At 38.4% G+C, this 71,871-nt stretch overlaps 4 protein-coding genes and 2 pseudogenes across 6 annotated transcripts in view; 2 read left to right on the top strand and 4 right to left on the bottom strand.

Annotated features, from left to right (window-relative positions):
- LOC149104549 (uncharacterized) overlaps window positions 1-1,807 on the top strand; it is a 3,554-nt pseudogene extending 1,747 nt beyond the window's left edge. The window contains exon 3 of the transcript XR_016201201.1: window positions 1-1,807. This exon is cut by the window's left edge and continues 884 nt beyond it. The product of XR_016201201.1 is annotated as an uncharacterized LOC149104549 (transcript).
- The window catches only part of LOC149104548 (solute carrier family 25 member 32-like), a 12,015-nt gene extending 6,974 nt beyond the window's left edge, over window positions 1-5,041 (top strand). The window contains exon 3 of the mRNA XM_089271044.1: window positions 4,969-5,041. Coding sequence (XP_089127170.1) covers window positions 4,969-5,041 — 73 coding nt within the window. The remainder of the gene's footprint in view (window positions 1-4,968) is intronic.
- Window positions 5,042-5,592: 551 nt separating this feature from the next.
- On the bottom strand, window positions 5,593-11,351 carry LOC149104547 (uromodulin-like). The gene is made up of 5 exons (XM_089271054.1): window positions 11,058-11,351; window positions 10,060-10,174; window positions 9,401-9,523; window positions 7,451-7,579; window positions 5,593-6,485 (listed from the first exon to the last, which is right to left on the bottom strand). Exons 1-5 carry the CDS (start codon window positions 11,349-11,351, stop codon window positions 6,118-6,120), a joined length of 1,029 nt encoding a protein of 342 aa, XP_089127180.1. The 3' UTR covers window positions 5,593-6,117.
- A 2,570-nt stretch (window positions 11,352-13,921) lies between these two features.
- LOC149104546 (uncharacterized) lies at window positions 13,922-31,169 on the bottom strand (annotated as a pseudogene).
- Window positions 31,170-41,012: 9,843 nt separating this feature from the next.
- Window positions 41,013-53,039, bottom strand: LOC149104545 (uncharacterized). The gene is made up of 5 exons (XM_089271055.1): window positions 52,408-53,039; window positions 45,195-45,454; window positions 43,662-43,782; window positions 43,202-43,330; window positions 41,013-42,104 (listed from the first exon to the last, which is right to left on the bottom strand). The coding sequence occupies exons 1-5, from the start codon at window positions 52,475-52,477 to the stop codon at window positions 41,740-41,742; spliced, it is 945 nt and encodes a 314-aa protein (XP_089127181.1). The 5' UTR covers window positions 52,478-53,039; the 3' UTR covers window positions 41,013-41,739.
- A 4,162-nt stretch (window positions 53,040-57,201) lies between these two features.
- LOC149104544 (uncharacterized) lies at window positions 57,202-69,336 on the bottom strand. 2 transcript variants are annotated; one of them, XM_089270930.1, is made up of 6 exons: window positions 68,082-69,336; window positions 63,926-64,040; window positions 62,204-62,326; window positions 61,649-61,765; window positions 61,138-61,371; window positions 57,202-59,557 (listed from the first exon to the last, which is right to left on the bottom strand). In XM_089270930.1, the coding sequence occupies exons 1-6, from the start codon at window positions 68,082-68,084 to the stop codon at window positions 59,250-59,252; spliced, it is 900 nt and encodes a 299-aa protein (XP_089127056.1). In that variant the 5' UTR covers window positions 68,085-69,336; the 3' UTR covers window positions 57,202-59,249. The 2 variants fall into 2 exon arrangements, with proteins under 2 accessions (XP_089127056.1, XP_089127057.1); XM_089270931.1 differs by lacking the exon at window positions 62,204-62,326.
- Window positions 69,337-71,871: the final 2,535 nt, after the last annotated feature.

The raw sequence follows: 71,871 nt of genomic DNA, 5'->3' as shown, positions 1-71,871 counted from the left end.
CACGAATTTCAATCCATCAAGGAAAAAAACCTTTCATGTAAGAAATTTCAGTGTTAAGTTTTCACTTGAATTGTTTCCATCAGACATGAAATTTTCGGCATCGTATTCTGGAGAACTCAGTAATGCAGCTTTCTTCTTTTCTTCTTTTGGTAATGTAAATGAAACTAACAAACACATTACAAATGGGTCACTTGGACCTGAGCCAGGAAGTACATGGCACCCTTGGGTTTATGCAAAGAGATTAGAAGTGGTTGAGGGTGTGAAAAAGCTCAAGGAAAAGTTTGATCAATCATCTTATGCAGAATCAACAAAGAGAACAAAAGTTCTTGATTTTATAAGAGGGAAAGAATCAAGGCAGGAATTCGAACCTTTAATTGGTCCATATGTTGATCTTGGACTTGGCGAGCCCCTTCATAATGCTAACAATGCATGGCAATTTATCCACAGTACCATACTGAGTTTGAGTCTTGAAAAATCCAACATCCCTTCTTCATGCAAAGATGTTAATGATGTTCCAGAGAATTCGTCTTTTGCCAAGTACCTTTCAGTACTCAAAACAGAAGTTAAGGCTGGAAGGCTAATGAAAAAAGTGACAAAATGGTTCAACAGTGGTCGAAAAAATAGCTTTGACTACAGATTTACAGGCAAAGAAAGTAAGAAACTTAGCCATAAGTTTATGTACCTAGTTTCAGCTTTGGAGAGTGATGATGATCCACCTGAAACCAAAATGAGACTTTGTGCAATTGCAAATTGTGCTTTAGAACTGAAGGGGACAGTTTCACTTTTTTCAAGGGTAAACATAGATGGGGAAGACTTAATGGCATTGAAAGGTCATTGTCAAAGGTTCCTTAATGTTGTGTCCACACTACAAAGTGTTAATCCAACTGTTTAGACAATAGGATATGTTGTACCATGCCACGCTGAGTTCTTGTATAAGAAGTATAAAGTTGGTTTAGGCATTAATAGCATGCAAGGCCGAGAAGCTAAGCATGTAAGATTACAACAATATGCCAAGCATGCTAGTCTTGCAACAAGATGGGAGGTTGTTCTAAAGCATGATTTTGTTCCAATGTTTGGCTTAGAAGGGCTGACCCACATCACTTTGGCTACACCAAATGTACTGACCAATACATCCCAGCATGTGTCAACAATGACAATTTTTGCTTTTGTGGGTGTCCAAAGGAAACTGATAAAGATAAGTGCAAGATGTGTTCCTCTGATATCTACAGAGAGGTCACTATTACAGCAGGTTTGGGAGAGCTGTCTGAAGGTTTGAACATGTTCTTAAGCGTCTGTGCAGAATAGATTTCATGTTTCTGTGACAGTGGTTGTAAGATGTTAAGTGACCAAATCACTTAGTCTAGTTTTGCAATAATTGATCGTAAGTTACTACCCACATTTTCAGTGCACTGTATGGTCATTCAGAGATCAGGACAGTGGGTGTCCCATTTACTATTTAATTGCAAACTCAAAGTTGTTCTATTATTGAGCTCTTAAGCATCTGTGCAGAATAGATTTCATGTTTCTGTGACAGTGGTTGTAAGATGTTAAGTGACAAAATCACTCAGTATAGTTTGGCAATAATTTACTACCCACATTTTCAGTGTACTGTATGGTCATTCAGAGATTAGGACAGTGGGTGTCCCATTTACTATTTGATTGCAAACTTACTGTTTTGTGCCTTTTTTCAATTAGCGCAAATCATTAATATCACTCTTAAGGTTGACTGTTATTAAAAATGTGTTATTTAACACTGTTTGTAACTTGTCAATTTCCTCATTGGTAATAAAAGTTAATGACAAGTGTGGTCCAGTCTCGTTTTCATTTGTGCAACCAAACATCTGTATGAATCCAACTCATTCTTACTTAACATAACAGTACAGTTATTAAGTGGCACATTCTCTCTAAACATTTTTCATCACATGGACTTGAAAAAATTATATATATTTTTCATCTGGAATGGCATGGAGAATTCAGATGATGCCTGATGCTGGGGCTCAAGGTTAAGTAAAAATGCAAAGCACTGCATGGATGTTTTTTTTTTTTTTTTGTCTGTTTTTGTTTTAAGCCGGTATTTTGCAGCCTCCTTTGCAGTCATCGTTTGTTTATGCTACCTCCCCCCCCCCCCCCCTCCCCCACTTTGTTGGAAGTGAGCATGTTGTGCCTTGGTAATTCATTGCGTTCGTACCTTTTGATAAGGGCATTTTTCTTCCCAGGGGGTGGGGGACCCATATAAAACAGATGGAAAATATGGTAGTCCCCCAGGATTCTTCTTACACTAACCATAAACAGAACAGGTATTACAACAATGTTACATAGACCTACAGGTCAATAAAAGCTGAGTCAATGTTTTGTCACAAGTACGTTGTGAACATAATGATATCAATTAACTCAACAACCTTCACTGTTCATTCAATTCAAAGTAAACTGAGGTACCCCCAGTCGGTTGTAATGTCCATATCTGGTCTTGACCTGCAGCATTTCTAGTGTTTTAGAGTAGTAAAAGGTGGCAGGGTGAGCTAGATTAATAATGACCCTACTGTAAGAGTTATCTTTTTCCATTTTAAACATCATGTCATCTCCTTTAATGCATTTCGCGTACTTGTTGGCTAACCCCAAAAGAAATCTTTTGAAAGATTCTTCGTTGTGAAATTGAATTTCTTCTATGTTCTTAGTATTTTTCGTCAACACGCCACCAGTTTCTGTAAGTGAAGCGGTTTTGAAACAGAGGAACACTTCCAATGGCATATGTCGCTTTAACCTGACGGTCCAAGGAGCTGAGCCATTTGTCTTTCGCCTCAACTTGCGCACAATGCTTTTGTTCCATTGGACGACTGACCTCGATAACCCTCGATAACATACGGGATGGTTGAGCAAGGTGAAACTTGTACCCTTTCTCCGGGGCAAACGTATGCTTTTTTTACAACCGCTCTAGTCAGTTCTATCAGTTCTCCACCAATCTCCTGATTTAATTTCTTCTTTGAGCCACTAGACGTACTAACAACCTCGTCAACCACACGATGAACTGCCACAACAGATTCCGCCATCTTATAATTCAACTTGCTGCTGCGCGGTAGACCGCTGAGACCTGGATTGCAGGCTACATTTCCGAAATGATCGAAAATGGAAGCGCGCGAGCTCGGCGTGCCATTTCGGTCATAAATAGAGTATGGTTTTTGCACTGTAGCCTTAATATGCGTATGTTTTTGAGAAGAAGCCACTTTTTCATCATTATCGAAAAGAAAATTAACAAAAGCCCTTCACAAATTATGTTTACAGTAATTTAACATTGGTCTGAACTAGGAAACTAATTAACAGGCAGGTCTGAAACAGGGTTTTAAGTTAAGGGTCAGGTCATAAATAGGGTAGTGAATATTGCAGAATTTGGTCATAAATAGGGTAAGGTTTTGGGAAGCGGGCCGCAGACCCCTACCCAATTTTGCTGGGAGTACCCCCCCCCCCCCCTTCGGGGGGCGACACTTTTAGAAGTAGAGAATGATTAGTGTTACTTGTTAGAATCAGCAGAGGGACACCTTTTCAAACCCAGCAGGTGTCTTAAGCTTGACTGGGTAAAGCGAGGCGTGTCACTGTAGTTACATCATTGTCGTCTTAACGTGGCATCTTCCTTCGTGTTCCATTTCAAAATTATAGATACGAAGGAGTGAAAGGATTTTACAAGGGACTGGTTCCTAATGTCTGAGGTAAGATGAATTTTTGACAGATACAATAATCCCAAATTACCACAATTACCACAAAGTCTGAGAACATGCATTCTTTTTTACGTCTCCCCGCGTTGTTGTCAAATCCCAGTAATAGGGACCAGGATTGTAGTTTGGGTCATTCTTGCTGGCGTGACGGTATCGCAGTACAGCATGCATGGTAGGCTTTTGTACAACACAGTGGAATAGATAATGTATCTACTTTACTCGGGTGTCCGTATTAAGCGGGTTCTCATAACAGACTTAGCGAACACATGTTTTGTCGATGTGTAAATAAATCATAACTTTATTTCTCAGTGCCGATGTATTTAGCTTAACAGAGCTAATTGAGGACGCTCTAAATTACAATTTATTGTAACAGAAAAAATGGCAAAAAGTATTGAGTATAAGCCTATCTTATCTAAAATTGTATACATAAAAATTTACTGAATTAAAATCTACTTCCAAAATATCTATTTAGTCTATGTAACTGAAGAACAAATATACAAATGTCTCGCACTCAATTTAAAGTCAAGTGCAAGAGCGTCAATACTCATTTATTATAGTAAGTTTAGTGAAATTAAAAGCTTTCATTTTCTAACAGATTAGAATTGGTGCATAATATATCATATCTGCAGTACTCAGATAACTAGTGTTTGTAAAACGCGGTCAACTTTGTATATGAACTTGTCACTTGAGATACAGAAAAATGTCCGTTGTCGCTATTAAGCGGTCTCTTTATCTTATCTCCTTATCTCCTTGTCATTATTATTGAGAACAGCGGAAAAAAAAAAGAAATTAAAAACTTAGTTGAGTTTTGACTGAGCTTCAGAGTTCGCGTGTTTTTTAAAGGCGCAATAATTCAACGACTCTTTCACTTGACGTGGTTAACAATGTTTGAAACAAAGACACCAGTGAAAGAAAAAGCCAAAATAATTAAATGTCACAAGCAAACACAGACAACAAAGCAGCAAGATGGAAAAGGAAATAAAAACAAAACAAACAAAGGAAAGAAGCAAACATTAAAACAAGATAACAAGCATGCAAATTAGGAAACAGACATCAAAACAAGCAAACGAACAAACAAGCAAAGTAACAAACATAAACAAACAAACAAACAAACACGAAAACTAGGAAACACGAAAAAAAGATATTACCAACAACCAAGCCAACTCGAAACTAAATTCTGAAGTCAATAAACAATCAAAGCAGCACTGAACTAGCAACTGTCTGTCCTTATTATTAATAATTTTTTGTTTTTGTTTTTCAGGGTGACTCCAGCTTGTGCCCTTACCTTTATGGTGTACGAAAACGTAATTCACGCTCTAATGTCGTCCAGTTAGCATCGAGGGAATTAATAGTGAAATAGAAAATGCCAGAGCAGTCTGAACGATTTTCTTTATACTTCAAATGTTCTAACTGGACCCTTGGTTTGAGGAAAAGGATTTGGTTGGGTTAGTTAGTGGCCATTGTTCAGGAAAAATCTAGAAATGGGTGCATACTTTTTTTTTTTACCGCAGTTTTAATATTAAAGAACAGCTACAAATGATAAGAAAAGAGGTGAAAAACTCTCAAGAGACATTGTAATGGAGGTGGAATTTCGTCCGGTTTGATGTAACAACAAGCCTTACTGCTTGATGCATGTTCTTATTGGTCGTTCGTTGGTTACATGGTTGATTAACAACTTGAGTCTGGTATGGTCGACTCAGGCTGAATATTATCAATTTTGACATGAAACGATCTTTGGAATGTCTCTAAATTAGTATTATTAGTAAAGTGTTGTACATGATATATTTCATTCCGCGCGACATCACTCGAGTGAGTGTAGAGTCACATGTATTATAGTACTACAGTTGTATAGCAAGGATAGAATTGGAAATAAAAAGGAAAACCCATTAAAAAAAAAAAATTCCTGCGCAGCTTGCACTGACCGAAAATTGTTAACCCTGTGCCCCTAATCTCCTATGATTTCCACAACATGAAACAATCTGTGTAGAAATACTTGTACGCCGTGAGCGACGGTCGAACTGAGTCTTCAAAGGTCCAGCATTGAGGCATCATCCCACAATATAACATTGCCTTTAATAAACCTTTTCCGCTTGGGCGGTTTGTTTTTCCATAACAGACCACGCAATATTCTCTAGAGAATCGTTCTTTCATCCATGTAAAAAATTACTTATTCACATACACGGAACAATTTAAAAACTTGAAAGGAAGAATTCTGAAGACTATCATCACATGGTCTGAAATGGGGCAACAAACCGCCTAGTCGAAAAAGGTCTAATGCTAGGCAAATTCCTTCGCTAGATCCATTTGCTTGTTTTTCTTGTACCCAGGCCTGTTAGTAATCGAAAAGAAAGTAAACGTAACAGCTGTCACCCAATGTCTAGGTTTTACAGTAACGTCATTTGAAACTGGATTAGTCAGTGCTGCAGTAACGGACGGGACAACTCCATAGGTAACCCAACTTGTAGATGTAGTAGGAGCTGCAGTTCTTTACTTGGATGGGGAATGATTCGTCACAACAGGCAAACTTATTAATACAGATGTTTCTTGTGACTTTACCCTCAGCCACTGTAGGATGACCACCACTCAACCAGATAGGATAGGCTGTATCACAATGGAACGTCTGTGGACATGTGGTCACCATTTTTGTGCCTGCAGCTCCTTGGAAACGATACCAGCCATTGAGGGTGTTGTCACATTTGCCGTCACCTTGTGTTTCGTAGTCATATCGTCTTTTTGCATCGGTCAGATTTTGGTAATTTTGCCAGTGACATCCATCAACTAAAGAAAATACAAAAATGTGTAAATAAATATGTGATAAACGCAGAAAGACATTTGAACAAGTACGAAAAAAGTAAATCAATGAAATACGTAATTGAGAATTGATTCATGCTTTAGCGTGCATCATAGAGTTGCTCAATGCGCAGCCGAGAGAACCTCTAGCGTCTTTAATGCTCTCCGATTTTTCGTTTGGCGCATAAAAGTACATAAAATAACTAAATTTCCATTGCTGTAAATCACGTGAAATAGGAAGAGGTGTACTAATAGAACATCATCGTATTCTCGGTATTGGACTGGAACTGCAACCATTAAAAAATTGTGCTGGAAAATAATCATAACCGTAATATCTACAGAATGAGTGTCGGCACCCCCATTCCCCCTTTCAATGTTGGAAAATGGTATAATGCAAACTTGTATTGGACTAAAGTGTTATGTCAACATTACACAGGGGTAGGGAGGGGCAAAATGCGAAAAGAATGACGATTTCTAACGCTTGTGACCATGGCTGTAGCTTAGAATGGAGGCTCGTATGGGGAAATATCATCAAAAGGAGATTAAAGTCATTTGCATTTGAAAATACTCCCCGCATTAGCCGCAGTCACAAGCTACAATCATGGACAAAAGTCTTGGGACAAATTGGCTCTTTTGGCGCTTTTGCTCACACGCCAGAGGCGAATACAACTTCACCTGCCTAACCTCGCCCCCCACCTCCCATACAATGTTGAAAACTAGTACCTCCAATTTCACCCGATTTTCAACATTGTGTTGAGTGGGGAGGGGGGGACAGCAACGCGCTTTTAAAGGATATAGCAGCGTTTTGTTTTTGTTTTTGTTTTTGTTTTTGAAAATGAGGTGTGTCTTACACATAATGGGGGATGGAGCGGATAGCAACTCCTTACGGACAGGTTGTAACTAAGTTTAAGCAGCGTAAAGATACTCATGTTATGAACCAAATTATATTGTACCTTCACAGGTTGCACCGTTCTTTACGAATCCATCTTTACACTGGTAATAGTACGATCCATGCGTATTACTGCACGTAGAGTTAGCAACGGCGTCACATGGGTTGCTCTGTGCATCACACTCATCGATATCTGGGAGATAGAATGTGATTTGATAGTTATATTTTTATGATATCTTCTTGCGTTTCCACCCCAAGGGTTTATGAAACCGACTCTGTGTGTTAAGCATTGTGAGTCATGCTGTGCTTTATTTTCCTCTCTCGTACCGGCCTGACCGTAGTGCAAGGGAGGAGTGGGTGTACAGGATCACCTTCTGGGTTTTCGTTGTAGTAAGACATGGAAAGTCCATTTTACGTATAATGAGATCTCTTGGTTTGCTTAAAAATTCGTACAAGATAAGTTGTTGGTTTTTTTTCTGTTGTTATGACGTCATATGACGTCATTTAGCCGGCCATGTTGGATCCACTAACTTGGATTTCAAAATTATTTTCTCAGAAATAACACAAAAACTGCGGGGACAAACATGACAATAAAACGCATGTTAGAAAACAAAATTCATTCAACTTGGCGTTTCGTATGTTTCGACATACATCTTCAGAAGTGACCGTTTAGAATAGGAGTAACCACTGAATTTTAGATAAGTAATTGACAATAACAATGACAGAAGCTGGGAAACCTTTGCATATTAAAAGATGCAAACTAATAACGACAAAGCGTTTCGCTGCTAACATTATCATTTAGGGAAGGTTTCAGCTCTCTAATTAGTAGAGTCTCCTTTATCTTGGAATGTGTATCTGACAGATCTTTTGCTAATATCTCAAAGTGGTCCCATTTTACGTTGTGACCAGTTGACGTGACGTGATTGCGGATGCGGAAACAACGAAAAGTGAGCGTGCGGATGAGGTTTACTTTGTATTTCCTAGGTGTGAAGGAGTCCCATTTTCTGTACAGGCCGGTAAAGGTCTTCTTTCGGTGAGTAGATGTTGACAAAGTATGACTGCGGCGTTTGATGAGGATATCCAGGAAATAGATTGTACTGTTCTCTTCAAATTCAACGGCAAATTTGATATTTGCGTGACGGCAGTTATAGTAGTGTAGAAACTGAGTTGCTATGTTTTACTGTAGAACAAGGTGAAGGTATCGTCAACGTATCGAAACCGGATGTAAGGGCGAGCGTTGTTGTTAAAAACCCTTTTCTCTTCAAAACGACACATTAAGATATTGGCTAAAACAGGACCTGAAGGAAAGCCCGTTGCCACACCGTCAATTTGGCGTTTTATTGTCATGTTTGTCACCGGAGTTTTTAGGTTATTTCTTATTAAGCTAAGATGGCCAAAGAAAAGGAGTATTGTCTCAGAAGGTCGGTATAAAATCGTACGTTGTGGGAAAATTAGTCCAAAATAATAATGATAGTGAAATGATACTAATTCTGCAATGTTGTCGAAGAAAACAAGAGAAAAGGAATTCGGTTATAGACGACCCAACAGACCATTTCAGAATTACTATACCTTTTGCCTCTTTCTCAAAGGGAGTCTTGGTGCCCACCCTTTCGCATGCAAGTTAAATTCGTTTTCATCTGAACGGTTGTGTTCCAGGTCTCGTTTTACTCCAACTTGGAAATGGCCCATTTGACCTAAACCTCTCTATATAGCTTGACCTGAATATCTCTGGTAATGTCAAATGGCGTGAAAAAACACACGACAAACTAACATTTTGAAAAAAGGATGAATGAATTGACACTGAAAAAATTCTAACGAAAATCCAAAGGCCAAAAGTTGTAGGCATTTTGTTAAGCATAAGTGCTAATTTCAGCGCACTTTCTTACAGGATACTTTCTAAATAAAATAAGTACAGTTCATAGTACGTAACCTGGTGATCCACTAAATTCTGTTTCAGCAAATAACCTATAACTTGTGATCATTAATTATTTGAACATTACATTATTGGTCTCACCCGTGCAGTTGTGTCCATCTCCAGTATATCCTGGATTACACGTACAGTTGTATGAACCATGAGTATTAACACAGTCAGCGTTGGCATGACACTTGCGCGAAGCTGAAGTGCATTCGTCAACATCTGAAAAAAGAAAGCGACAACAACGAAATATTTTCCTCGTGTTTTATGCAGACTAATGATCTCAACTCCAAACTGCTTTTGGTTCTTTTTGGTTAAAGAGTCTCATTATAGAAGACGGTTTTCGTTTATGTTGTATTATCCTTCAGTTTTTAGCTAGAGTATTCTAAAACTACACCAAAAACTGAATAAGTAGTCAATAACGTTTTTATACAAGAAATGGTAATGCTTAACTTTTAATCGCGGGTTAGCGTCATCCGGCTTACGAAAAACCCAAGCCAGGACACTAATTGGATTTTGGTAACTCGTGGCAGGGGGGAACGAGGGAAATACGACTCAATAACTTAAAGGTTAATTAAATCATGGAAATAACAGTCGATATTGTGAGAAGATAACCATTGTCCCCAGGCTGTGATAATACATTGGCGAGATGAAAGTAGCAATGTATGTTGACAGACAGATGTACATTTTGGGACACTGGCTGGTTGTTTCTTTGCAGGAAAACTTCACCGATGATACCATAACGTAAACTGTCTTACCCTCTGTACAATCCTGACCCTTGAATTCAGGAGAACACAAACATCGATATCCTTTGTTAGTAAATTCCGCCTGGCACGTACCGTTGTTCTGACACGGTTTCTCTCCACAGGCATTCTTAGCCAAGAAGAAAGAAAGATAAAATTTTGGGTTAAATTCTCACTTTATTCCCAAATTTACTCCGCTTAGTTCCTATGAAAACCTAAAGACAGACAGACAGACCACCTTTATTGATGCACGACATCGTAATGACTCGATTTAGCGCCCGGGGTGCTTTTTGTTTTTTTGGTAGCTCAAGGGAGGGCGTTTATTCGAGAAGTCCGCTTATTCAGGATAGGGCGCTTATTTCTTACTTGAGAAACAGGCGAATGTTCAAAACAAAACTTTCGCACGGTATTTATTAACAGAAACTGTAACAGTAACAAATATACGGTAAATGTTCAGTTAACGTGAGGGAATTTTAATCATTTCGACGCCACTTACGTGTCACTTACGGTACATCAGTAGGTAAATAAAAGCTTTCTGGTGCGGCGTCTTCGACGTCCGATTCGGTGATCTCGAAAAAGAATCCTTGTCGCGTGAAAATAAAATAATTGCTCACCGTAAAGGAACGGAATGTTAGCGCTTGTGGGAATAGGGGCGCTTACTAGTTAATAAAAACACATTCAAAGTGGGGCGCCAATTCGAAAGGAGGCGCTTATTGGAAGGAGGGCGCTAAATCGAATCATTATGGGGTAATGCATAATAAAATTAAAATAAAGTAAAATTAAATTAAACTTCGTACAAAGTTTATACATGATAGATACAGTTCATCTAAAATTCTACTAACATAAGATTTTACAAACTGAATGGGATTATTAATTAACCAATTTTGCTATTAATTAAGCTAAGCACATCAGGAAAGTTGATCTTTCGCTCAGCTACTTCATATTTTCCGCTCTTTGATCGTTTCAGATGAATTTGATTATAAACCTAATTTGATTAGAAACCTCACACTAACCTTTGATCCACGATATATGTAATTTTGCATTGACTTTAGATCACTAGGGTATTCAAAGTGAGTTGAATTATTCAGTTCACAATTAGTGATCGCCGGGGACCTTAATTCCATGTTATAACTGACACAGTTGGGTTCCATAAAGCAGAGAGCTCCGCAGAAGTCTTTGAAAACGGACTCAACGGCTTTTATTACGTGGTTAATAAGTCGTTTGCCTTGAGACGAGAGCGCGGATCGGAACTCCAGTTGACGGCACGGGTCTGTTGAGTAAAGAGTCAGATGATCGATAATTATCATTAGAATTCAGTTTGATTTTCTTGAATACGTACAGTAACCACTCCCATACAAGTGATTCGTTTTAAGAGATGTTCCTCCTCCAAAATGATGTCTTATTAAGGAATATGCCCCCCCCCCCCCTCTTAGGTGGGGTCATCTTATGTGACCCCTTTTAGACGGGACCTTATCATGTATCGCGTCAGGGACTCCCCGGTTGATGCCTCCACCGGGGGTACCCACTGAGGAAGTGGAGTGTTCCCCCAAAAGCCTTCCAATACGGCTTAACGGTTTTCATCACGTTAGCCATAAGTCGTTTTCCAAGCATGAAACGATAGCTGGCTCAGACTGAATTCCAGTTTGCGGCAGGGTTCTGTCAAGAGACAGATTGTCGAAAACTGCCATTGAAATTTGAATTTGCTGTAATCATGATAGCCGCGAGCTACTATGCCAAGAACAGGAGACAATATAGCGTCTTTAGTTACTTAAATGTCTTAAACAACATGGCGGAAATCCATGAAAAGATCGAAAGGCACGATGGTTCACTGGTGCTTACGTTGCCGGAAGTGCATTCGAAGTACTTATCTTGGCATTTGCTGAATACGTATAGGTAGTGGCAGGAATGCTAGTGCAGTGAAGGATTTTGACCTCAAGTTTACATTGGAGTCAAAAGGCTCGCATAATTTTTAGGGAATATTTTTCTTTTGTATGAGGCTACTCCTTCCTGAGTGGTACCTAAGTGTCTTAACAGAGGGGCTGCCGAGGAAACATGCTTTTTATATTCCTTGGAGAACTGCATATTTGGCGATCTCGTGCGATGAATAAATCAATTACAATCAACTACAATATTTTTTTTGCGACAGTTGATAGAATTGCTAATGCATGGAACAAGGTGTTTAGATCCTCTGATGTTTTAAGAGAGTATCCACGTAATTATTCGATTTTTACGAAGTACTGTTTCTCAATGTGTTTTAACAATGTAGTGATCATATGAACCCGGTTTCCGAGATCTCGCTTCGCCACTATTTTCTTCGTAAAAATTTCGATTTGTTCGTATGAGAAGCCGGGCTGGCCCGGTTACAACCGAGATCTCGGCAGCCGGCCGGGCTGGAAATCGTTCCCATATGAGCACTCTAAGGACCTCTCCATATGAGCCCGGTAACCGGGACGAATTTTGTTGTCTGTTCATACGGGAAATTTCAGCCCGGTCGACCGGGATGAAATCCAAAGAAACGCAACCAAAATGGTAGAACATAAACTTGTATCGTTCGCGGCGGTCGTAGCTTTGTGGATTCTTGTAACTTTACTAATAAAGCTAATTCGCATACTCCTAAAGTGGAAATACATAGGTACAAGACAAAAAGTATGCCATTTTTGGCGCTATGTTGGGAAAGCGAAGCCATTTTATCCAGAAAGCTTCTTCCCGGTTACCCGGGCCGGCTGAAGTGTTCATATGGGAAAATTTTCATCCCGGTTTCCGAGATCTCGGTCAACGGGCCAGCCCTGCTTCTCTTATTAACACATCGAAATTTTTACGAAGGAAAGAGTGGCGAGGTGAGATCCCGGAAACCAAGCCAGCCCGGTTGACCGGACTCATATGAAAAGGCTCTTAGACTACTCTAGGCCGGTTACCGGGACAAAACATTTTCAACTGTACACGACCCCACGCGGTTTCACACGTGTTCAAGTTACACCTCAGGAAGCTGAATGTGTGTATACCCAGTTCTATAGCCCACAAAGCCAGCAAGAACCAAGTGGAAACTTTTAATAACAAAAATAAGTATCACAAGACTGAAGTGATCAGTGTAGTGATTAGTCTTTGCAAACACAACTTTAACCCACCAAATGGAAATAACACCAGTTTTTAAACTCTCAGCTGGACAAAGAAGTTGAACTCAAATTTCAATACTTATTGTTCTGCTGTTATTTCTATTCTTTGTTTATATTATTGTAGTAGTTCATAGATAAATCTTGTTAATTAGTTGAAATTTACTTTTTTTATCACAATATGGAACTATTAAGCTGAAAATTAGTTAACACTTCCACTCGCGAGATCTAAAAGCTAATTCTCCTAACTGATGACCATACATTAGCTTTGCTTCTCGGAAAAATTTGGTAATATATGAGAACAATATCCACTACGTGATAGCTCCTCTACTTGACAATGTATCCAAATTGTAATAAAAATTTATCATGTGACCAAGTGACCACTTCTGGGAACAGGGTTATGTAGTTCACATTTGATTTGTTTTAGATTTGTTCAAGAATATTAACTACGTCAGCACCGTCAGCACCTACCCTTTCGCTTCCCAAAATGAAACAGAAGGATGCTCCTTCCTGCCATTTCCAGTGCTCCTTGAGGCTGGGTACAGGTAGTACTCATAAACCACAGTTAGAGTTTAAAGGATCTTTAAACGATATTGCTGTCAATGACATTTTATTTAGTTTAAACTTAGGTGTTGCGACAAGCAAGTGAAAGTTTGAGTTCCAAATCAAAGACTATTCATTACTAAGTCTGTGAGCTTTCTCCTGAAAACAATCCCTTTTCCTGCGTCACAAGATTGAACTGGATAAGGAATGTTCTTAAACTGCACTTAATTCTCCTTCATAAGTTCAATTTGAGTCATGACTAAATCCTCATCGATGTTTACATTATGTTTCTCACAATAATTGTGCAATACAAAACATACATAAATAATTGTTGGGAGAACCTCAAGCTTGGAGTCCACTTTTGTAGTGAGAATGGACCATCTTGCCTCGAGTCGCCCAAAAGCACATTCGATTTGGTTTTTAGCGGAACGCAGCATGTTAAATATGACTTGTTTCGAGTTGCTGTTACATGCGTCGTACTCTTTCATGCGGAAAGGAATCACTAGGTATGCTGGATCACCAATGAGATAATTCGGTATTTTAACACTTCCCTTAACTAGAGTTTGGAATGCACTTGGCAATTTGCTGCTTCTTAGTTTGGCATAGATAGAGGACTTGAATTGGCAAAAACTTTTTTATCATGCACACTTCCTGGCCACCTGCATTTATTCAACATCTATAATGGAACCTTTGTAGTCACACACAGCCTCTACACTTAATGAAAAGAATTGTTTGTAGCAGAAAAAATCTTGTGAGTTCTCTGATGGGCATTCAATTGGAAGATGAGTCCCATCAATGCAACTAAAAGCTTGTGTCATTCCAAATTTTGCTTAAAACTGCTACTATTCTCCCTCATGCTTTCTTCATTCTCTGGAAGATGGAGATATTTTGGGCCAAGATAGTTTGGAATAGCCTGACAAACCTCACTTACAGCAGCTAATGCAGTGTTGAGTGCTATTTCAAAACTATTAATCGTTCTCAGAGATCCGGTATCTTTTAAAAAATACAATGAAACTGCCACCTTTTTTTTCCGCACGCAGTGCCCTGTGATAAGGTGACTTTGGTGAAATGTAAGGCCTTAGCTCCGATACTAAGTTCACAAAACAAGCCCTCGACATTCGAAAGTTTTCTTCCAACATCGTCTTCAGGTTCTGCTCCGATCCAGATGTTTTGCCACCACAAATCAGTTCGACAAGGTTTGTGCCAACAACTTCGCTTACTTCGCTTACATTGAGCCTTGCCTGCCGTATTTTTCACAGCAGAAGAAAGCCATTCAGCTGTAGCAACATAGCAACCGGATAGCTGACAACGCGAAGGTACGAACAATACAACTGTAGGTGGCGCCCTGTTTGTTTACCGATTTGAATTTCGCGCTGACACTCGTTCTCAGAGTCTTAAGGTGCGCCGGATTCCTGCGGGTATTTCTTTCATCTCAGTAACTGGGATGAAATTCCCTATATGAACACAAGACAAAATCTATCCCGCTAACGGGCCAGCCCGGCAACCGGGCTCATATTGGCTCCGGCTGGGGTATTTGCGTCAAAGAACTGGAAATTTTACTAATGTTCGCTTGAATGACGAATTTACACTTTCTAATGATAAATATTCAGTATCAATAATTAATTTCAGGCAGACACGAATAATTATAATATGTACGGTTTGTTTCTTTAATAGAATTTGACAACATGTTCCGTGTTTCTATCAAGTTATAGAAACACGAATGTAAGTTTGGAGAAAGAGAAATGTTCTGGGAACGTGAGTCGACTCGTGTTTCTACACTAAAATCGATAGAAACATGAGGGATATTTTTCTGTTATTTTTAGCAAATTCCGCGACAAAGGAAAAAAAAAAAAAAAAGAAAACAACTTGTTTACTTTGATCATCCAAAGGTAAATTCTCTTTGCTCGGATCATCATTACGTCAACAGCTCCTGCTATTTCTGTGCCAGTTCTATCGAGTTTCAGTTTAAATCTGCTAGTGCTCTATCACGAATGACATTACGCTACTCACTCTCTATTGAGAAAAATTGTTCAATAGAAACACGATTTTAAACCAAACAGCCCGTTTATTTTATATGAGCTATTTTCTAAACGAAATTGAAACGTTTTACTTTGGTAGTTTGAAATTAACCAGCACATATCTCAAGTTTATTAAGTACAGTTGGACCAGGCTGATTCGAACTGGGTTATTTCGAATTCTCTGTTATTCCAAACTCGAAACAATTTTCCTTGGATTTGTCCCTCGCTCATTTACTATCTGCTATTTCGAACTCTCGCTGTCTCAAACTATTTTTCGTTTCCCCTGGGATTCGTACTAGAGGGGATACATTTTGAAAACAGAATGTAGCTCGGCTAGAAGTTGCGACCATTCTCTCTATTTTCTTCGATACAAAAGTTTAAATGTAGCAATTAGAGGCTGAATAGAATTGAAACTGATATTTGGTGTCGTAAGAAAGAAAAGTACACATTTATCATTCTAGCGGAGCGATTCACTTGCCCTTGCCACACGCAGTTTGCTAACGGAAGACCGGAAAATAATTACGTCACTATTGATAACAAGATGGGTTCCTTATCTCAAGGAGCTATTTATTCCATTACATTAACAGCAACGAATTTTAGAAAGAATTTCCCATCAAAGATGTATTATATTTAATAGAGTACTATAAATTTCAGAAATTGATTCGCTAATGACTTCCAAGGAATTATTTTAAACAGCGGGTACCTTTACAGACAAGATGCAATACAGGTGATTATGATATCACTGAAATAAATTTCGAAATTTTCTTTTCTCCAAATACCCAAACAACGGCATTTCTTGATTCTCGAGGATATCTGCAGAACTTGGAAATGGAATTTTAAGTAATAATAATTACACAGTCGGAACAAACCGTTCCTTTTGATTCAAACAAAAGTATTACTGAAGTTTTTTGACGTGATGAAAAGCACACGGTCACCTTGTGCTTGATTTGCTATTTGAAGCTTTTCTGCCTGACAACATTGTTATTTTAAAGATAAATTAGACTTTTCTCATAAGTATCACATAAATGTAAAGGCGAAAGGAACAAACCAACCAAAAAACAGCCTACTCACCTTCGCAATTCACTTCTGCCGTCAGTTTACACAACAGGAAGACAATAAGAGTACTGTAGTCCATGTTGAAAATTACATTGATAGTCTTGTCGCGAGAGATAAACCTCCGACTAGTACATCAATGATAAATATTAGCTCGCGTGGATAGCTCCACGAATTAACTGAAGTGTCGGTTTAAAACAGAGTCCACGAGAAAACTCAAAACGACGACAGGACGGACGAGTCTTACTGCAGTCCACTGAAGTTTGAGCCAATAAAGCTGTTGTTTTGACAAGCATGCCACATCTTGCTGAGAAGTTCATTTCAAGCCTCCGTTTTGTTATGTATTGTTAATGAGGTTCGCTTTGTTTCGATTAGGATTTTGTAAAACAGGCTCCTGGATGGCTGGAGACGACAGGGTTAATTAAAAGACGGGAAGCTTAAAATAAACGTTTTAAGAGACAAGGTTATCAAGACGCAGCTGGTGGGAGAGAAGAGGGAATTGAAAATGCCTAAATTGCATAAAATAGAAGGCCATTGTGATCGTTTTGCAAAGCCCAAGGTTTAAATAATTGAAATTCTCTTAAGGTTACAGTATACCTTCAGGGGTGTCTCGCGCGCAAGCGATGTAGCGCGTGTAGTTTAAGCTGTAGATACCTAAACCCCTATATCAAATTAAAGCTTATGGAGCTGGCTATCAAACTATACCAAGAATTTTGAAAGAAAATGAATTGTCGAATTTTTCACGACCACTAAATGCGAGCGCCCGAATCACCTTTCGAAAGCTACAAGTCAAAGCGAATTTCGTTTTTCGCCAATTTAATTTTTTCCTCGGTTTCAGGGCCCAAAGCGCTTAAAAAACGTGTCTGCGTTTTGACATATTCAATTGCAGTAAAAAGTTACAGAACATTTTCGAAATAGGATTAAAAAAATGTGGAGTGATCGTACAAAAATCGCTCTCGAAGGAAAAGTATTTCGAAATTAACAATTCCCAGACACGCTTTTGTAGTTTATAAGTTAAACTAGTCACTGTCCAAATTTAAGAGCAATCGAACAAATTCCCTTTGAGTTATAATTCTTTAAAGTGTCTGCTTCAAGTGAAAAAATTTATTCGAGAAAACAGCGCTAAGAAAATTTTTCTGCTTCGCAAACAAACTCCGCCCACAAACGCCTTCAACTGGGTTCTCAGATAACTAAGCCAATCAGGGCAGGGAAAGTTTACTTCCGTTAACCTCCTGGTGAAATTTACGCGCGAATCTCTAAAAAACTCTTGTGTTTCGCAATGCGCTCAAGGAACCGAAGGCAGAGAGATAGATAATTTTTCTGTAGCTCAGTTTTTCTTGAAGCTGGTCTGGCAAAATGGGGAAGACTGAAAACGGATACGAACGCTAGAGTGGCTGAGCGAAGGAAACAAACACAAGAAAGCGCGGAGAGCAACTGTATGTGGGCAACTGTGCATGGATAATATTTCAAATGGTCTCAATGAGTCCGACGATTCGTCGATATCGGACTCATCAGGAGAGTCTCTGTCAGCATCCCTGTTATTGCTGTCAAGTTCCGAAATTTTTACAGAACCTTTCTTTTCTCTTACCACGAATATTTGCCCGCCTTATACAATAACTATAGCTTCATCCGCGTGACGAACTTTCGCTTCTTCACTCGTTGATGTATTTTCATTCGTTCTTCGCTGTTTTCGCTTTTTCGAACTGGTCCATGGTTTAAACGTGGTCTATGTTTACTTATAACATAATAGAGACACGCCTAAAACCAAAAATGCTAGGTAGTCAGAACAACAATGCTGATCAACTGAGCAGTCAATTCGTGACATCCATATAAGTAATTCCCGCGAAAATCGTCTCGGTTGATTGCATACGCGCCATAGGGCTGTCAATCAAGAGGTAAACTTTTACTTCCGGTGAAAACGTAAAACCGCCATTTCTCCGCCAATATTTAGCCTTTTTCAATTTTTTTTTCAGAAATTAGAGATTATTCTTCGACCACTATTTTGACTCAAAAATCCAAATTTGAAGAAAATTGCCGACCCGAAGGTATACTGTAACCTTAACTGGTTAGAACACATACCGTTTTAAGGATGGTGCCTACTAAATATAAAGATGTTTGTGTCAGGTTAGGACCACGCGAAAAAAGGTAGATCTTTGCAACACGCACTTTTTCAAGATAATTAGCCTTGAATCTCAACAAAATGCTGACATCAGCATTTCTCTTAAAGAAGAAGGAAATGATATTTCTTTACAGATTTCCTTAGAAAAGCAAACCCATTTATAAAGATCTTAAAACTGCATGGTAAATGGTAATATAAAAACCACTGTTTGGTATGTTTTTATCAACAAAATCGTTGCAAGAGCGCTGTTAGGACCTCTGGCAGCCTTCCTCTGGTTCAGCTAAAATACAGTTTAAATACCTTTTGCTTACAACCAGAAACTAATCACGAGTTGAATAGGCTTGCCACTTCCATTTCATAAGAAAAATGTAGGGGTAGCCACGCGCTTTTGAAAGTTATTCATCTTTTTTGAAAACTTTTACGGTACTCATTGCATTTTTTCCTGTCACCTACCCAGTAAGTAAACCATTTGCGTATCTCGCACTTGTTTTGCGCGCGCACTACGCCATTTGCACGTTTATGTTTACAGTTGAATTTCAGCACAATTTTTTGACAGATAACAGCTAGTTTTTCAGCTGGAAGACGTTAATAGTAAGTAGTTAGGGATGTGCTGCTATTCTGGTGTTCCTGGTTGAAGTACAAGTTCATTAAACTTGATTTGGCGACAGTAGAAAAATCTTGCTTTTATTTTTGTCTTTTACTTGGTAGCGTAGTTGATTACGTCAATGTCAACCCAACGCGCTCGTGCTGCTTAAAGCATGCCTTGCGTAATGCGCAGAACGTGTGCGCACTAACAAACGTAGTCAACGTCCTTAATATGCTGGTTTTGAGATTTTGGTATTACTTCAAAAGAATATCCTTTGTCTCAGGCATTTTTCTTTTCTCGTCACCTGTCTCTAATTGATGTACCCATTACATTGCCTTAGGAGAAATTTGATTTCGATCACTCCCGTGTTATATTAGTACAATTCGTAGTACAATTCGTCTATCTGATCTCGACCAAGGTGTCTAAATGAGTACCGACGAATTTAATGCAGGGGGTAACCCGACGATGGACTAATCCATCTAGGAGGGGAGCGGGGAGAAGTAGAAATACTCCAAGTCACTCCATGCTACGGAAACTGGCATATGCTTGAGTGTCCTGGTTTATTGGATCGCGCTAAGAACCAATCAGATTGCAGGATTGGTCACCGTGCCCTCTTGGGAAAAAAACAAAGTGTAGTCATTTGCCCCAACTTATAGATCAAGTAAGAGGAAAAATTCTTGACACTGATTTCGAAATGTCTATCAATTCGGCAACAATCAGGAAAGCAGACCTTGATGTCTGTTTTTACGCCTTCTCCTTTGTATGGCAATCTGTTGCTCTCAACATTCAACCATACTGGAAATTGTGAATTTCCTTTTGGTGGACACTTGGTTGGCATTCTTGTTCCTGCAGCTCCTTGGAAACGATACCAGTTTTCCGTAAAACTTTCGCAGTCCCTGAAATCTACATTTGGTTCCTGTCGAGATCGTCTAGAGTCTGGTACCCATGCCAGGGATCAACTGAAAGAAAATACATTTTTAAACGGTTTCTTGTCTTTCCTGTAATGTTCTTGCTCATTTCGTTCATATGTCTTGCCCTTGAACAAGGTTCGTCAATTACCATGGAAACCCTGTGATTTCGCATCCTTAACTTTTTCGATCGATTTACCGTCGATCTCAATAGTAATTTGGTTATTCGGAAGAGCCTGCATTCGTTGATTTTACCCAATCACCATAAATATAAGTCTCAGTAACGTCAAGGCTTAGCCTATTACTTACAAACCAGCAATTAAGATTTATTAGCTCTGAGTTTAACGACAATTTCAAAGTCAGCTATTGTATTGGCAGCGTAGGTAGGTTACATTTGTGTCGTCAACGAACATCCTCGCAGGGGCTGAACTGAGGCAAATAGGCAGATCATAAATGTAAACTAAGAATAGGAGTGGCCCGAGATTGCTACCCTGCGGGACTCCACAAGAAACTCGGGCAACAACAGACAAATGGCCATTTATGCTGCATTTTTGGCTTTGGTCCAGAGATATGATTCAAACCATCTGAGACTACTCGTGTCACACCAGTTTATGAAGCTTCCGTACTAGGAGAGTGTGGTCGATAAAATCAACGGCTTTTTTGAGATCGATGAAGGTTACACATTAAATTCGCCGGTACCTATTGAGACACTTTGGTCGAGATCAGAGGGAGGCACCCCCTAATGGTTCAGTCTTCAAATTTTCCAAGTGCATCAAACCTCGGTAACACACAGCTAAAAGCGTGAATCAATAGTTTTATTATTATAATCATAAAAATTACAATTTCCTCGATTTTGATTGGTTTAAAAAACTCCTATTTTCCACTAATTCACTTGCCAAGTTGTTATCGGACAGTTCAATAAGCCAATCACATTCAAAGTTGTAGTTTAAATCATCCAATCACTTTCAAAGTTAAAGTTACGTGCGTGCGTGCGTGCGCTTTGGTGTTTTTGGCGCCTAATTGCCGGTAGGCGGCGCGGTGGCCTTAGAATGTTTAGATCTCCTTTGTAGGTATTTTAATGCAAATTTTCCCTTTCTCTCATAACTTGGCTATTCTTCTTTTCTCGCAAATTGTAATTTTTATGATTAATTGGTAATAAGACTTCGTGTCGTCCAATTCGATCGGTAATCATACTCGTGATAAACAAATAGGACTTCTTCTGCGCGGTCGTCCGATTTTGTCATCACTCTTATGATAACCGACCGAATTGAACTCCACCCAGTCATATTACCATTACTTCTTCTTCTTCTTCTTCTTCGTCTTCTTCTTCTTCTTCTTCTTCTTCTTATTATTATTATTATTATTATTATTATTATTATCATTATTATTATCATTATTATTATTATTATTATTATTATTATTGCTAAGGAGAAATGGAAAGGGCAAGTTTGCTCGCGGGCCGATTGTGTCTGATTCGATTATAATGCACACTTGTACCAAAAACAAGCAGCTTTATTTGCATGTTCAAAAATTCTCACAGTACTTATTGCAAAATTATACAACTCAACAAAACCAGAAATGACACTAATGTAATAACTCAAGTTATATCAGTCTGAGTTTGATAATAGATTATTGCATAAATCTAAGCATGACAAAATGAACTTTTTCAAATAAATACTGACCAAATAATTAGGATAATTCATTACTTTTTTGGTATTTTCTGATGGAGATAATTAAGTCATCGATGCTTTATTTTACCGTAAAACACAGCCCTAAAAATTGAGTATTTAAGGCAATGGAAAAGTAAATGAACGTAATCTTTGACTCGATCGACAAGCCATGGCAACGCCAAAAATGATGGAGACACAATTGACCTATCAAAATTTCCGTGGAGGATGAATGAAAATGTCGTGAGGCCTTGGAACCGATGGCTCATAGCTGCTGGATTTTATCCCAGTTTCTGTAGCATGAAGCGGCTAGGAGCATTTCTACTCCCCCTGGATGGGATGCTACTCCATTGCAGATCACTCTCCCCGCAATTTGTTAGGTTTCCCCAACAATTCGCCGGTACCCATTTATACTCCTGAGCGGAGAGAGGCACTGTGAGAGTAAAGTGTCTTGCTCAAGAACACAACACAGTGTCCCCAGCCAGGGCTAGAACCCAGACCGCTCGATCCGGGGCCGAGCGCACTAACCATGAGGCCACCGCGCCTCCCGGAGGATGAATGATGATGAATGAGTTGAGACTTCTATACAGTTCTTACTTACTTAATAAACAGCTGCTAAAAGTTTCAGCCCTTTAGAGTGAATCGTCTTTTCAAAACTTAAGGGAGGGGTGGCATCCACCCACCCCACTCCACCATTACCCTAAGTTATCTCTACATTAACGAGCTGTCTCGAGAATTGTTGTCCTACAAAAGCACAAAAACGTACTGTGCAGTCTGCAAATGATCCAATTTTTAAAAATTGTGGTTTAGGTATATTTTTCCTCAGATGTTTTGCAAGCGCGTAAATTACCGTAGTGTCCTTAGCATATTTATTTGCATACCGTAAGTGTAAAGCTGTCGCCTTTACACGTTGCTCGTGCATATCTTTTGCTGTCAATCATCACAACATCTGTGCCGAAAGCTACCCAAGAAATCTAGTCAATTGACTCGAGAGTTCTCAGTTGAACCCAAATTTGAAAATATAGTGAGAATCCTGTGTTAGAATACATCGCAGGTGTCCCGATAAAGACCTTCGAGGAAAAACCTATCTAAACCATAATTTTTAAAGTGGCAAATTTGAATTCAAATTGGTTAAATAATGTATATTTTGTTTCGTTACCTATAGTAACTGCTGTATCTGTATTATTAAGTAAAGCAAAATGCATTATATAATTTAAAACCACTGTCCAAATTCCCGAGTCCCCATGAATTTCATCTTTTATGGCGACGCTTGAGGTAAAATTTGGGAATCATTTGAAGGCCTGTGCAGTACACGACAATGGCGAGATAAATTACTGTCAGTGATTGTTGGCCAACGCTTCACAGTGTTTCAGCCTGATAAAAGGAAACATAATGTATCTGTAATTTATCCTTCCTTCTCGCTGAAAATTAAAATCACTGTGAGCTTGTGCGAACAAACATAAGTAACCACTTCTACCCATGGTATCTTTCGGCATTGTTGCCTATACACTTTCATTGCTTCCCTTAAGGGTGAAAAAGCTTCCTCGAAACGGTTGCATTTAAGAAAAAAAAAAAAAAAAGGAAGTCGTAGTTGCTTGGTTTTAGTTAGTGCCATAGTAGCGGTACGGACACTTTATTGCATCAACCTATACACCAAGTAGGAGGAACAATTCTTGACGCTTATTTGGAAATGGTTTTCGCAACAATCAGAACCCTTCAAAGGAAGGCAGACAGGGATGCCTTCTTTTACGCCTTCTCCTTTGTGTGGCAATCTGTTGCTCTCAACATTCAACCATACTGGATATGGCTCATCTTTTATTGGTGGACATTGAGTTGGCAGTCTTACTCCTGCAGCTCCTAGGAAACGATACCAGTTTCCCTGAAAAGTTCCGCAGTCCGGGAAATGAGACTTGTCCGCATTAGCCAGGTTTCTTTCGGTAGCATTAAAAGTGTGGTACCCATGGCAGAGATCAACTAAAAGAAAATATATTTATGAACGGTTGCTTGTTACTATCATATTAGGGTAAAAAAAAAAAATGAAATAAGATAAAACAAAATAGCGGGATTGAACTCGCCTTATGCCTGTAATAACCATGCTAATTGAAATAGATAGATCATAACGATATTTTTTTAGCATTTTTTTTTTTTTTTTTTACAGAGATTTTCCATACTGCAGACTTGTTTTCTTTAGATGAATATCCGACTGGATAATTTAATTGCTTAACTGGTCTCCTGTTCCTTTAGATGTATAACGGTCACAAAAAGAGCGGCAAAAACAGAGATGAACGGTAACCATTACGTTGAGTTACTTAACTAGATAGGCTACTTTTACGCGCACAATGCGTGCGCGGGATAAGGTAAATTCAGTCTTCAACGCAGTCAGCATATAATCACAACAATGCAATTATATATCCTCTGCCAGTACGATCGTTTCTAACGCATTCTTGGTTATTTTTTTTGTTATTACCTAAATGCTACAAGACATATATTACAAACTTTATTACAATATCTACATAAAAAAAAGTAATACTTAAACTAGTTACAAAAATCAAAACTAATCAAAATCAAAGCAAAAACATATAACTGTTACAAGGGGTATTCATTAGATGTGAAAAAAAAAAAAGAAAGAAAGAAAGAAAAAGAAAAGAAAGCTGATGAATAACTTGAATTCTGAAGTACAGAATCACGTAACATATAACCTTAATCCCCAACCCCTCCCCCGCCCCCCCATCCTCTCTCATATTTGAATTGCTGCCCATTTTTCTCTTAAAATGTCAATTTTTTTTTTTTGCTATTACGCGCAATATAGAATTTTGTTGCATATTTTATTTGAGCTATAAATCCAAACGCCTTAATATTTGGAAGGGTTTTTGATCTCTTTTGCAATCCTATAAGAGGAGTTTTGCAATAATGAGAAGATAGTTAAGTAAGTGACATAATCTTGTTAAAATATCTGCAATTATATCTTTTTATTAAGACTGATTCTCTCCTTTGTAATGGAAAACCAACATGATGGAAATTCATTCCAGAAAGTTTTCGAGTGAGGACAACTATACAAAAGGTAATGGAATGATTCTAAATCTGATTGGCAAAAGGTGCATTTATTATGAGTACTGAAGCGAATTTTGTAGAGTTTAGTCTTGGTATAAAGGATAGAATTAAGCACCTTGTATTGAAAAGCCGTAACATAAGGCTCAAGTGCGACTTTATGTGGAATCATATAAAAAAAATTTCTGTAAAGAATTAATGAAGAAATGAAATTCGTCTTGCAGCTTGTTTAAGGCACTAAGAAATTGTGCCTTTTCATTTATTAACAGTGAATAACAATGTTTTGATTTCTACTTTGTGATATCAAAGCTTTATTATTAATAACTAAAGTGGATGAAATTATTGCTGGAATCATATTATTTTTAAACTCACGGAGTGCAGCATGACTAAGGCCGGCCCAGGTAAGAACTTTTTTTTTGTTAAACAATTCAGTGCTATTTAAATTAAACAGCAAATCACTTATCAGTACTATATATACCGTAATCAAAGAAGTTTTTGTAGAAGATTTGGGAACTGTTGATACGAATTTCTTTGTTGTTCCATATAATGTTACACCAATCCTTCGTTGACGCAAAGTTTTCACGAAACTCTGACCACCACTTTAAAAGTTCGGAATAAAACAGAGAATTGATGAATTGAATTGATGTCAAAGCTGCAGTTGAAAAGGAAAAGTTCTCCTGATTTAACCAAAAGATGTCGCAAATAATTTTTCCACGTACATTTTCGCTGAATATCCTTTTTAACCAGGCCAGACGCAGGTACTTGCTATCATACATCCCAGGTCTATCATTCTCAAACCACACTTCTAAAACTCAATATTTTTTTTTTTATATATATAATCTAGTAACTTTGTCCGTGCCATTCCATAAAAATTTATATAGTAATCGATTCAATTCAATGACCACGTCATTCGGGATTGGCATTAAGTAACGAAGCTACATAGACAAACTTAAGGATAAATAAAGTTTTAATTATGACAACTTTGCTATAAATAGATAGCCCGCTAGAGGACCAGACATCAGTTAGCTTCGTTATCTTGTCTAAATTTTCGGTGAAGTTATTTTCACGAAGCAACTTTTGATCATAAGTATACAAGACTCCAAGGGCGTTGATTGACTCTCTTGGCCATTTAATACCAAATACTTTTTTTTTGTTATTCCTGGAGGACCCAATCCACATGCACGTACTTTCAGTTTTGGTAAATTTATCGTTAAGCCGGATGCTTTCTTAAATATTTCCAGTAAATCGAAAAGTACGTGATTTGAGCTAGCATCTGCAAGATCTGCAAGTTTAATGGAATGGTCAATAAATCAAGTCTCTTTTCTTTCTCTGATTTTAACTATTTTGTCCCCTACCAATCGCTTGCTCTGCTTTGGAGCATCTCTGTACGTCTTCAAATTTTATTATGTTCTTCCACCAATATTATTCTATATTATTATTATCTTTGCACTCAGATCGTCCATCACAACATTTTTGTCGTGTCTTCTGTCGTGTCTGTGGTCACATTGCCCCGAAGCTTACTGAAACTAAGTTGAAATGCAATCTTTTAGCTCTTTCTCGTTCGTCCAGTCATTGGTTGGCGTATATACTTGTACCATCGTCAACTCTTTGCGTTTTGTGTGAACTCGACTCGTAAAAAATCCTCTTGCTGATCAGTGGTTATTGGCTCTCTTTGCTGTTGTGCTCACTATAGTATTTTCTCGTGGCACCTCCTCTCGTCTCCCAGGTACATCACTATTTCTCTACTTTGCAGTGTTTCTGAAACCATCCATTTCGACTTACTCTCCTTTGTCTCTGGCACTTCTATTCTATATTATCCCAGCTACTTGGCCACTTCTGCTGCCCTTCCTTTTTTGCCATAGTTCTCACGTTCTAACACAAGATGTAAGTCCGATGCTTGGGGGCTATCATTGAATCAAACGGCCTCTAGTCATTTTGCCCTCTTTAGTTCAGGGCGTCATTACAGCCCAAGGGCGACACCGCCGGCCAGTTTGGAGCTGCATCGTTCCACGATGCAAGGCCGTTAACCCTGCGCCAAACCCCCAACCTGGAAGACCGAGGAATTACTCTTCATCTAATGTTTACCCCTCGGGCTGTTCGACATGGGTGATCCTAACAGGAGTGCAGGACCCTAGCTGACATAGCTCTAGGGGTCATAGAGACGAACAAACCACCTCGGTTAAGTTAGGTGGTTACCCCATTCAGAGTAGCATATTTTAGGAGATCGATTTGCCTTCTGATATTGCTCGAGCGGTCAATCTTCTCCGTCTATCCACTCGTGTCTCTTGCGCCCAAACATCAAGTGGTTTGTCTCTGTTTTCCGAAAAGATCAATTCCGGGTAATACAGTATAATCTGGTTTCACATGTTTTGTGTTAAGTAACAGTTAATGTATAATGGTAATGTGTAGATAAATAAACCAACTGACCATTCCTGGGAAACGAATGAATTAATGTTTTAACCGAAAGAAAGGCCATGGGCAATAAAAGAAAGTACGCCTTACTATATATGTACAATTCACTAGTCCAGTAGAAGGAAAATTATTGCAAACCGTGCGAAAGCAATATGGTAATATCACTTTTATCTTCTCTGAGCTGACGCGAATGCGTCGAAAATTTGGAACTAAATGCGTCATTTGATGTTTCACAAGTATCCGGTGCATGTTTACGGGAACTGAGATTCGCGATAGTTTCTCAAGTTATTTAAAAGTTGTCTTACGTTCTGTTTTTTTGTAGTCTGTGGCTTTAGACCAATATGCGCGAGAGAATTCTCATAGTTAATTTTAAATGCTAAATTTGTCACCTTCACATTCCATTCCATTGCCTTTTTCCACGTATCCATCAGCACAACGACAAGTGAATGATCCTTCGGTAATACTGCACTTAAGATGTTTATCTTCATCACAGTTTTGGGTCCCTGCTGCACACTCGTCGATATCTGACCATGAAACGTAGGATCAAACTTTAATAAAAGTTAATGGTATATAGTCACTTAGTTCGGCGCCACGATAGTGGTAAAGCTGGTTGTCCTTCAGATCCCTGTCATGCTCCAAGTGAGTGGAGTTATTCAGCTCAGATTCATGTGTTCCACTGTCATGATCTTTGTTCTTGATATTAAGACCGACACAGTTTGCATCCTGGTAACAACGGTATTCACACTCATCCAAGTCATTGACAATCACTGTTTTTATGCAGCGGTTCACTAAACGTTTCTCAGCATAGAAATAGTAGGCTGGAAAGAACAGCTCACGCCCTTCATCTGAAAAAATATAAACATGTTTATCTTAAGAGCTTATAATACACAAAAGAAAATTTGGAACAGGCTTTTAAATTCCGAACCAAAAATCAATTCGCAAACATTTTGAAAAGAACAGACTAACTGAGGAATGGGTGAAGTGGGCTTATGTACATAGTATCTCAAATAAACATGCAATATATCTTTATTTCGATTTACTCTCCACGCACGATATTAATTTTTCGCCAGACCTTTGTAAAAACAAATCGGTGAAACTATAGTTTCTAACCGCTTTGTTATTGTTCTGATACCAAATATGAAATAACTTCCTGAAGAAGGAGCCAAGAGTGTAGTCGCATTTTTCTTTCCTGCTTGCTAAGTCTTGTAAAGATGATCCAAGATAACTGCATGATGTATTTAAGCGTTCTTTTAAGAATAATTTACGACGAAATCCGATAGAAAATCGAAACATTTTAGTTTCAAGTGGACAAAAGCCTTGTAGTAGAATAATTTTACGTATTTCACAGTCCTTTTTTTTAGAAAGGTGACTTAAAACAGTTTCCAGCACTTAGATTTTGATGGGTCGTTATGACCACTATTCATCGCTTAATGCTACAACCATGGCATCAAAAAACTGTCCAATATTTGGTGAACACGTTGTTAGCGTTTTCGTGACACAATAGGTACCAAAGCAACTGTATGACCTGCTAAAAGCACCCTTAATTACAGCCTTAGGGTCTCATAATTTAAAAATGGCATGGTGAAACTCTTTTATATGATCAAATTTTAATAAGCACCATAAGACGTAACTTTTGGCAAAGTTTAAAAAAAAATGTATGTAGGGTTTAGAGCCACTTTAAATTTTCAGAACGTTGCGTTGGCTCTCAACCCTATGAACAGATTCTTTTAAAACTTTGCCAAAAGTTGCGACTTTCAATGCTTATTAAAGTGTAATTTTGAGAAGATATTTAAAACAGTGGCACAGAAGTTTTCAATATGTAAATAATTTTGGTGCAATTTGTTTAACAGTTGTTACCCCAACGTCTGGTGAATTCCTTCTCTTTAAAACATTCGACACCAATGCTTAAATCGTTTAGTTTGTATTTAAATGAAATTGCAAACTACAAGTATTGTGAACACTGGGCACCTCGAAGTCATAATTTAGTGGTAACCATACATAATTAGCGGACAACGTAAAAAGGTCTCAAACTTAAAATCAAGCTTTTAAAGTGCGAGGGGTGGCATGTTTTTAAATCTTCCTTCCCCGAGATCAAACGTAGATTCTCGTTACTAATCATCATAAATTCCTTAGTAATTGTCCTTGCAAGATTCTGGTGTTACATCAATATAATAACCATGTTGTCCTTGCCACCTGTCTATGCAGACAGCATATTAATATTCTGATAAGAAAAGAGGTGCCTATTAGTTTTTCAAGTTTAGTCTAAAAATAACAATTCGTTCATGAGTTCGCGTATTTTCCCCTATAGAAAAAGAAGGAACCGTTCCCTCGAATTATTAGCTTCTGTTTGGTCGACGTTAGCGGTGGGTAAACATCATGATAAAAGAACTTTCCCGCAACAAGACCGAAAATAGATTGCCATGGAATTGAAATTGTTACTGTATACGAGACACGACAACAGGTGACTATAACCCGCTGCGCGATCTTGAATTTAAGATAATTTATTATTCAATGTTTTATATTCCTTTTCGAAGGGAAAAAATCGGCAAAAAGGAGGGAAAAATCATTAGTATATTTCGATTATCAAAAAAATCTCCCCAGTATTATGTCAGCAGCTTTTGTTGGAGTTCTGTATTTCTATCGGATTATATAGGTAAGCCTTCCACAGGTGAGTGCACAAAAACCGAACAAATAAATAATAGAACAGCTTTCGGCTGCCTGCGCAAATTGGTCTGCATTGCGGGTGGTTTTAAACAAACGGTAGCACCTTCCTCTAACATACAATTTCATTTACAGGATAAAAATATGCAGGGAAGATTATACTTCTTGTGCTAAGAAACCAACTTTTCTAATAATACAAAGTAAAATTATGTTCACATCACGAGATAAGAAAATTGAAGCAATTTGATAATTTGATAATTAAATTAATCCAAATTCAAAGTTGTTTATAGGATTTAAAAGTATCGAGTTATTGACCAAGGATTTACAGTAGGCACCTCCAGTTAACTGTTGGACACATTTTCCAATGAAGAGGAAAATACTCAGCATCAACCTTTAATCAAGTAAACACAGCCTTTTTTTAAACTGCTGTCATTTTAATTTTTTCCTATTTTAGAGGCAGAGCTGCTGGTTTAAGATTCGCTGCACTTCCTCGTTTTATATGCTGACAAATAATACATTTTTTTTTTTTTTAAATGAATTCGGTTACGAGTACAAATGCGTGTAGCATTCTATCGCATCGCTTCAAAATCTACTACGGTAATCGGGGCTCATAACCGACCGTATTGGTTCACAATTCAAACAAAGATTTCAAACTAACCCTTGATCACGAACAGAAGTAAATACGCTTGCTTATTACATTTCACTAAATTGTCAAAACTGGACATATTATCGTAACATTATCAGCTTATACTATGGTTTTGGCTCTCCGTAAGACAAAATTGAAAGAATGTGATGCTTCTTCGAACGAATTAGTTATCATTAGTGACAAACCTTCAATTATAGATCCATTTCCCAAATTATCAAGAATCCTTTAACAGACATCTTTAGCCAAACTGAAGAAAACTTAAGTTAAGATACTATCTATACCATAGAATGCAGGTAAAGAGGAAAATTTCCACTCACCCTGCGCCCGAGTTGGAAAAGGATTACTGAAATCCATGACACGAGAACGAAAAGCAGAGAAACACTCATTCTTAACCTGCGACGGATGTTTCCACTTAATAACTCTCAGATACAGGTCAATATAGTATTGAATAAGCACCAGTGATGTCTGGTCGAATTAAGCTCCAACAAAAGCTAACAGCGACTAATGAAAGATGACATGATATGGCTCACAGTTAAAATGTCAGACGTAAGCAATTCATGTCAATTTATCGCGTGACGGATGACTCAGCAGACCTCAGCACGTTAAGTCTTCTGTTCCAGTTGCGCATTTCTAATGAGGAAAGAGAATACGTTTCTTTAATTAATTTGTTTACCAAGGTTGGCTGAATATGTCTAAAGGATAGCTATGTGAAAATAAACTTTTTCTTTATTCGAAATAAAAGACATAGGTAAGCTAATTCGCTGTCTTCTAACGATATTAAAAGGGATTTTCTGCAGTTAAACCTTGGATCAAAGAAGAAAATAAACTTCAAAAATTCCGGTTTTAGTTATCACAAATAACTACGCGCACGATGACGCAGTCTTCAGATTCTCGCTATTTCTTCTCATCGCATCAAACCTCTTGATTGGTATGCTCTCGTTAGTACCATATCCTCACTGCATACTCATTACCTCATCGCATAAGATTAAGTTATGGGAAGAGTCCGCGACTGATGAGGCAATAGGCATGCAACGAGGATATGAGCAAATAGGAGCTTGGTCAACCGCCACCAGGGGAGGTAGGCGGGTCGCAAAAGACGGCTGTCTTTGTGGAGTACAGGGCGAAAAGACTACGCTTCAAGCGGAGAGACCAAATATAAACTCCAAATGGCGCAAACCATTACCGACGCCACCAGCACGGGCGAAAACGGGGAAATGTTATGGAATAACAGCATGTTTTGTAATGAGCTAATTAATTATGCAGTGCATGAGAACAGTTTGAATGTTATTTTCGTGAACTGGATGTCTTATCAAGTTGGTATCGTTAATGATTTCCCTTTTTCATCCGGCGTGTTGTACCTGAATATATTTCATTTTAAATGATAAATTTTCGATGTTTGATACCCAGAGGAGTTATAGAATATTGGGAGTTAAAGGTGCTCAAAATCAATAAGGTTTACGACGCAAGATCTTCTAGTCAGAGCTTACACTTTTTCATAATGTCACAAAACTTTTGCAATTTTGCTCCTTGACATCAGGTGTCTGTTGATAATTCCCAGACAGTATTTGCTCCCTTAAAATAATCCAAAATTGTTCCTTTTTCTATTTAACATGATGACCTTGCCCTTTTGTTCCCGAAAATATCTTTAAGTCTCCAGGAGGCGAAGAAAACGGAAGATACAGATTGTCAAGTAGACGTAGTTTAGCTAAACCACACGTTGTCAATATAGAAGAAATTGTGATCATTATGCCACCAGTCTTTATATTCACAGTTTGACTTCGTCATTCTTAAAATAGTTTGTGTTTTTATTAAAGAAGAATTCGCGAAAGGGTTTTGAGAGAAACAGAGCACAGGGCTAGGGACAGATTGAGGTGGAGAGAAGAAGTTGCGGCCCTATATACCACGTGGTGAAGCGGACAGTTATTAGCTATGTACTTTACCCGACAGGTTGATGCCGTTGCCCGGAGTGTGGCCGTCACCATGTCAAGGGTGCGAGTTGGGGCGTTTAATGTATGTGTGAACCGGTACAGTCAGTCAGCCATTTACCAAATGCCTGGTTCTAAGATGAACCACATCACTGTAAACGTTCTACCACTATAAACCCTTTATCAGACACCCCCATAGAACGAAGAGGATTCAAGTAATTTAGTTTTCACCTGCAATCATGGACAAAAGTCTTGAGACAAATTTGCGCTCTTGGCGCTTTTGCACGCGAGCGAGAACAACTTCACCTGCTTAGCCTCTCCCCCCACCCTACCTACAATGTGTAATTTCGCCTGAGTTTTAACATTGTATTTAGCATGGAGGAGAGAATAGCCACGCCTCTTTAAAAGAATTGCAGTGCTTTTTCAAACTTCAGTGAAAAATATAAAAGAGAAACACAGACAAGCACGTTGAATTACATCAATATCCCAAGGGCTTTTTTCCACCATTGCAGTTCTTGATTTGTTTTATTACGGTTTTCAGTCTGATAATTTATGGATTTTAAAAAGATATATTACACTGGTTACAAAACGAGCACACGATTCAAAGAGCAAAAAGAACTACCCCCCCCCCCCCCTCCCGAAGAACAAACAAACAAACAAAAACGAACAAAAGAAAAAAGCCTGGGAACCTTTCTCGCAATTTGAAAACCGGTGACAACGTAGACAGCAAGAAGAGAATCTCTCAATGGAGTCGAAGTTAAAAATTACATTTTACAGTCTTGTTAATGTAAAATTATAACTACATCAGTGATTGACCGGGAGTGGCTCTGCGAGGTACCAGAATTTCCCTTATTTTCCTAAATTCTTGGTTTCAGACCTCGCACCAGTTGACCGCGTACTTAAATTTTATTACGGCCGCCACACAACACAAAATACGAGTGCTGAAGATAAGCTTACATTTCTTTCCAAATCTTAAATTTGCTAACCCTGAGAAAAAAGATTACGGCCCATCCGATTGATACGGTGTTGTCGTTTTAATTTGGTATACAGTGAAAAAACATCGTCACCGAGTAAATGCTCTTAGAGCGTCTAGTAACATGTAATGAGGGTAAAACTGAATTAACTTGACAAAAAAAAAGAAGAAAAAAAAAAAAAAGAAAGAAAGAAAGAAAACGAAAGACACCAAGACTTTTTGTTTAGAATAAGTGCTAATAAGTGGCCTGTAATGGATTTAAAAAATAACCCTTAACTGTCAACTCAAAAGTTAACTTAGCACATACATCTAGGTTCGTGACACTAGAAGCTGTGAATATGATATGTTTTAGAGAATAGTATTTACATGTAAATCTGTTCACTTAGAGGCTGAAATAATGTATTTAAAACCTGAAAAATCTGACTCAACTATTCCTGTTTTTCCTGGAACTCTACAGATTATTTTATGGTGGCTTCATTATCAAAAATGTTTGCTGCCACTGCAGCATATCCCTATCAAGTGGTCAGGTCAAGGCTTCAGGTAAGGACTGTGCAGGGTTTGTTTGATGTCGTTCAAAATGGTGCAGCACTTCCCATGTAAAGCTTTTCAGATCAGAGGGCGTTGCAAGAGTAGTGGGTCATGGAATACATTGCATGACTTTGTATGCATGACTAGTAACCAGTGTACAATCCCGGACAAAAAAGTTGGGACACGAGGCAAGTTCTCCCTTCCCACCACTTACGATGTTGATAATCAGGTGATTTTGTCCCTTTTGATTGAGAAAAACGCGACATTTGCCAACATTGATCAGGGGGGATGGGGAATACGTGATCCAGCTCAGCTGTCCCAACGTAAACTACGTTTGTCTGGGATATGATATGTCTGGGATTCTTTGATGTCGTTCAAAATGGTTCAGCACTTCCCATGTAAAGCTTTTCAGACCAGAGGGCGTTGCAAGAGCAGTGGGCCATGGAATCCATTGCATGACTTTGTATGCATGACTCGTAACCAGTCTACAATCCCAGACAAAAAAGTTGGGACACGAAGCAAGTTCTCCCTTCCCACCACTTACAATGTTGATAATCAGGTGATTTTGTCCCTTTTTGTTGAGAAAAACGCGACATTTGTCAACATTGATTAGGGAGGATGGGGAATACGTGATCCAGCTCAGCTGTCCCAACTACGTTTGTCCGGGATTGTCTGAAAGAGATATGCGAAGAATTTTCTAGTAAAGGTAACGCCAACGATTGTCATGGCGTCACAATATTTTAGAGTTTTGATTTCGGGTCAATGACGTACACTTTGTCTCTGTAAATTGGACAGAACTTTTCTACGTCAATCTGGATTAAGCCTCGGTGCAGATATTCGTGGAATATAACTCGTAACCGCCTGTAATAGAACGAAATTTGCGATCTGCTTCAAGTAAAATGGGATTTAGAGCTCTTGTCTATTATTTAGGACATTTTCCAGGATTATTAATTCGCGAAGTAGCAGATCTTTGTGTTGTTTCACGGAATAGTGTTAAATAAGTTGATCGAAGCTTACCCGTGTACAGTGTTCAGATATGTCACGATTACACGCGACACAACAACTTCCGGGTTCCATGCATTTAATTAACGCGCACGAATAACCAACAACGGTTAACTATTTGAAAGTCAGCGTTTTGCAACCTAACCTTCGCTGATCTTCCCAATTGGCAGAAGGTACACAAATTTCTTACTTCACATCATTTGAAATACAGGATGGAAGCAATTTGGTGGCAAAATAGTAGAGTTTGACACTTGAAATATGATCATCCATTTGCCGGAGACTAAGTTAACTACACGTCTACCCTTCCTATCTTAATTGAACGGTTAACCATATAAACCTTCTCGCAAAGCTCTGTTTTGCTAGTTCTTGATCCCAAACAATGTTAAATAGTTTTTAGTAATTCCTATGAAGCGGAAAAAGGTATAATTCGAATGACACGAAGCAGTTTGGAACCAAAATGTTTTACCCGGTGACACTTCCAAAGCCGAGAACACACCTCGCTTTATACGCGTTCCGGTATTGGAGAGGAAAACGAAGAGAGACATGCCTAATTTAATCGCGTTTAGGTAGCAGCAACGCTTTATTGCTGTCCACTGATAAACTCCGCGAGACAGCAAGGACAAGGCGAAAATATTCACTTGCTCGGTGCACACTGTTTCAGCCGAATTTACATCATTTCTGTTTCGCGCGAATCAACCACCCCTCTAAAGAAGTAGACAAGATGATTTTTTCAGTGCAGGGATTAGAAACATCCTTTTGAACACAATATCTTGCGCATAGTTGGATTTGAGGGGCGGACAAGTGAGTCATTTGCTCCTTGAGAAGCAATTGAGGTTTATTTTACGGACTTATCGATCGCCTACCGTAGAAGGTCATTTAAAAATATGACTTTACGATTTTTGGCGCCTACCCAGGTAAAACATGTCGTTGCATGCTGTTTCTTTTTAGTAGCGCTCGTTAGCTGTACCCGCGAGATAGTACAACTACCCCTTTTCTCCAACTTGTTTTACAGCGAGTGGTTTGACATTCTTTAAATTCTTCTTTCAGACAATTCCAGACAAAAACGTTGGGACACAAAGCAAGTTCTCCCTTCCCCCCTCCCCCTCTCCCCCGCCCCTCATTCACTTACAATGTTGATAATCAGGTGATTTTGTCCCTTTTTTGTTGAGAAAAACGCGACATTTTCCAGCATTGATTAGGGGAGATGGGGGATACGTGATCTTGTGCAACTGTCCCAACTACTTTTGTCAGGGATTGCAGAAGAGGTTAACAAGCGAGACAAGGTAACCTAGCACTGTGTGGTGTTCAACTGTTAAACGAGGCTATTTGAGCTGCATGTACAGTAAAATCATTGCATTTTTTAGCTGTTTGTCCCTCGCTTATTGTAATTTAATGTTCAGGCTTTTAAAGTAAATGCTGGTAAAGTAAGGAGGGGTTGGAGGTGGGCGGGGACTCCCATTTGATTTCAAAAGGTCAGGGATGCTCGTCGTCTCGCTTAGGGGTGTAAATCTCGGATTTTGGTCTCACTTAGGATGTTCACACTACTTTTTGCCGTCAGAGTATCTTTTTGGGTGCACTCTCGAGAAGAAATAAAAACAAAAAAGTAACAAGAAATATGCTCTCATTTCCGTTTTAAATGGTATTCTTTGTCGGTCGAATAAAGCTCGAGCCACGCGTCATGGGAAGAACAGACCTTATTTTAAAGAATAGATTCAAAAGATGGCGGTGTTGGCTGAGGGGAGGGCCCTATGTTAAGTCACGATACCTGAACTGAACTATTGCAATTGTCAATTTTCTAATGTTAAGAATCATTGCACAATGGCCGAGTACAAAGGAGCAGTGGACATAGTACGAAAAACGTTCAGGTGAGTCCAGTCAAGATCTCTCACTCAGCGAGAAACAATGAAATTAAATGGCTAATGGTTATTTTGTTCGACTTAAGCTAACAGTGGATGTCTGTTGACTGTCTTTAAGTTGTAATCTCCTCTAAAAAATTAATTGTTGAGCAGTGTGGCTAGGGACGTCTTCAGTAGAACAACTAGGAAAGGGGCTCCTCTCTTGCCCCTCACGCCTGAAAAGATATAAGGCCCAGGGGGCTGAAAGTTCTTCCTCTCCCTCCTCCCCCCCCCCCCCCCTTCCCCTCCTCCGTTCTCCGTTATTGGAGCCAGAAAGGGTCCATCCTTACTTCGGATCCTAAGCGGGCAAGAGAGGTCCATCTTAACTTCGCTTTTCCATTGATCACGTCGTCTGTGTTAATAGATCAGTAGTGCGTACATGTAGTTAATGAAATTTTCGGCGCTATCAGATGCGACTTGAGTTAAAAGTTCCTGAATTTCCAAATCCAGGCAAATGGTACGGAAATGTTCTACCAAAGTCTCTGGAAATTCCGAGAATCGTTAAATTTTCGAAGAGCGAACCAGCATTCAACTAAGAAATTCGAAAAAAATTCTGCGTGCAAAATAAAATGGAACGGAAATCCACGGGGAGAAACTCGACAAAATTTGGCCATACCATAGTCTGGAAATTATGAAAAATGCTGTTCCACTCGGGAATTGCCAGTTTGGAAATTCAAACCGAAATTGTGGATGTAGTGGAAAGCACGCTCCATTAAAATGCATTTATACAACCGACACTCTCCGGGGGGTACTCCCTTACATGAGCTATATAGATACGTGCGGCCCCAAAGGGTATGGTTTTTCAGCCGTTTTGGTCATAAATAGGATATCGATTTAAGCTGATTTTGGTCATTTTGGTTATAAATAGGGTGTGGTTTTTGCACTCTAACCTTGATATGGGTATGTTTTTAAGAAGAAGCCACTTTTTCATCATTATCGAAAAGAAAATTAACAAAAGCCCTTCACAAATTATGTTTACAGTAATTTAACATTGGTCTGAACTAGGAAACTAATTAATACGCAGGTCTGAAACAGGGTTTTAAGTTAAGGGTCAGGTCATAAATAGGGTTTCGATTTTTGATCAGGTCATAAATAGGGTAGCGAATATTGCAGAATTTGGTCATAAATATATAGGGTAAGGGTTTTGGGAAGCGGGCCGCACACCCCCACCCAATTTTTCTGGGAGTACCCCTCTCCCCCCTCCCCCCCCCCCCCCCTCGGGGGGCGACACCTTTTAGAAGTAGAGAATTATTAGTATTACTTGTCAGAATCAGCAGAGGGACGCTTTTTCAAACCCAGCAGGTGTCTTAAGCTTGACTGGGTAATGCGAGGCGTGTCACTGTAGTTATATCATTGTCGTCTTAACGTAGCATCTTCCTTCGTGTTCCATTTCAAAATTATAGATACGAAGGGGTGAAAGGATTTTACAAGGGACTGGTTCCTAATGCTCTAAGGTAAGATGACTTTTTGACATATCCAATAATCCCAAATTACCACAATTACCACAAAGTCTGAAAACATGCATTCTTGTTTGCGTTTCCCCGCGTTGTTGTCAAATCCCAGTAATAGGGACCAGGATTGCAGTTTTGGTCACTCTTGCTGGCGTGACGGTATCTGTGATTTGTTATTTACATCTGCGACTCGTATTCAGGAATTGCTGTGCAGTTCAAATCGTGAGCCGCAATGTTTACTGCCTGTCGTGTAGCCTTGCATAACTCAAATAATATACTAGCTGTAAGGTGCGCAACAAAATTGAATTAAAGTAGCACTCAGGTGATAAAGCTTGCGTAATCGCCTGATCCCAAAACCCTAAAACCCAGCGAGCTGCGGGTTAGAGGTAATTAAAGCATTCACAGACCTTCAGATATAAACTAGTGCTCATAAAATTTTAAAATAGAAAAGCTCAGATCCATGCTTAACAACTGTCTAACCAACCTTACAACCAAAGACTCAATAAACTAGTCTTAAGCGACACACGTGTATTTCATACCAACAGAAAAAATATTTACTTTCTCTTTCACTGTCACGTACAGTTTAGTTCCTCCGAATGACAAATGCATTAATTCCTACTTCTAAGGTTTCATTTACCGATTTTGTTTTGTTTTGTTTTGTTTTGTTTTGTTTTTTTGGGAAAAAGCAGCATGTTTGGTAATCTCAATGCCTTGCGTTGAAGTCCTCTATGTTGCTACATGTTATACTCGATTTGTTCTTGGTAGTCGCGAAATAATTTGTGAAGAGGTAGTTATTACCTCTTCACACTTTGTAAATAGGCAACCGGTCAGCCTGCTGCTAGTCGCAGTACAGCGTGCATGTTAGGCTTTTGTAGAGCACCATGGAACAGATATGCAAAAATTTCTACATTACTCGGGTGTCCGTATTAACCGGGTTCTCATAATAGACTTAGCGAACACATGTTTTTTTGATGTGTAAATAAATCATAACTTTATTTCACAGTGCTGATGTATTTAGCTTAACAGAGCTAATTGAGGACGCTCTAAATTACAATTTATTGTAACAGAAAAAAATGGCAAAAAGTATTGAGTATAAACCTATCTTATCTAGAATTATATACATAAGAATTTACTGAATTAAAATCTACTTCCAAAATATCTATTTAATATATGTAACTGAAGAACAAATATACAAATGTCTCGCATTCAATTTAAAGTTCCCTTGTCAAGTGCAAGAGCGTCAATACTCATTTATTATCGTAAGTTTAGTGAAATTAGAAGCTTTCATTTTCTAACACATTAGAATTGGTGCATAATTATGAAAGTCTGCAGTGCTCAGATAACCAGTGTCTGTAAAACGCGGTCAACTTTGTATATGAACTTGTCACTTGGTATACAGAAAATGTCCGTTGTCGCTATTAAGCGGTCTCTTTATCTTATCTCCTTATCTCCTTGTCATTATTATTGACAGCAGCGGGAAAAAAAAAAACAACAACAACTTAGTTGAGGTTTGACTGAGCTTCAGAGTTCGCGTGCTTTTTAAAGGCGCAATAATTCAACGATTCATTCACTTGACGTGGTTAACAATGTTTGAAACAAAAACACCAGTGAAAGAAAGAGCAAAAATAATTAAATGTTACAAGCAAACACAGACAACAAAGCAGCAAGATGGAAAAGGAAATAAAAACAAAACAAACAAACAAACAAACAAACAAACAAAGGAAAGAAGCAAACATTAAAACAAGATATCAAGCATGCAGACTAGGAAACAGACATCAAAAGAAGCAAACGAACAAATAAGCAAAGTAACAAACATAAACGAACAAACAAACACACAAACACGAAAACTAGGAAACACGAAAAAAAAAAGATATTACCAACAAACAAGCCAGCTCGAAACTAAATTGTGAAGTCAATAAACAATCAAAGAAGCAACTAGCAACTGTCTGTCCTTATTATTAATAATTTTTTGTTTTTGTTTTTCAGAGTGACTCCAGCTTGTGCGCTTACTTTCATGGTGTAAGAAAACGTGATTCACGCTCTAATGCCGTCCAGTTAGCATCGAGGGAATTAATAATGAAACAAAAAAATGCCCGAGCAGTCTGAACGATGTTCTTTATACCTCAAATGTTCCAACTGGACCCTTGGTTTGAGGAAAAGGATTTAGTTGGAAGTGGCCATCGTTCAGGAAAAATCTAGAAATGGGTGCATACCTTTTTACCGCATTGTGAATATTAGAGAACAGCTACAAATGATAAGAAAAGAGGTGAAAAACTCTCAAGAGACATTGTAATGGAGCTGGAATTTCGTCCGGTTTGACGCATGTTCTTATTGGTCGTTCCTTGGTTACGCGCTTGATTAACAACTTGAGTCTGGTATGGTCGACTCAGGCTGAATGTTATCAATCTTGACATTGAACGATCTTTGGAATGCCTCTAAATTAGTATTATTAGTAAAGTGTTGTACATGATATACTTCATTCCGCGCGACATCACTCGAGTGAGAGTGGAGTCACGTGTGCTATAGTACTACAGTTGTATAGCAAGAATACAATTGGTAATAAAAAGAAAATCCGTTAAAAAAAATCATGTGCAGCTTGCAGTCTCTCCTTCCAAAACGCAAGAACGACAGAGAACAAACAGAAAAATCTAGCTGTAAAGAAGATATTTTGACCGAAAATTGTTAACGTCGTGCCCCTCAACCCCCATGATTTCTACAACATGAAACAATCTGTGTAGGAATACTAGTACTTGTAAGGCCCAACATTGAGGTATCACCCCATAATATAATATTGTCTTTAATAAGCCTTTTTCGCTTGGGCGGTTTGTTTTCCCATAACAGACCACGTGACATTCTCTGGAGAATTGTTCTTTTATCCATCTAAAAATTATGTATTCACATACACGGGACAATTTGAAAATTTGAAAGGAAGAATTTTCAAGAGTATCATCACATGGTCTGAAATGAGGCAAGAAGCCGCCCAGTCGTAAAAGGTCTAATGCTAAGCAAATTCCTTCTCTAGTTCCATTTGCTTGTTTTTCGGGTTCCCGGGCCTGTTAGTAATCGCAAAGAAAAAAAGACCAATGAAAGTAAACGTATAGAGCTGTCACGCAATGTCTAGGTTTTACAGTAACGTCATTTGTAACTGGATTAGTCAGTACTGCAGTAACGGGCGGGACAGTTCCATGGGTGAACCAACTTGTAGATGTAGTAGGAGCTGCAGTTCTTTACTTGAATGGGGAAGAATATGTCACAACAGGCAGACTTATAAATACAGACGTTTCTTGTGACTTTACCCTCAGCCACTGTAGGATGACTACCATTCAACCAGATAGGATAGGCTGCATCACAACGGTTCGTCGGTAGACATATGGTCGCCATTTTTGTGCCTGCAGCTCCTTGGAAGCGATACCAGCCATTGAGTGTTTTGTCACATTTCTGGTTTACTGTTACGTAGTCATATTTTCTTTCTGCATCGGACAGACTTTTGTAATTTTGCCAGTGACATACATCAACTAAAGGAAATAGACAAATGTGTAAATAAATATGTGATAAACAGAAAAACATTGGAACAATTGCGAAAAAGTGACACAATGAAATACGTAATTAAGAATTGATTCATCCTTTAGCGTGCATAATAGGGTTGCTCGATGCGCAGTCAAGAGAAACTTTAGCGCATTTAATGCTCTCCGATTTTTCGTTGAACGTATGAAATACATAAAAGAACTAAATTTCCATGGGTGTAAATCACGTGAAACAGCAAGAGATGTACTAATAGAACATTTTCGTATTCTCGGTATTGCACTGGAACGGCAATCATGGACAAATTGCATGTGTTGGAAAATTTGCCAGAACATGAACTTATAACCGTTATATCTACAGAATGAGTGTCAGCCTCATTCCCCTTTCCATGTTGGAAAATGGTATAATGCAAACTTGTGTTGGACTTAAGTGTTATGTCAACATTACACATGGGGTAGGGAGGGGCAAAACGCGAAAAGAATGACGATTTCTAACGCTTGTGACCATGGTTGTAGCTTGCAATGGAGGCTCGTGTGGGGGAATATCATCAAAAGGAGATTAAAGTCATTTGCATTTGAAAATACTCCCCGCCTTAGCCGCAGTCGCAAGCTACAATCATGGACAAAAGTCTTGGCACAAATTTGCTCTTTTGGCGCTTTTGCTCACACGCCAGAGGCAAATACAACTTCACCTGCCTAACCTCGCCCCCCACCTCCCATACAATGTTGAAAACTAGTACCTGCAATTTTACCTGATTTTCAACATTGTGTTGGGTGGGAAGGGGGAACAGCAACGCGTTTTTAAAGGATATAGCAGCGTTTTTTTTTTTGTTTTGTTTTGTTTTTGTTTTTGTTTTTGTTTTTTTTCTGTCAAACGTCAGTTCTAAAACACAAATAATTCGTTATATTACATACGTGTCCCATGGACTTTTGTCAACGATTGTAGTTCCAGTCCAACATCGAGAATACGAAAATTAGGTGTGTCTTACACATAATGGGGGATGGAGCGGATAGCAACTCCTTACGGACAGGTTGTAACTAATTTTAAGCAACGTAAGGATACTCATGTTATGAACCAAATTATATTGCACCTTCACAGATTGCACCGTTCTTTACGAATCCATCTTTGCACTTGCAATAGTACGATCCATGCGTATTACTGCACACAGAGTTAGCAACGGCAGCACATGGGTCGTTCTGGGCATCACACTCATCGATATCTAGGAGATAGAATGTGATATAATTATTATATTTAAGCCAACGGTCAAATATGTGATTTTTTCCGCCGGTTTTCTAACCCATCGGTTTTTGAAACTGACTCTGTGTGTTAAGCATTGTGAGTCATGCTCTGCTATTTTTCCTCACTCGTACCCCGACCGTAGTGCAAGGGAGGAGTAGGTGGACAGAAGCACCCTCTGGGTTTTCGTTGTAGTAAGACATGGAAAGTCATTTTTAGCATAATAATATCTCTTGGCTTGCTTAAAAGTTCCTACAAGATAAGATGTTTTTTTTGTTTCTCTTGTTACGACTGAAGATATCTTTTATACCTACCGCCTTCGCAGTTTTCGCCCTCAAAACCAGGACTGCACACACATCGATATTTCTTACTTGTAAAACCGGACAGACAAGTTGCGTTGTTTTGGCACTTCTCCTGGGGCTTTCCACAATGATTCTAAATCAAAGTAACAAAAATTAGCTAGCTTATTCTCACTAATTTTCGCGAGAATCTGGAAGCTGCATTTCGCGATTGCAGGAAACAAATTTCACAAGTACATTTAATTTCACAGCTTTCCCATTGTTTTAATCTCCCAGTTCCTTATCCGAGGATCCCGTTTCCCCAGAAGTAGCCTACAAATGGAAATTTTATGACTGTACTAAACAGGTTTTTGTGAATTTAGAAGCTAAAGATGACGGTGAATCGGAGGAAGAATTCTAATTAGTTGAAAGCAAGACCACATAAAGACTGGATATTTTCAAGGAAAAATAATCAGCCGATTACCAATGAACCCGCGACTAAACATCATTTAAAACTAGCCAAGGATTATTTCTTACATTATCTGGTATTAAAGTTCCCATATTTTTTCGCGCTCTCAGTTTTTTCGCGACTATTAATTTTCGTGATTTTTCCCGAATTTTACGACTCGCAAAAAACACTCGCGAAATTAACTACGGTAATAAATTTACGAAGTCGAGCAATTGCCTCATCAAGTGTTATTTGACCTTTGTCGACGTACTTTTGCGAAACTTAATGTATTTTTCTTAACATCAAATCCTGAAGTCGCGAAATTAAGAACGCGCAAGGTTAAGTACAGCTCTTCTTTACTTTTAAAACTGAGATTTTGTTACCCGACAAAAGGCGGAAGAAAATGGAGGTATTATTAAACAAAACCCGAGTGTGATCCAAGCCATTAAATTTCTGATAAAATACTGGGATATTTTGGACGTATCGCCTAATTCCAATGCAACCAAATTTACATAAAACCTATAACGACAACGACTCTTTAGCCTAAAGAGTATTTTGTTGCAGTACAGTATCTTATATCGATTGCAATATTCTAAAATTGATTGGCAGTTAGTTCGAGAGACTTTGTTCAGAAAGCTTCCGGTGATTATATTTCCTGCATGACTAGGACGATCCTACTCGTGTTTGAAACAAAAGAAGTCGCCTTTTAAATTTCTGTTCATCAACAGACTGCAATAATCAGTAAGAAAAAGGTTAAAAATCAGTTGGCCAAACTGTGTCAAGAGCCATGGGATTATTCGTTATATATGTATATACCAGTTGGATATGTATAGGTCAGTTTTATCCTGCAATTGTACTCTCTCGTTCATTTTCTTCGTTTAAACAACAGACTTTCGCCTCCCTCCACCCCCCCCCCCGTCCCTCCTCCTCGAAGCCCTTCCTCCCGGCAAAGATGACTTGCGTTCTCTTCTGAGGCCCCGCTTGTTGTTTCTGGCTTTAGGCCTGCTTGCTCTCATTGCCTGGCTGAGCCCGAAACGTTTGCGAGTGAGAGCTTCCGGTGGTAATATACAGTCTAAAAAAGTAATTGAGGGCGCAGAGTTAAAAATTTCGTAGTTGCTTACTTCGGCGCCACGATAGTAGTAAAGCTTGTCGTCCTTCAGATCGCTGTCATGCTCCAAGTGAGTGGAGTTATTCAACTCACATTTATGTGTTCCGTCAGGATCTTTGTTCCTAATATTAAGACTGACACAGTTTGCATCTAGGTAGCAACGGTATTCACACTCGTCCAAGTCCTTGACAGTCATGGTTTTTATCGAGTGGTTCACTAAACGTTTCTCAGCATAGAAATAGTGGGTTGGAAAGTACAGCTCACGTCTTCCATCTGAAAAAATATAAACATGTTTACCTAGAGCTTATAATAAATAAAAGAAAATTTGAAACAGGCTTTTATAATTAAAGTCTGAAACAAAAATACATAGTCAAACATTTAAAAAGAACAGAGTAATTTAGGAGTGCGTGATGCTGGCTTATGTTCCCGCCTAGTATCTCCCATCAACATGCAGTATATCTTTATTTCGCTTTACTCTCCACGCACAAGATTGATTTTTTTGCCAGACCTTTGTACAAACAAATCGGTGAAACTATAATTTCTAACCGGTTCGTTATTGTTGTGATACCAAATAAATATGGAATAACTTCTTTAACGGGGAGCTAAGAGTGTAGTCGCAATTTTCTTTCCCGCTTGCTAAGTCTTGTAAGGATCCATGACAACTACATGATTTATTTCAGAGTTCACCTTTCAGTGTCATCGCTTTTTTATGAAGAATTTACGAGGAAATGCGATAGTAAATTGAGAAATTTCAGTTTTTAGTGGACCAGATTAATTTTAGGTACTTTTCAGTCCCTTTTACATTTTCCTAAAGCTTAAGATATATAAACTAGGTGCCTTGAATAACACTGATAACATCTTATTTATGGGAACTAGATAAAATAAATTTCACAGTTCAAAAAAATAATGCAAACGCGGGTAAAATTATATCATTAGTTTCACTTCACCAGTACTTTCAAGTGTTTTTTCTCTATGTAGTTTGTTAGAAATAATTAATTTTTCAGAATAATTTTAAAACAGTCAAACAGAAGTTTGCAACACGATGTAAATAATCTCAGTACAAAGAGTTTGTTTACATGTTACTCGTACCTCAGGTGAATTCTTTCTTAAACATTCGACGCTGTTTCATTAATCGCTTACTTGTTGTTTAAATGGAATAACAAACTACCAATATTTTGAAGACTGGACACCTCGAAGTCATAATTTAGAAATATTTAGCAAAGAACGTAAAAAAGGTCTGAAACTTAAAATCGATTTTTTAAAGTGCGAGTGACGGTTTGCTTTTTAATCTTCCCCTTGTCGATATCAAATGTAAATTCTCCTATTTAAGCATCCCACATTTCTCAGTTACTGTCCTTGTGAGAATTTGGTGGTATGAATATGAATTTGGTGTTATGAATATCCACGGTGGTTTTGCCACCTGTCTATTAAGACACCATAATAATATTCTGACAATAGAGAGTGCTGATCAAGCTTTTTAAGTTTAGTTAAGGTTACAGTATACCTTCAGATCGGCAATTTTCTTCAAATTTGGATTTTTGGTTCAAAGTAATGGTCGAAGAGTAATCTCTGATTTCTGAAAACAAAATTGAAAAAGACTTTATATTGGCGGAGAAATGGAGGTTTTACGTTATGGCCGGAAGTAAAAGTTCCCTCTTGATTGACAGCCCTATAACGTGTACGCAATCAACCGAGACTACATTCGCGGGAATATTACCGATATGGATACCATGAATTGGTTGGCTACTCAGTTAATCAGCATTCTTAATCCAAACATTTTTCGTATTAGGTGTAATTCTATTAAGTTATAAGTAAACATGGACCACGGAAAACTCTGTTTACCAGTTCGAAAAAGCGAAGAACGAATGAAAGCACATCAATGAGTGAAGAGGAGAAAGTTGGCCTCGCGGATGAAGCTATAGCTATCGTATCAAGCGGACAAAAAGATCGAGTCAAGAGAAGAGAAAGGTTCTGTAAAAATTTGGGAATTCGACAGCGGTAACAGCGACGTTTACAGTGACTCTTTTGTTGAGCCCGATACCGATGAATCGTCCAACTCATTGAGATCCATGGGAATATTATCCATGCACATTTGCTCCACCGCGCTTTCTTTTGTTCAGTTTGTTCTCGTCGCCCAGCCACTCTAGCGTTCGTATCCTTTTTCGTCTTCCTCATTTTGCCAGACCAGCTTCAGGAAAAACCGAGCTACAGAAAAATTATCTCTCCGCCTTGAGCGCATTGCGAAACACAAGGGGTTTTTTGGAGATTTCACCGCGAGTTAATGGTAGTAAATTTTCCTTTCGCTGATTGGCTCAGTGATCTGAGAACCCAATTGAAGGCGTTTGTGGGTGGAGTTTGTTTGCGAAGGAAGAGATTTTTATTAACGCTGTTTTCTCGAATAAATTTTTTCGCTTGAAGCAGACACTTTAAAGAGTTACAACTCAAAGGGGATTTGTTTGATTGCCCTCAAATTTGGACAGTAGCTAGATTAACATATAAAAAACAAAAACGTGTCTGCGAATTGTTTATTTCGAAATATTTTTTCTCCGAGAGCATTTTTTGTACGATCGCTTCACATTTTTTAAATCCTGTTTCGAAAATGTTCTGTAACTTTTTATTGCAATTGAATGTGGCAAAACGCAGACACGCTTTTTTAGCGCTTTTTGCCCTGAAACCGAGAAAAAAAATAAATTGGCGAAAAACAAAATTCGCTTTGACTTGTATCTTCCAAAAGATGATTAGGACGCTCGCATTTAGTGGCCGTGAAAAAATCGGCAGTTCATTTTATTTCAAAATTTTTGGCATGGCTCGATAGCCAGCTCTATAAGCTTTAATTTGATATAGGGCTTGAGGTATCTACAGCTTAAACCGGACGCGCTACATCGCTTGGACGCGAGACACCCCTGAAGGTATACGGTAACCTTAAGAAAAAAAAAAAAAATAAATAATAGTTGTGGGACCCGAAATTTCGCTCTGTGGCAGAAGAATAAATCCTCCTCTCGAAGTATTAGCTTTTGTGGACTGAGAGGTCTGATCATGTCTTATGGAAAATTTCCGTGCTACAAGACTGAAATTAGGGTGACATGGAAATGGCTAATTAATACGAGACACGACGTCTATATTGGATTTGAATCATGAACTGTTTTTAGCTACAGTTTTAGTCAAAACGGTTTTGGTAGAGGGAAACTCATCCGGGTTTAAATCTTTTTACAAAACAATTCGCATTTAATTCGATAATAGTTTTACTATTGCGTCAAACCCCTGCAAACTTCTCGTTGGAATTTTCGCTTAAACAACCACTGGTAAGTGTATTGTTATTTTAAATTAGTGGTGGTAATCATCAGGATCACGGCCGTTTTAGTTATTACAAATGAAAAAAAAAAAAATTCTGTGTTCCTATGGATGTTATTCCATACTTATTTTCTTGTTACTTTCACGAGTGTTTCTGTAACTTGGTAGAGACGCTGGAGACGTTTGCTTCTTAAGTAGCTGACTATCCCCTGCTTTACGATCTTGAATTAAAGTTAATGTATGCTACAATGTTTTATTTTCCTTTTCGTTGGGGAAAAAAAATACGAGAAAACGACGAAAGATCATTCGTTCATTTCTATTATCAAAATATGAATTCTCTTTACTCGGGCCATCATAATGTCAACAGCTTTATATGCTGACAGTAGGTAATTTCCCAGAATGAAATGGTTATGAACAAAAATGCTTGTAGCATTTAATCACATCGCTTCTAAATCTACGGCTAATTGGAGATCATCAGCAAATGTGTTGGCCCCCGATTCAAACGGAAGACTTCAAACTAACCCTTGATCACGACCAGAAGTAGATAGGCCAGCTTAGATATCTCTTAATTTTCAAAATTGGACAGAATATTGTGACAATATCAATGGATTATATGCTTGATTTTCTTTATTCTCTTGACGTGTCCACCACTTGACAATATTAATACAGCATGGAGAAATATGGCGCCGACTCTGCGTAAGTCAGAATGGAAAGGATGTGATTCTCAATAATTATCAATAATCCTAATTTAACTGCCATCTTTAGCCCAACTGAAGAAACCTGAATAAGGATAGCATCTATAAAATACAAAGCAGGTAAAAAGGAAATTTTCAAACTCACCCTGCGCCCGAGTTGGACAAGGGATTACTGAAATCCATGACACGAGAACGAAAAGCACAGAAAAACTCATTCTTAACCTGCGGCGGACGTCTCCACTTAATAAGACCCAGATACAAGTCAATGCAGTATTGAATAAGCACCAGCGCTGTCTAAGCACCAGTGATGTCTGGTCGAATTAAGCTCCAACAAAAGCTAACAGCGACTAATGAAAGATGGCATTATTTGGCTCACAGTTAAAACAACGCTCAGAAAAAATCAATCATGTTACGTCTTCGCTTGACAGATTATTTAGTACATGTAAACTTCCCATTCTAATTGTGCATTTTTGATGAAGAAATAGAATTCGGTTATTCAATTAATTATTAATGTATATTTTATTTTGCCTACATGTAGGTTGGTTGAATATATTTGAAGGAGAGCCATTCTAGTTCTAGTTCGAAATAACCCACAAAGTTAAGCTAATTCACTGTCCTCAAGCGATTACAAAACGTATCTTTTTTGCAGTTTAACCTTAGATAGAAGAAAATAAATTTCTAAAATTCCGGTTCTCCATGTAAGAAATATGATTCTTTCTTAAACTAAGTGCAACGATGATTGATTTTCTGTTTCCCGCTATTTAGTCTCGCGTCAAGATTCTTTATTGGTATACTTTCACTTGTTTGAACGTTGTTATTGTGAACAGGACGGTCTATCAAGATTTTATTATATGGACATGAGTGTTTTACTGGAAAATACACCACTCGTAAAACTCATACGAAACTACATCCGGGACTCGAGTGGCGTATTTTCCATATCCTCACTAGTGAAGATATCGGTGATTTCACTGATATCAAGTTTGTCTCTTAAATTGTACTTAAATTCGTTGGTGTACGGTCGAAACATCTCCGGGTCTTCCTCGAAAGTCTTCGGCAATCTTTGGCAATCTTCGAGAATTTTCGGAGAATGCTCGGCAACGTTCGTGTAACCTTCGGAGAAGTTTTGGAGAATATTCGGAAATCTTCGGAAAGTGATCGAAAATCTTCAGAAAATCTTTAAAAACGCCGTCATTAGTATGTCTATATAATAAAAAAGAACATTACACGTTAGCTCGAATATATGAATTTTATGTTCTCATGGCAAGAACAATATCTCACCCGTTCGCTGCGCTCATTCGTGAGATATTGCTCTTGCCACTTGAACATAAAATTCATATCTTCTCGCCACCGTGTAATATCCTCTATGTAACCCTCGTTAATGATTTTTTTTCCGTTTTTTTCTTCCCACATGTTTTCCCTTCTACATTTTCCCTGAAACTATCCTTCGCTGCAATGAGAAGTCCTAGATGTTGAATACCACAGCAAGTTAAATGTTATTGAAAAGTAGGTGCTAAGACATCTATCAAGCCCATGACAAAGGACTTCCTGGTCAAAGCTTACACTTTCTCCGGATGTCTGAAAACTTTGCATATTTGGAATTTTGCTTCAAAATATCAAGGTTATGCTGATAGTTCCCAGACAGCACTTGTTCCCTTAAAATAATCCCAAATTATCCCTTGTCCCATGCTAATGACTGATTCTTTGTTCCCAAAAATCGTTTAGAGTCTTCAACAAGCAAAGAACGAGAAAGATAAAGGTGATAAAAAAAAAAAAAAAACCCAACAATTATTTTGCCTTAACATGTTATTAAAATTGAAGAAATTGTGATCATTATGCGACCAGTGTTTGTTCTCACATTTTGACATCGTCATTCCTAAAAGAGGTTATATTTCTATTTAAGGAAGACTCGCCAAAAGGGCTGTTTAAGAAACATTATTGTATGCGCAAACAAATTTACCAAAGAGCAGTTCTTAGAAGGATTACTTACCCAACAGATGTCTTTTGTCCGCCCACCACCGTGCATGTTACTCAAGCTAACTAACTATTCTTCCAGAGAAGACGTTCTTTTTCCACTTTGTGAACAATACGAGACAAGTATGCTAAACAAAAGCTCGTTGAAGTTTAATTTGAAAAAAAGATATAAAAATCGCTCGATATATGTACAGCACTAACACAAATTCGTTCGTTCAGTGACCTAAGCTAATCCCGCAATTATCGAAGAAACGTTTACTCAAGAATTAACGTTTACATGCCCATCTATACGACGTAGCTGTTCTAGAAGAAAAGTTTTCTCGGTCCGAAAGTTGAAGCGTTCAATTCAAGGAAGAAGCTTTCCAGGGAAATGGAATCGACTGCATGTCGCTAGCTATAATTCCGTAATTATGAAAAAAAAAAAAAAAAAAGAAAAGAAAGGAAAACGTTTTACTCAAAAACAATATGTTAACACCTACACGGAAAATATAGCACCTGCTCCAGTAGAGAAGTTTTCTCCTTCCTGAAAGTTGAGGAACTTGTAAAATGAAAAGATTAAACCTTTGGATAGACTAAAATATCGGCTCGTCCTTGATCATTGGATATTGATCAACTTTGTTCTCTACACGAGGAGCTGCGATTTGTATTTTATTTATTTATTTATTCATTCATTTTATTTAATTTTTTTTTTTTTTCGAGCGTTAGCGTTAAATCTTCAATAACGATCAGCACTATTTTTCTCCACATGTTTGAAATACTTATTAAGTAAGCATTCTGGTTAAGCGGTTTTAAGAGGATGACTACTGTAAGTGAAAATACAACTGCTGATATGCACGCACTTTCTCCCAACTGCTAAATGCGAAAATGTATGGAAACTACTTAGGCGAATAGCAAGGTTAAGTAAAAATGTTAAAAAAAACGTTTGCGCGTTGGCCAAATTTGAGAGAGAGTTATGAAATTTTTATTTCACCACGCTTCGCAAAGCATGCTTTACGAAGGCTTTACGAAGATCTCTAATGCTAATTTCATACTTTTCTATCGTTGTAGAATGAGACGACAAAAGCTTTTAACGATAATGCATTCAAAAGTCAATAATATTTATAATTTATAATCACTCTGCATCATTTAAGACTATTGTTTTTGGCCCAACACGTCCGCTCATGTTCAGACTTGCAGCATCTTCCGCAGGAAGAATATTGTTGTATGTTCTTGGGACGTACAATACCTAGAAAAACTGACCAATTATAACTTCGACGCAAATCACTTTACCTGCCGTAGAAAATGAGCCAATGAAGAAGATAAGGAACAAGGACGGAACATCCCACGTGCAAAATGCCATTCCGTTGACCAATGGAATAAAACCTTCGAAATGCAATTTGTTTACAACCAACGACGACTAACTTAGAGATATATTAGAAATAATACCAAGATATAAACATTTTAGTCGTGTGTTGTTTGAATATTCAATGATACGTCGGTTTTTTTACTAGCATTTTATGCTAAGGGAAATTTTGATTATTTTGGCAGGTTGTCAGGAAGTTAAAAAGTAGGCAAACAATTCCATAGCAACTATTCTCTTGAAATTTATCCGACATGATTCAGTTTTAACTTTGTCAATCGAACTGAGCCACTCTTGAAAGGGTTCCGCTAGGTTGGGTAAATTTGAAATGCCAAATGTTAACTAAGATAACATTTTTATCTTTCTTCAAACACAAAAATGCACTTGTATTTCGAATTTACGACTCGAATGTCACACAGCTCTGAATTAAGTGCGTGCTCTGGGGTATTGTTTTGACGTGTTTCTTAATATGTTGTGTATTTTGGAGAGCTCCCTAGAAAGCTAAGGAAGATAATTAAATATTATGACGTAGTGGATATAAAGATGTTTTAATTTGAGTTCCTCCCCAGATGGCAATCAACTTTTTATTTTTGCAGCATGAAAACACACCTGTTCTAAAATTCCTAAAAATGCAATATTTTGCAAAGAGAATATCTTGGTTTTTGTAGCTTCACTGAAAATTTACTCATCGTTATTTTACATATTAAATATTAAATGCGGTTTCCATTTTTAAATGTGTTTATATTGAATGATCTACTGACATAGTCAAACAGACGTTAAAAAATATTTTCATACCCGCTAAATAGCCTAAGTTACCCTAAGGAGTACGTTTAATTTTCCAAATTTGTGCATCATTAGGAATAAAACATTCTATTTACTACGATATACATATCGGTTTTAGCTTTTCTTTTTGGAAATTGCGGTCACTTTGACTTCCTGTTAGACAGTTTTCCACACAAGATTGGAAACATGATCACGTCTTTGAAATTAATGTCTATGTTGCTTTTTTTTTTCCTAATGGTTAATGCTGAAGTTGGCACGTTTTATAAATATAAGGCTTTATAGATATTGAATTCGTATCCGAGTAAGCTTTGAGATCTTTGAAAACATGTCCAAACATGTGTTTTAATACCAGTCAAGAAATTTTTTTTCCAGTGAAATGTTTTTCAAGGTGGAACACGCATTAAGACAAATAAAAATTTTAATGTGTTTTATTTTTCAGCCTGGACCTACAATTATTCAGGTTATAATTAGCATATAATTTTGAGATTAAATGATGCCAAGTTCGGATATTCCATGAAATGAATTATGTTACCACGAACTAAAAGACGGCGAAGTCAAAGAGAGATAAAAGAGCTAAACACATATACAGAGTTTAGGTTTTGTTTTTAACAATTTGAGAACAGTTTGTGTTGTCGTGCCATTGTTATATTTTACTCAGCGTTGTCATGACATCTTTACGTACAGCGTTAATCCCATTTCAGCCATGAAAGCAACATTTATTTGACTTGATGTATGATTTTTTATCCAAGTTTTGTGTTTTCCCATTTTTAACGAATTTTTCGTTCAGTACATTTATACATGCTAGATCATTTTAGCTAAGGTCCTATCACCCAACTTTTGGTGGGTTTCTGACATTACGGAAATAGGTACGCAATGCGTACAAGTGTGGCTTCCAGTTACGCCTTTTACTGATTACATCCATTTCGAAATCTTTAGCTATCCTTGAAATCTGATTGTCTCTCCAAAGTGCGATTTTCTTCTCAGCCCAAAAACTACAAAATAGTGGCAAAGGAAAACCCGAGAAGGGGGGGGGGGGGAGTGCTTTTGTTTACAATGAGTGAAATGAATGAACTACTTGATACAAAGGTGGGTCACGAAAAGCTTGACTTATATCTGTCAACATCGTCTTACTGCGTTGAAAAACAGGTTTTAATTAACCTTTCTGTTGTGAGTATAAAGTCCGGAGGAAAGAATCTTGTGAAAGTTAACTGTTATTAATTCCAGTTAAAGAGCCTTTGGTTATTACTTAGTGTAAATTTTAAAGTCTTTAAAACATTATAGTGTTCTTTTTATGAAAGGTGTAATTCCATATTACGAATTATTGAGGTTTGCTCGTATCGATCGTCATTCACAGCTAAATTCACAACTTAGCTCATAGAGCACTTTGATTGAAAACAAAATAAACGAGGTCGAGTAAATATCGTTGCTTACTATTGAAAAGTATAAAGAAGTCAAGAGACAGGAAAGACTAGTGCCATAAACATAAAAAACGAACACAAAGGTTACATGAAAGAGGAATATGATACAATCAGGAAATTCCGGAAATGATTTGAGACGTCTCTAGCATTTTTCTTCGTTTTGGCGTTTCGTGTTCCCACATGACTTTCGTAAACGTTGCGCTCTAATTTGGACCAGCATTTTGTTTTTCAATCCTCGTGGATGACCCGTGTCGTGTACCATGTGCACATAACTCGTGTGACTTCAGTATTTTTTCTCCTGGAGGTTTTTAAGGTTCTTTTCTAAAACTCTTTTGGATTTTCTCATTTTCACGCAATTTTAACGCACTTTTAAATCCCTCTCTAGTTCGAACAACATTAGCTTTTTCATTCCTATTGTAAGGAGCCCTATGGCTTGTTCGAAGCGGTTCCACGTCTCCTACCGGTTTTTTTTTTTTTTTTTTTTTTCTTTCCCTAAGGAAACTAAGTCTTTGTGGCATTATAAATCCCTTTTACTTTTTCATGGCCTTTTGAGTTCCCAAGCACAAGCAAGTTTCTTAAGCAGTCCACTAACTTCCATGAACTTCTGCTTTTGTTTAGTCCGCGAGGGTGCATATGCCCTGGGGCTTTCTCCACGCAGTAACTGGCGCGTTTACTTGTGTGTCTTGAGTGGTCCTACTCCGACTTCTGAGACTTCTTCACGTTGCTTTTACCCTTTGTTGGCTTTCTTCGCGTTCCCACCCAAGTTTCACGTCAGTTCTACGCGAATTTTTTTTTTCTTACTTTCTCCCCTGGGATGCCCAGTGGCTTTTTCAATGCGAATCCACGCGCGTTAATCTGTGTAAAATTGGCTTGTTTTCTCCCGAAACTTTTGACACGACTTGAAGCTCATTTGACTTGCATGTTCAGTGGCGTGTAACAAAGAATAAGAAGAGTAATTAGAATTCATTATCACCAGTTATCGCGAAATCGCCTCGACTACGCGAGGCGGGAAAAATAGGTCAGGTGACTTAAGTTTTAAAAGGAACAATTTATCATGTGACGATATTCGAAGTCAAGTCATCAACCGGAGCAAGGTAGACATCAAGATAGCGAATCCAAAGGATCTAACGACTCAACAACAGAAATTTTAAGCTTCGAAATCGCTTGTCGCTTCAACTGAGAATGTTGTAAATAGTAATTTACCTAACTACTAAATTACTTCAATTTCAGTTGACTACGATGTAACAACGGACGCCACGAACCGTGTATACTCTAGTGCAAATAAATCCGACAACTTTGATCCCTCTAATCTTCCAGCTAAGTTGCACTTTCAACCGCAGGAGCGAGCCATCATTTATTATTTTCTTGGTCTTCTTTCCCATGCGACTTTCACTCTAATTTCGTTCAACTCTAATTTCGAAAGCATGGGTGAGTAAAACATAGTAGGGAACTCCTGGGTTAAAAGACTAGGGAAGGCATGAAAAAAGTGGCAGATAATCAGCACGGAATACAGAGAGCACAAAATCGAAGTTAAATTTATGACCAAGAAGGCTTGCAAATGCCCGTATGAAGCAAAGGGGAGACACATAATAACTCAACACAAAGAGTGGGAAAACAGCGACTACGCAATGGAAGGGGAGGTGTTGTAAAGCACTGTGGGGACAAACACTTCTTATTCATGATCAGATAGATTGAGATAGATAGATAGATAGATTGATTGATAGATAGATATTAGCAACACGAGATTTCAGATTTTAAATCCTATAGCAACTGCTTCATTTTTTTTTTATTTTACTTTTTAGTATTATTATTATTATTTTTTATTGCCAGTTTTTCAATGTTATATAGCATCTGTTTTTCCATATCATAGCAACTGTTTTTATATCTCATAGCAACCTAAAGTTAGCTTTTAATTGCCAGTTTGTGAAATTTAACGGTCATTCGTTGATATTGCCTGATGAGTGTGATCATCCTTTGACCATACGAAACAGCGTTGTCGCAATAAAACGATGAATTGAAGTCTTGCTACCATTGTTTATTATATATATATATATATATATATATAACCGAAAAATGGAGTGAAATTCTCTTCTACTACAAAGTGCTCAATAGCTGAACTAGAGCGGAAATAACAGTAAAAACTCAAGAGCTAGGTTATATGGTCACTTAATCGCTACTCCGAGTTTCATGCCTCATGCGAGGCAATCATCAGGCGACTGCCAGAAAAAACGGTTACATTCAAAGATCTTTGAATGTAACCGTGATGATTGCCTCGCATGAGGCATGAAACTCGGAGTAGCGATTAAATGACCATATAACCTAGCTCTTGAGTTTTTACTGTTATATATATATATACATCTATCTATCTATCTATCTATCTATCTATCTATCTATATATATATATATATATATATATATATATATATAAACCTCTGGCGATGATCTCAGTTTAAGTGTAAGCTGATGTAGGGACCAATATTGCTTGTCGGAAACAAGATGGCAAGCGGTTCCACACCCCGGCTGTTGTTGTTTTTTTTCGGAGCTACCTTCAACCAGACATCACTATACGAATTACAAAACTGGGAAGGGCATGGAACAAGTGACAGACGACGAAAACGATTTGGTGTGTTATTAGTTGTTTGGTCGCCAATCCTAAGGTTAATTATTATCATTATTATTATTATTATTATTATTATTATCATTATTATTATTAATATTATTATTGAAAGTCTACATTTAAGGAATATTTGACTTCAATTTTTAATCTTACATTTTAAATTTCAGCGATATTTTAGATTAAGGATTTCAATGCAATCCTATGAAGCCGTCATAATAATAATAATAATAATAATAATAATAATAATAATAATAATGACTTTATTACCGTATCAATTACATCTAGCAGTGGAGAATCCCCAGTGGTAATAGGAGACACCTAAAAAGAACTATCTAAGAATAATATACAGAAAAGTCCTATAAGAGATATTAAAATTATGAGTTACAAAGATGGCAGCCGCTACATCCATCTAGGATGTTGTCTAGATCTAGCCTCCGTACGTCGGTCTTAAACTGCTTGAGATTTATCGCCGATCTTTCTTTATTTCTTAGTTTGCTCCATAGTCTTGGGCCTAGAAATCGAATTGAATGTTTTCCACACGTAACAGGGTTAAATCTAGGTAAATGAAAATCTCTCTACCATAAACTATAAGTGTGGCTATTAGTATAAAACATGTTACAAATAGTCCGCAGGCACAAATTATGTTTAACCTTATACATCAACTGTACATCCTTGAAATAACCGACACATATTTTCAAAACTAATATTATCCACCCGACTAACGTTCCTCTTTTCTCTGTTTCGTAAACGCTCTTTGCGGTTTTGGTTATTGTTCGGAATAATCGCAAGATATTATAGGTTGCAGAATTAGATTATAACTGTCACCGATGGTTAAAATGTTAATATGATGACAAGTCTTAAAATAGGATCAACAATATTTTTACTTAACAATTTTTTTTTTTTTAAGTCAAAGCATGCTAAGTTTCTTAATAGACCATTTTACAGTTGTCTGCCCAGTGACTTGGCCTTTTAATGGTAACAAAGCTGGAGGTGACATTGCTTTAATTTGACACAGACCTCTCTGCTTTTGCCATGTAAATGCACCTGATAAGAATTAGAACAACTTGATTTACATAACAATAGCAGTGAGGTCTGTATCAAAAGAAGGTCACCTCCAGCCTCGCTGCATGCCATTCAAAGGCCAGGTCACTGAACAGACAACTGTAAAATGGTCTACTATCCAAGGTATTAAAGTAATATGTTTACTCTGCGCTCTTCAACCTATAGTGCACGCAGTAATTATATTGTCTCTTCCTGATCCAAAAACAACAATTTACGGCCTGCATTCCTTTTCATATTTAGCTGCTAAATTATGGAACTCTCTTCCAGAATCACTTAGGACTCTAAGCGAAAGATATTACAGTATGACTGTTTTCAGTAGCATTGCAACTTTTCTCTAGTTTTATTACGTACGTAGTTAAGCTCTTTCATTATTTTTAGCATATTTATCGTATAAGTATTGTATTTTGTTATATTTATGTTCTCGAAGATATTAGCCAATTTTAGCTACCTAAAATTCGAGAGTAAATAAAGTATATGTGTATGTCTTGCTTATGGGGAGGGGAGGTTCAATTACCTGTTGTGGAGGTGTTTAAGTGTTTTGAAGACCGTACCGTCTCTAAGATCTTTGGTCAAGTAATGCGATATGCGCTCCATTGCTTTCCGCGAAAAAAGTATAGGTATGGTAAGAAATTTCCAGTAAAAGTTGGATGTGCTTACTTCAAAATCGGGACTATTTATTTATCTGGGCCTAGCTTCAGAATGATATTTGTAGGTGTTTGATTCAAATCCTCCTCGACTGCGTTGTTATGTTCTATTTGCAATATATTTTTTTTTATTTAGTTACAGTGTCACCAATTAGCACAATAGTGCTTAATTAAATACATATGAAACCTTAAATAAAGCTATTTATTTTAAGAATACGTTCGATGAATGATCCAATAATGTTGGTCACTCAAAGGAGATAAAATACCTCCACCTCATCGGGAGTGAAACGAACAATTGTGATTTGTTCTTCTACTCCAGTTGGAGCATCGTACGAGATGCCAATTCTTGTATATGAATTACCATTACCATTTGCGTTATCAGCAATGTAAATATCATGCCCTCCACCAAATGTTGGACCGTAACTAGGATTCACGTAAATTGCTTGTGGTGGATCTTTCACCATACCCTTAATTGGGCGAATTCCTTCTTCATTGCGTAAAGAATAAATAAAGGCCTTGTCAGTGTAGCGATATCCACCATGATTGGTTGTGGAACCTAAAGAAAAGGGAATATAACTTAAAACTGAAGAACAATAGGTTCTATGCTGAGTTGAGCCCAACGGTCTGGACTTAGCCTGGTAGCTTCTTTTAAGCGAGAGCTTCACGGATCAGCGCATGTGCAAGCCACAACGTTAATCATTCAATTATATTCCATTGTTTATAAAAAAAAATCGGGAGCGTGCAGTTGAATCTTGCGGGAAAATTTGCCTTTGAAAATTCCTCGGTCAGTCACGAAAACGCGACGATATACCTATTTTCCGTCATCGTGGATTAATTACACTTTGTGTACACCATGGTGTAGGCCATGGCCTACCCTATGGCCTACCAGTGGTCAGATTTTAAGAAACATTAACAAAACATCAGTAAGAGTCGAGCGAGTTAGCTGGCATAACATTGTATCGTGTTAGTGACTTTTTTTTTAGTATACCCCCATTAGCGCTGGCTTATAATTTTATGCCAGCTAACTCGTTCGACTCTTACTGATGTTTTGTTTATGTTTTTTTTTTTGCAAATCTGACCACTGGTAGGCCATAGGGTAGGCCACAGGGTAGGCCATGGCCTACACCATGGCCTACACCATGGCCTAGGCCATTGGCCTAGACCATGGCCTACCCCACGTTTTGTCCACACCCTCCACCACGCCCAATTAGTTGGGATTTGCAACAAGTTTTGTGTTCTATTATGTCTCTCGATTTATAGTGTTCCCATTAGCGCAGTAGTGCTAAATACCATGGCTTTTAAATAATGCGGTTTTCTTTCACCTCTTTGTTTATTTTACTTTGGCAAAACATGGAAGAAACAGCCTCGACTTCCACATTGGCTGTCATGTCTTTTTTGTTACTGGGAAGTGCTATGAAAAAAAGCTGATCATGCAAATTTGACGAACCCTCTGACTTTCTGCTTCAATAACTGCTTGCAAAAACATGGTTCACATTTCAACTGAGAGAACACATGGTTGGTTGGTCACCTTACTTAGCGAGGCTCATTTAACTTTTAGGCCAAATGGTTGGTATATTAGAGCCGCGGCCTGGATCATGGTGTTGCGTCAATGGTCAAGTCATTTTTCTCTCACGGTGCCTTTCTCCACCCTAGGGAATAAATGGGTACCGATAAACCGATCTGAGAAAAACTCTGCGGTTAAAAACCCATTCAGGATTAGTAGGAGCACTTCGGCCGAGACCGGAACGAAGGAAGGCAAGCAGGCAGGCAGGCAGGCAGGCAGGCAGGAAGGCAGGAAGGAAGGAAGGCAGGAAGGCAGGAAGCAGGAAGGCATGAAGGCAGGAAGGAAGGAAGGAAGGAAGGAAGGAAGGAAGGAAGGAAGGAAGGAAGGAAGGAAGGAAGGAAGGAAGGAAGGAAAGAAGGAAGGAGGGAAGGCAGGCAGGCAGGCAGGCAGGAAGGAACGAAGGCAGGAAGTAACAACTTTATTTAACAAGTGTAACACATGACGGTAAAAACTGATAAAACAGTGACAGGCAGACAGGCAGACAGGTAGACAGGTAGACAGGTAGACCAAAAGAGATGAGAGGGGATGAGCGATAAGACAGATAAAGAGGTAGCAGTTACACGGTCATTTACCCCATGGAACGTCTGTGTATCCTCCGAAGACATAGTGATTACTTTCGATAACTGTAACAGTATTTTTCTTTCCGTCACACAAGCTGTGAAAGGTAAAAGCATCCCAGCCGTGTAAGGAGGCGCGGTAACACAGCTTCCACGGAGAACCATTACCAACAGCTGGCCCAAGAAAATGAAAGAGATGGGACACATACGATTCATCTTTCGACAGTATTGTTGAACTTATTGGCAACTCTGAAATGGAATGAGAAAGTTTGAAAGTAAAGGCTTAATGAGTTAATAATTAATATAAAATAAAAATACAGTCGACATTTTCTCCAGTGCATCTTCATACTTATAAATACAAACATTTCTATCTTATAGACAGTTCACTTGCATGGTCGCATAGAGAAAAAATTAACAATACATATACTTGTAATACCACAATACGGACTCTCAGGTACTGCGACGGAACTCTTGTGCAACTGGTGAATTTGTAGGATGACGCATATGTAATATTATAATAACTTACTAGTTTCGCATGTTTTCGCAGCAAAGCCAACCTCACACCTGTAGAAGTAGCCGTCGCGTGTATTTTCGCATTCACCGCCGTTCTTGCATGGATTCTGCACGGCGCAAAAGTTTATGGCTACACGGAATAAAAATACAAAAGGAGAATAAATTAAGAGGTGAACGTAAATGATGTTTCAGTGACCAGGCCTACCTTTTGGCCAAGGGCAGAACGGCTAGGCAGCCACTGGGGGATTTGAGCGTAGCAATCCGACGGTAAGCCAAAAAAAAAGTGAGGGCTCCCTGATGCTGATATTTATTTTTGCTATTTTTATTTCCCCTAAGCGAGGAGAAATACTATCGGCCATGAAGAAATAATGGTGAGAAAACTGGCAATTAATTGTATTTGATGTGGGGCAATTAGATCCGGAAATAATTTCTGGTTCAATTTTCAGAATATCAAAATGTCAACATTACATGCCTTTTAGAGCTGCATGCAGTCGAATGAAGATGCCAAGCCCAGTGATTCAGCCGGTTTGGAGGCTACATAGAATAAATACAATCCAAACGAAGTTACCTGTGCAGATGTATCCATCTCCTGAGTATCCAGGCTTACAAGTACAGTTGTAAGACCCTTCAATGTTATTACATTCAGCTTCTGCATCACATGTATCGGTATTCAATGCGCATTCATCAATATCTAGCGAGAGATTTACGAGAAGAATGGAAAAGTAAGAAAAAGAGATTTCCTCTGAGGTTTTTGGTCCTTCCCAGAAGTCACAAGCAGTTTACTGCTCTTATCTACATGTAGGGTCTTACTCTAGGTTTCCTTTTGGGTCTTTGTCTGGTTATCTTTGGGAGATTACCTTAAGGGTTTTAGTGGGGCAGGCTATTACTCCAGATCCGCTCTGTAGCTCATATTTGCTACATGTGTCTCTCTCAAACAGCCGTCTAACAGACCAGAGGGGGCTAATCTTTAGCCGCAACCGTTTTGGGTTGAGCACACGATCGCCCTTTAAGACAAGAACGTCTGGACACTCATTTCGTCTCCATAACTGAAGTAGGTTTTTGGGAGACGCTTTCTTTCCTTTCGCCTGCGAGTTTGATTGCTTCTCTTTGCTCCAGCAAGACTTCATCATCACTAGTGCTGGTTCTTATCTCCTCAAGTCTCTCGTCAATTCTCGGTAGCAATTTTACAGCATTTCAGGCGTTCGAATTCTCGGCCTTGTGTGCTCTGAATGTTGGGTTGAAATGACTATATCTCTGGACTTGGTTAGTTTACGATCTCTGCATCACTTTTCTACATCTTCGACAGCATCTTTTGAAGCGTCACTTGTGGCTCAGTTGCCAATTAATATAGAATGACGCAGCAAGTTTTGGGGGAGCAGGGGTTGCATTTTGCGATAGGCGTATTCCTACCGTTTCCCAACCCCCAGGCCTGAATGAGGACAAGATTCCTTAGCATGCTTTTTTCCAGGGGCCAGATTCAGGGATTTAGATTAAGATATCTGGTATTGTATTGTTCGAACATACAAAATCCTATCGTTAGGGAACAATACTCAGGATACACCTTTAACTTAGGAAAGTTTCGTGAATTTGGCCCTGGAAATTTGTTCACTTTACTCCAACATTTCAGTAGTATAGGTCTTTAAAATCCTTTGATAATAGAGGCACTCTACATTAGGGGTGAAATGGCTTTTATTACTGTTTTCTATAGATTTTAAACGCAGCAACCAACAGACAGAGCTTAAAACCGTTATGGGTTTACTGCGCCTCTCAATAACATGCAGACTCTAAAATTCAAAGCTTAACCGACAAATGTGTTTTTCGCTACTACCAATTACATGTTCGGTGGCTCCTCCCAGCTTCCGACTACTGCCGAGCACTGTTTCGTTGTCTGAACTGTACTCAGCGATTTGATTACCGCGCGCTCGGCAGTAGTCGGAAGCTGGGAGGAGCCACCGAACATTTGATTGACGGTAGCGGAAAACGATTTTGTCGGTTGAGCTTTGAATTTTAGAGTCCGCATGCTATAGAAAGACGCAGCAAGGTTTTACTAGCACAGTCATGGCCATCCCCAGAGTATCCGGCTTTACAAGTGCAAATAAATGACCCATTGGTATTATTGGACACGGCATCAGCGTCACAATTGAAGATTTTTTCTTTGCACTCGTCAATATCTGAGTAAAAATATACCGAACAACTAACATTTAACTTGCAAACAATATTATGTCTGTACATATTTTTAGGTCTGTCAACCTCAAGCTGAAAATATACGGTAAACATTTTCATTTCTTACCAAGTTCACATTTGTCACCTTTGAATCCAGAGGCACACAAACAGCGATATCCTTTGCTGGTAAAACCCGTTTGACAGGTTCCGTTGTTATGACAAGGATCGTTGGTACAAGCATTCTTAATAGATTAAACAAAAAAATCTCAGTTAAATCGATTACAAAAACCCCAAGCTGTTTTAATTATTACTACGCTCATTAAATATGCAGATAGACAAGCTTACAGCCTTGTGGTTTGCCTTTTTCCCAGGGCTCATTGAACATAATTATAACAACGCTTTCTTCCTTTTCATAAGAACCTGAAGTCATTTTTGCCGATGCGACGTGTGATAAAACGTCATATCTTCAGTCGTCTACAAACGGTTCAGTAAATTTCAGTAAAAAGAAGGTAGATAAGTTAGTGTATTTACAGTTCTTTTAATTTCTCTTAAGATCGTCGAGAGAGCAAGCAAATAGGAACCGTGGCGATCTATCGTCTTTGAAGGCCCGTCTTTACGAGTCACAATGTTACTGTTGAGCGGAGTCGTTCGATGGCATCTTTCGTCTTCATAATTACCTCCCGCCCGTAGGCACATGTCCCGGGGTATGCCAGGGGAATGATGATGAATTATTGTTGACTGATACTTCAATTGTCATATGCTAGCAAAGACATTCCCCCGTTTTAACTGTCGTTTTAATCTCCTATTAGCTTAATAATTAAGAATACTTTGCCACTGCAGATATTAAGGATTTTAAAGTTGACTAAGCCTATTTTAATTTACTGACATTTAATTAGCTATCGAAACAAGCCTATGCCCATAAATTAATGACAAATCCTGCTCGCTGATAGCCTACTATTACTGTTAATAAGTATGAGTAATCAAAATTAGATCGATCAAAGATCGGCAAAACCCGGTTTTAAAATCGGAAAAACGGTTTGGAGATCGGCAAAAACAACAACAACAACAACAACAACAAAACAGTTTTGGGATCGCCAGAGATCGGTAAAAATTCGTTTTGTAATCAAGAAAAGCCGGTTTTGTGTTGGACTAAACCAGTTTTGAGATCGACAAACACCGGTGTTGAAATTGGCGAAAATTGGTTTTGAGATAGCCAAAAATGGGTTATACTATCAGCAACAAAAGAAGGTTTTGTGGCTTAAAAAGCGGTTTTTAGATCGCCAAAAGGCGGTTTTGAGCATGGGAAATAAGCACTACATGCTCGAAGGGTCGTGTATCTAATTAATTACCTAATCATCTAATTACCTACTGATAAAATGAATGAAATATCAGAAATTAATTTACCTTATCGCAAATCTAATTTCCTTAAATATCGGACTAGATTTTGCCTTTAAATAAAATTGTTTAAAATCACGAGAATCATTAAAATATTCTGAAACACAGTTCCACAGTTCCACAGTACAGCTCCACTGTAACAAACAGAATTTTTCATGAAATAAGTGGAAAATCGTCGAACGACGGCCTTATTATGTCCTCTTAAGTCATACGGACTATTACGCCATACAACTAAATCTGAAATCATTGCGGGCATAACAGTTATGAACTAACGACAAATCCTGCTTGCTGTTAGCTTACCATATATAACTACCAAAAAACGGTTCTGAGATCGCCAAAAACTGGTTTGTTTGACAAAAAGCGGTTTTGAGACTAGCGAAAAGTGGTTTGGGGATTGCCAAAAACCGGTTTTGGGATCGGAATAACCAGCTTTGGGATCGTCAAAACCGTTTGTAGACCGCTAAAACCGGTTTTGTGTAGGACAAAAGCCGGTTCTGAGATCGGCAAGAACCGGTTTTGGGTTGGATCAAGACCGGTTTCGCTTAAAAAAAGCGGTTTGGGGATCGGCAAAAACCGGTTTCGGGACCGATAAAAACTGGTTTTGATATCGGGAACAACCATGATAGAGAATGCTGAAATTTTCGGCTAATTTAAGGAGTATTTTGTTGCTCATGATATCACTGAGCTGGTATAAATGAACGGAGCCTTCTGGATTTATGATTGTTGGAAAACCACAAATTGCCTCTTAGGCCCGGTTCAGACGCCGTTCTTCTCATGAGCCAGATCGAATTCAATGAATTGAGTTCATGTGAAGTCCGGCGTCTGAACCAATTCGAAACGGCTGATTGAATTCGGATTGGCTCAGCCGTTCTTCACGCCTGGCTCAGCCGGGAATAACGGCTCTGGTTCGGCTTTGATTCAGACGTCGATCTTCACGTAAGCCGAACCAAAGACATAAATTAATTGATTTTTTTTTTTTTTTAAATTTTGAAGACGTGGGTATGCGCAAAAGTATAAATTGTACGTCAGCGTATCAAAATGGGGGGTTTCGCTCATCAGAGGAGAAGCCGATATGTTCAGTTTGCTGCCACCTCGGTAAACAGTATCAAAATTAATGAGCATTCATCATAGTGCTTGTGTTTGAATTACGTGTGAATATATTGCATTTGTAAATTAACCGGAATATTGCAGTTGGGCTATTTGCCCAAGTTGTGCTGTATTTCATGACATACAAAAAGGTTGGAAGTTGAAATTGACCAATTTTTCAGTCGTCTTCTTGCAGTTACATATATAGATAAATGCTCCTTTTTGCCAACGTTTCATAAATTTTTCACATGACGGCTTTTGATCGTGCCTGGTTGTTGTTTACTATGTTTATGGGACTTCAGTACATGTCAGCGCTGATCGAAATGCACTTTTATCTCCTATTAAATTTTATTCGGCTGGAATTGAGATAGGCGTCTGAATCACTTTCGCCGGTCTAAATTACTTTGGCTCGGCCTAAATTCGAATTCGATTCGACTCATGTAAAGTACGGCGTCTGAACCGGGCCTAAATAGCTAAAACCTAGCAAATATGCGAAGAACAACTGAAAAAAGTAAAAGCAGTTGAAAATATTTTTTTTTTGACAAAAACATCAGATATCAACATTTGAAAAACATGCCTGTTAAACACTGGTTTCCATGTAAACATAAAGGTCCTTAACCAACAACAATTCATGCAAATTCTTCCCACAAATTTGTTTAAACAGTCGCCTAAGTTGGAGATATTTGCTTTATATATATATATTTTAAGTTTTACGCCGGTTAAGATGGTGAGGCCCCCATGGACGGTCTGAATAGAAAAAAAAAATAAATGAAACAACAATTCCTCGACAATTTCAAGAAATTTTCAATGCTATAGCGGCATGATAAACAGCCCATCATTACATGACGCGCCACCTGTAAAGGGAACTCCCCTGTTGCAAAATTACCTCGACTGAATTAAAAATTAAAAATTTAGCCTGTAAATGCTGCGTAAAAAGCAAAACACATAAGAATAGATGAAAAATGATAAAGACGAGTATATTCGGGTTGTAAAACGATTTAACGTTGTGTGATTCTTATCATATGGTTTGTACCTTGAAATAATTCCATATTCAAATTTAATTGTCACGTACTGTTCTCTGAAACTGTGTGGTAAAATTTTCCTTCCAGATTCTAACTTGTACGATCGACTGCGCTTTTCTTAAAAAAACGGCATTAACAAAGCTCCCCTAACACATTATTCCCGGAAAACTTTTCTCCTAAAAGACGGATATCTTATGAGAGATAGGCAACGCGGATAAATTAAGTCAAAATTTCGTCGTCTGAAGATTGATAAAGTTTCGCGACCTACTACACCAGAATAACAATTAATTGTGACAGGGCAATTTTTAAGCCTTAAGAATTAACTTTTCCCCCTCGACTTTGCGTTGTTGAGCCAAACAATACTATCGAAATACATGTATCACGTTACAATACGATCTAGCCGGAATTGTACCTGTTGTGTAAGAATTAATTCCTTACACTCAAAATCACTCGCTTCTTAGTATGAACATTACTTTCTAGAAACAAATGACAAATTTCTTTCTGACGTGAAGAAATACGTATATCAGTATTTGCTATCTCTAAAACTACAGGTGGGAGAATTTCACACTTTTATGGAAAACAAATACCCCCTCCCCCAACCCCTTCCAAGAACTTATCAAAGCGTTGTAAAAACGGTAGCAGCTTATCTAGCTGATGCTTTGAACGCATTAACGCAGGGGGGCTTGAAGGGAGCTTTATTTAACGAAGCTTAAAAGTCCATATCTTGCCTCTAGCATAATAAATTAGTGGGTAAAACAGATCAACATTTACAAGACCTACCATCCAAGCAGCTCAAAATAGCTTTGAGAGAAAAAAGAAGAAAGCAGATTCCATAATGTGTAGGGAAGCCCATGTCGGAGCAGCTAAATGTGCCTTGAAGGTTTCATGGCGCAAAATATTGGGCACAATATTAAGATTCAAATAAACTGCAGCTGCAGGTGTGTTAATTCAGATCTGAGAGTCGTACATGACAGGTCTGTCAAGGCACTTAGCAGTTGTTTTATTAGTTGCTTTAATGAGAGTTTTGGGTTTGTTGTCATAACGCGGTCAAACTAATATAGACAAAACAGGTACGAGCTTAACCTATTGATTATCACTAGGGTTACTTGAATCGTTTTGTGAAAAAACACAACTTGAGCTAATTACTATTGGTAGTTTTCCGGCACAGAACATAGAGATGCAATGCGTATTGGAAACCACTACAAATCACCATGAATGAGAATATGACAGTTGTCAGACGGACAAAAAATAATCTCACATTAGCACGTGCAGGTGGCAACTGTTATAAACAACCGATTAAATTTAGCAGAAATATTAATTGAAATGACAGTAGTCCGACGTTGTGATGTTTCTAACAGGAAAGGAAAGCGTGAGGATAGAGTCTGTTCGTAGATCAAAGGAAGGTGTTCGTTGATTATTAGCATTTCTTTAGGGAGACATTGTAATAATTTGTTTCGGCATGCACTTTTTGAGTACCGTATAGTTGCTAATTAAATTCAGTTTTGCGTTTTGCGCTTCACGAGTATGTGTTTCTCAATTGAAGAGTTAAAAAAGCTAGGTATGCTGTGCAACGCGTTGTAGATGTCGGTGTGTAACCAACATAGTCCATATCGCTTGAACCGCATTGTGACTGATGATTTCAGCTCCTTGGGTTTTAACATGCTTCTGATCGATTTTTCTGCTTAGGAACGCGGGTTTTAAAAGTATTCCGTCTTTGTTGCTAAGGAACTGTAGTTGTTTCGTCGTGCTGTTGGCCGATCTCTGATGCTAAACGGAATGATGATGATTGCGCTTTTATCGTTTTCAATGCAATTCCCCTTTAACACGCTGGATATACCGTCAGTGGCTTGATTGTTCGTGAATCTCTTATCAATTACGTTTGCAGGGTTGCCGGGATGTGTGATTAAAGGCATGAAAGAAGTTTAGAATAGGGAATTATTTCGGGTCCAGACAGGAATTGACATCTAACAGTTATTATTTTAATTATTATTTAGTTATTTAAGTAAACGTGGAAGGCAATATTCTACACCATTTACTTGCACTGAGATAGAAGATTGTTTTGCAGAAAAAAAAAAATAATAAAATAAATAAATAACAGTTTGATCTGATTAACAAAGATCGAGAAATCTACCGGTGATGCCATTTGATAACGGAACCCGAAACTAGAAGTAATTCGATGCAAACGTAGCTACTCTAGGTCAACGACGCGAACTGGAATTCTCAGGGGCTCTTGTATTCTGGGGAGAACGACTGATTAATCACGTGATAAGAACCGTCAATGTGTTGGACCAAGAACACAGAAATATGACTTGAACAATACAACGGATAAAAAATAAACATGGCAAGGACCAGGTGAAAACTGCCGCCTACTTATACAATGGGACTAATGTTAGTGAGGCAACTAGGCATTTTCTTACACAGACCTCTGCAAGGTGATTTTCCGATAATAGTGCAACGAGACAACCACTCGTGAAGTTAATTTATAATCAGTTCACTGTGCATCATTGTTTGATCACTAACGGTCTTTTTCTTTGTTCACACAAATATAAGCATAGAGCTAGACCTCACCAGCACTTCCAAAAATTCTACCTTTTTTTTTTTTTTTATGGGTTTCTTATACGGTTTAAGTAAACGCGGTTAGCAGAGGGTTTGGATCGATGGAGTTTAATTGATAGCTGAGAAGCTTGGAATTGACGAGGTGTAGATGATCGAGCGGCAATCAAATCTTCGCAGTTGAATTCATACTCGTTACTCCCACCTGTTTGGACAACTTTGAAATCGGCGGCAGAAAGGATCACGTGGCCATCAAATGGTGAGCCACTAAAGAGACCGGCACTTTTCACAGTGCCAAGCTTGTGAGTGTTTCTATTTTGTGCGAGGTACTATTTCACCTCACCCGTTTGGGAATTAAAACAAACACGCTATCAATGTCGCTGCGACCTTAGACATTCCATGAAATGAAAGAACATTCTCTTCCTCTCCCAAATCGGCTGTGAGCTGAAATTTTTGTGTGAACCATCGAACTCCCCTATAATACCAGTTATGTTCAAAGCGTGGTGTCCCCTACCAGTTTTGATTAAAATTTATTTCCTTCCTTCCACTAACCCCTTTTTCGCCAAGTCCCTATAGTCACCTATACTGATGACGTCGTTTTGGCGTGCACTTGAATCTGTACCACTTGTGACGCATTCCTAGTAGTGTCTATTTCAACACCTTTAAGCTCGTGATCAGAAATAAAATCTATATCGACAAAAACATGAACCCCATCATATTCAGTGCCCTTTTTAGATTTACCATAAAAATCAAAGCCGACCCACCCCGTCGTTTTACCCAAACCAGTAAAAGGTGGGTCTTGTGGCATTTTAGGACTATGCATAAAGTTATTTTCTCCCACACACAAGGATTGATCACCCCTTAGTTCTGCTAGGATTTCTGGTCTGTCCGGAGATGGAGTACCCAGATATCCTCGTTCATAAAAAGACGCTTTGGATATTGTGCCAACGTCTTTCATTTCCAGATTATAACCTGAGTCTGCAATACAAGCAGTCTGGTTGTTGACATAGACGTCACTGTACTGTGATCCCATTTTTCCCAGGGTCTCCATCCACTCTCAGTTCGAGCCTTGCAAGCATCCCTCAAGTCCTTGAGTTGCCCAAGTCTCTCATTGTAAGCTTTCACTGCCTCCTTGCCGTAGCCCAGAGAAGCAAGAAGCTCTACCAATGTTGCCGCGATACCAAGTAAGGCCCCTGCTATAATCCTGATTGGACCAAGTACGGCCGTTCGTGTGACTATTGCGGCAATAAATGTGGTTAGGCCAATTACTCCAGCAGCAATGCTCAACGAGGCTGCAGCGATACTTGCAGGATTATTATCTCTGATATTAATGTCCAGTCCCCAGATATTAACACCGATTGACAAAGTGTCGGTGAGTGGCCCAAGCACCTCGAGAACGGAAGTTTCTCGCAACCACTTACTTGCTTTGGAAAAGACTTTGCCCACCCGTTACTCAAAAGAGGATATCTGTTAATATCAGCTTTAAATGCTTTTTTTTTTTCAAGGCTTCCTGTGCTCTTTGAATGTTGGTTTGGTCGATGTTTGGTTTCCTGAATTCAAGCTCCAAAACCTCGGTATACACTTCAAAAGCTTTTCTGACGTTTCGAAATTTCTTTCTGTTTTTGACGTAGTCAACTGTTTTCTCCGACACGGGCAAAGCCACTCCTCCTCCAATATCCAAGAGATAATGTCAAAGCTGTTTGTGCAAGGCTTTCTTTGGCTTTGTCCAACTTTTCCTGCTCCATTAGGGATATTGCGGCCACGCTACGGGAACGGGAGTGGGTGTCAATGAGTATATTGGGTATAGATGCTGCCATGGAGTACTTTTCAACTGTTTTGGTGAAGGAGGCCAAGCCACCACTTGAGTAAACATATGATATGAAACAGAAAATTGCCAGACATTGCAGGTTTATTAACCAAAAGTAAACCAGAGAGGCTTTGATGCCCATCATTTGTGAGGTGACTGGTCCCTGCTTAGGTAAGAAATTGTTACAATTAACACATTTCTAAGTTATTG

Source organism: Orbicella faveolata, unplaced genomic scaffold (assembly GCF_042242905.1).
Source record: "Orbicella faveolata isolate gen_17 unplaced genomic scaffold, um_ofav_v1 contig_34, whole genome shotgun sequence".
Lineage (NCBI taxonomy): Eukaryota > Metazoa > Cnidaria > Anthozoa > Scleractinia > Merulinidae > Orbicella > Orbicella faveolata.
The sequence above is the reverse complement of the archived record's forward strand: the minus strand, read 5'-3'. Positions and strand labels throughout refer to the sequence as shown.

What these genes read in the sequence shown, in the direction of transcription:
- LOC149104547 (XM_089271054.1), bottom strand. Translation starts at nt 11,351, where the DNA reads ATGATAATTATCGATCATCTGACTCTTTACTCAACAGACCCGTGCCGT. An exon ending in GGGTCAGGATTGTACAGAGG is followed by an intron (nt 9,524 to 10,059) that starts GTAAGACAGTTT and finishes TTCTTTTTTCAG; the next exon opens with ATGTTGACGAATGCACTTCA. An exon ending in GAACGGTGCAACCTGTGAAG is followed by an intron (nt 6,486 to 7,450) that starts GTACAATATAAT and finishes TATTTTCTTTAG; the next exon opens with TTGATGGATGTCACTGGCAA.
- LOC149104545 (XM_089271055.1), bottom strand. Translation starts at nt 52,477, where the DNA reads ATGGCATTTTGCACGTGGGATGTTCCGTCCTTGTTCCTTATCTTCTTC. An exon ending in TGGCTCATTTTCTACGGCAG is followed by an intron (nt 45,455 to 52,407) that starts GTAAAGTGATTT and finishes ATATTTTTTCAG; the next exon opens with ATGGAAGACGTGAGCTGTAC. An exon ending in ACTACTATCGTGGCGCCGAA is followed by an intron (nt 43,783 to 45,194) that starts GTAAGCAACTAC and finishes ACTTTGATTTAG; the next exon opens with AATCATTGTGGAAAGCCCCA.
- LOC149104544 (XM_089270930.1), bottom strand. An exon ending in AGATGGATACATCTGCACAG is followed by an intron (nt 61,766 to 62,203) that starts GTAACTTCGTTT and finishes TATTCCGTGTAG; the next exon opens with CCATAAACTTTTGCGCCGTG. An exon ending in ATACACAGACGTTCCATGGG is followed by an intron (nt 59,558 to 61,137) that starts GTAAATGACCGT and finishes CCTTTTCTTTAG; the next exon opens with GTTCCACAACCAATCATGGT.